This window comes from Nomascus leucogenys, chromosome 10 (genome assembly GCF_006542625.1).
Source record: "Nomascus leucogenys isolate Asia chromosome 10, Asia_NLE_v1, whole genome shotgun sequence".
Lineage (NCBI taxonomy): Eukaryota > Metazoa > Chordata > Mammalia > Primates > Hylobatidae > Nomascus > Nomascus leucogenys.
In genome coordinates, this window is record NC_044390.1 from 43,659,417 (window position 1) to 43,710,954 (window position 51,538).

General features: G+C 57.6%; 2 protein-coding genes across 4 annotated transcripts; one reads left to right on the forward strand and one right to left on the reverse strand.

Moving 5' to 3' along the window:
* Positions 1–18,793: 18,793 nt before the first annotated feature.
* On the forward strand, positions 18,794–35,831 carry SLC7A10 (solute carrier family 7 member 10). Of its 2 annotated transcripts, none has more exons than XM_030820240.1 (11): positions 18,794–19,091; positions 28,602–28,806; positions 31,512–31,663; positions 31,875–32,000; positions 32,069–32,222; positions 32,976–33,099; positions 33,185–33,288; positions 33,617–33,713; positions 33,899–34,048; positions 35,013–35,190; positions 35,476–35,831. In XM_030820240.1, the coding sequence occupies exons 1-11, from the start codon at positions 18,941–18,943 to the stop codon at positions 35,601–35,603; spliced, it is 1,569 nt and encodes a 522-aa protein (XP_030676100.1). In that variant the 5' UTR covers positions 18,794–18,940; the 3' UTR covers positions 35,604–35,831. The 2 variants fall into 2 exon arrangements, with proteins under 2 accessions (XP_030676100.1, XP_030676101.1); XM_030820241.1 differs by having other exon boundaries at positions 18,825–19,091; positions 34,039–34,048; positions 35,476–35,674.
* On the reverse strand, positions 35,630–51,187 carry LRP3 (LDL receptor related protein 3). Of its 2 annotated transcripts, none has more exons than XM_003275056.4 (7): positions 50,584–51,187; positions 48,660–48,707; positions 41,494–41,632; positions 39,629–39,843; positions 38,131–39,247; positions 37,766–37,898; positions 35,630–37,514 (listed from the first exon to the last, which is right to left on the reverse strand). In XM_003275056.4, the coding sequence occupies exons 1-7, from the start codon at positions 50,654–50,656 to the stop codon at positions 36,927–36,929; spliced, it is 2,313 nt and encodes a 770-aa protein (XP_003275104.2). In that variant the 5' UTR covers positions 50,657–51,187; the 3' UTR covers positions 35,630–36,926. The 2 variants fall into 2 exon arrangements, with proteins under 2 accessions (XP_003275104.2, XP_030676099.1); XM_030820239.1 differs by having other exon boundaries at positions 41,494–41,667; positions 50,584–50,951.
* Positions 51,188–51,538: the final 351 nt, after the last annotated feature.

The window sequence follows — 51,538 nt, forward strand, 5'->3', positions numbered from 1 at the left end:
AAAGAGGATAGAAAGTACCAAGGTGGTTGGCTGGGCGCAGTGACTCACACCTGTAATCCCAGCATTATTGGAGGCCAAGGTGGGAGGATCTTTTGAGGCCAAGAGTCCGAGTCCAGCCTGGGCAACATAGTGAGACCCTGTCTCTACAAAAAAAAAAAACATCTTAAGAAATGTTAATCGGCCATGGTGGTGCTCACCTGTGGTCCTAGCTACTCAGGAGGCTGAGGCGGGAAGATCGCTTGAGCCCAGGAGTTTGAGACTGCAGTGAGCTCTGATGGCACCACTGCACTCCAGCCTGGATGACAGAGTGAGACTTTCTCTAAAAAATAAAAAAGAAAGAAAAAGAGAAAGACGGAAAGAGAGAAATAGAGAAAAGAAAGAAAGAGAAGGAGGGAAGGAAGGAAGGAGAGAGAGAGAAATAAAGAAAGAAATGAAGAAAGAAAGAAGAAAGAAAGAAAGAAAGAAAGAAAGAGAAAAAGAAAGAAAGAAAGAAAGAAGAAAGAAAGGAAAGAAAGAAAGAAAGAAGAAAGAAGAAAGAAAGAGGGAGGGAGGAAAAAAGAAAAGAAAAGAAAAGAAAAGAAAAGAAAAGGAAAGAAAGTGCTGAGGTGGGGAATGTGCTTTTCAATGGAATGGGCAGAGAAAGCTTCCTGGGAAGGTGGCATTTGGCAGATTCCTGCAGTGGGGTGAAGGGGTGAGAAGCTCTGAGGGTTTTGGGGAAAGGGCATCCAGGCAGAGGTGCCATCAGCGCAAAGGCCCTGGGGCAGGAGCGTCCCTACTTAAGGAGTAGCGTGGTGGTGCCAACTGGGTGACAGGGAGAGTTGATGAGCTTCTGGGGCTGTGCGTAGGGTCACTGCTGTGGCAAGGTCTTTGGTTTTACTCTGGGGTGTGCAGATACTGCAAAGGGCTGAGCAGCAGAGGGGTGCTGGGAAAGGACCTCTGCCGCCCTTCCCTCTGCCCTACCCCAGCCAACCTTGTCCCCCAGCCAAGAAGACCCTGTCTAGGAGCCTGGCAGCTGGGACAGACCAGCCATGCCTTGCCTTGGAGAGCACTCAGCCAGTGAGGAAAGGGCCCCCCCATTTTTTTTTTTTTAAACAGGGTCTCACTCTGTCACTAGAGTGCAGTGGTGTGATCACAGCTCACTGCAGCCTCAAACTCCTGGGCTCAAGCGATCCTCCCATCTCAGCCTCCTGAGTAACTGGGACTACAGACGCACACCACCATGCCTGGCTAAGTATTTTGGGGGTTTTTCTTGTTTTTCTTTCCACCCGTTGAGACAGGATCTTGCTATGTTGCCCAGGCTGGACTCAAGCAATCCTCCCACACTGGCTTCCCCAAGTGCTGGGATTACAGGCGAGAGCTACTTTACCCAGCCTCTCTTGGGATTGTAACTGCTCCTCAGCCTACAGGGATGTGAGAGTTGGATCCTGTTTGACCCCCGAGCCATGGCATCTTCTCCTCACCAGCCAGGACCAGCCTCGGCTAGGACAGCCTCATGTGCCAGCCAGAAGGCTCCACTGCCCTGTGGCAGGGATGGACCCTGAGGCCTGAGGGCCTGGGGAGAAGGCAACATGGTCCAAGGCCCTCTGTTTCCTCCCACCTCCCACCTGCATCACCGCCCCAGTCCACACAGGTCCTGGTGTTTCACTAACAGGTTTGGCTCGTTCCTGCCTTGGGGCCTTAGCACGGACTGTTCCAGCTGCCCTAATGCATTTCCCTGGGGTGCTCACCTAACTGATGCTCTTCCTCACCTGCTCACAAGGCCCTCCCTGGGGATGCTCCTCTCCCCCAAGCCCCACCAAAGCTGCCACCTCACCCATGGCCCTTCCAGTTCCTCCATGATGTTTTCCTGTGTGTCACTGTCTCCATTACAAATTCTCTGGTTTAGGCCAGGCACAGTGGCTCACACCTGTAATCCCAGCACTTTGGGAGGCCAAGGCGGGCGATCACCTGAGGTCTGGAGTTCGAGACCATCATGGCCAGTATGGTGAAACCCTGTCCGTACAAAAAATATAAATGTTAGCCGGGCACGGTGGCTCATGCCTGTATTGGGAGGCCAAGGCAGGTGGATCACTTGAGGTCAGGAGTTCGAGACCAGCCTGACCAACATGGTGAAACCCTGTCTCTACTAAAACTACAAAAATTAGCAAGGCACGGTGGCACATGCCTGTAGTCCCAGCTACTCAAGAGGCTGAGGCAGGAGAATCACTTGAACCCAGGAGGCGGAGGTTGCAGTGAGCCCAGATAGTGCCACTGCACTCCAGCCTGGGCAACAGAGCGAGACTCCATCTCATAATAAATAAATAAAAACAAATTTTCTGGTTTCTATATTTGGCGGCTGACATCCCATCGCACGTGAGCTCCACCGGGCAGGGCCCTCCCAGCACACAGTAGGTCCTTGCTGTGCTTTGGATGAGTGGATGCACAGCAGGAGGGTGGGGACTGGCTCTGAAAGGCTGCAAAAGGCCCCCAGTGGTCTGGGCAGGGCTTTGGGACCCTAATTTGCTGAGCTGGACCTAAGTGGGGATGGGGGTGGTTGTGAGCGAGGACCCCTCCCTCTTCCATCCTGAGGCCAGCAAGCACGGCAGGCGCAGGTCCAAGCTGCTCTCTTGGAGGGGCTGGCACGAGGGGGCCCCTGCCGCAGGCACCCAGGCATCAGAGGGGCTGTGTGGGCTGGGAGGGATGCTGCATCCCCACCTGTCACTGGCTCCGTCCTCAGTCCTGGTCTGTATGGGCAGGAGATGGGGACGGGATGCTTCCATAGAGCATATGGCCTCCTGCACGGGGCAACGCCGTGCCACCAGCTCCCCACTGCGAGTGGACCCTCAGACACCATGACAGACCAGAGATTGCCCCCCAGCTGCAGGAGTGGGCATACCTGGGAGGTGAGGGGCTCCAGCCCCTCCCCTGAGGGGGGCCTGCTTCTGTCCCATGGGCTCCGGGTGACACCTAGTGGCCAGGATTCCCTCTTGCACTGTGGGCCCCCAAGCCCCCAAACTCCTTTGCCTGGGACGTCCCAGAAAGCAAGGGCACCCCTGCCCTAGGTCTCCACCCACAGACTGGTTCTCACGGTCCCCCGCCCCCGCGCCGGCTCTCCGGGCCGCACCCACAGGCGCACTCACACCCGCTGTGACACTCATCCCTCCCACGCACACGGCCACAGAGCCGTGTGGGCCCATGGGGAAGGGTGTCCTGGGGCCCTCTGGGCAGAGGGTCTTCTCCAGTGCCCTACCGGACCACATGCACCCCCCAATCACCCCTCACCCCCAGGAGCACTCCCCGTGACCAACTAATCCCACTGGGGAGGGAGGCCTAGAGGAGGGGCCTTGGACTTTCCACCCACCTCCTCCCAGCCAGGCCTCAAGGCTGCTGCTGTGAAAGCCAACCTGGGACAGAGCCAGGAGCCCCAGGTGAACACCCAGCCAGAACCCAGTGGGGAAGGAGGTCACCAACCCAGCCAGAAGCCCGGGAGGGACCAGCCCCAAGGCGATGCCTGCCCCAACCAGGGCCCGTCTCCTGGTGGCCCTCAAGGACATGGGCATGGGAGAAGGCCCAGGAGCCAGGCCAGGCCCAGGAGTGGGCATGTGAGCATCAGTCAAGAGCAGCCTCCCTTCTGGGCCTGGGCCAGGGCCAGGCCGCCTGCATCACCCAGGGGAGCCTGAAGAACTGGGGGAAAGGCCTGTAGGCGGGGCTGCCCAGAACCCTGCCAACCAAGGCACGGGGGCACACATGGCCAGCAGCATGGGGCGGCACCAGGCTTCTGAGACCCCAGACTGCCTAAAGGGGCTGCCTTCAGGTGACACCATGGCTTTTTCCTTCCAGAGCCACCAAGAGAGGAGGGAGAAGGTCACTTGCCCCATTTCCCAGTTGTAGGCACTGGGACTTTGCAGGAACTGACAGAAACAGATGTGGGCACTTTGCTTCCCAGGCTTGCGGGGGGGAAGCTGGCAGGGCCTCGGGGTCTCTACCTCCTGTGCCTTCCCAGGACCCAGGTGTCCCTCACTGCCATGCACTCAGCCCTGCCAGCTGGGAGGTGGCCTCATCCACTAGAGCGCCATCTCCCCTGCACCCTTCACCTGACGTCTAGTCCCCGCTTATGCAACAGAGGTGTCACAGAAGCCGGGCACCCACGGGGCAGGCTGGGGTCTCAGCCAGGGTTGGGCCAGGGGCCTAGTGGGCTGCGGACTGGCCAGGAGGAGCCAGCTGCAGCCTCTGTGTGCTCTTCCCCACAGCACTCACCTGTGTACGTGGCATGGATCTTGGCTAAGATGGGCAGGCGTGCGGGTGGATGAAGAGTGAGTGGGCACCCCAGCGTGCCTGCAGCTGCTGCCCAGGCTGTGCTCAAAGCCCCGGGGCTTAGGGGCTGGAAGTTCATACTCCACAAGCGGTGTGTGCCAGGGAGCTGGCCTGGAGGCCTGGGCCCCCAAAAGTGTTCTATGGGTGGGAGTTAGAGGGCACCCTGAATCCCCAGTGCCTTCCCTCAGCCCCAGTGCCCATCAGGATTGGCACAGTTCTTCCCTGGTGGGCACTTTCAGATGAAGAAACTCCTATGTCCACCTGAAGGGACTCCCTTTCCTGTAGAAGGGGCAGAAGCCTTGGGCAGGCAGATGAGATTCCAGGTGGCTCACAGGTGGGTGTCCTCCAGTGCTGGGACCCTGTCCACCCCGCCTCCGCTGCTCCTCTGGTCTGCCCCACTTTAGATGGGGGAGGGGCATCGGAATCTTCAGTGAATGAACACAGAATTGAAGGGCCAATTGAATTGAATTGAATTGAAGTTCACACTCGTAATCCCAACACTTTGGGAGGCTGAGGCGGGACAGTTGCTTGAGGCCAGAAGTTCAAGACCAGCCTGGGCAACATGGCGAGACCCTGTCTCTACAAAAAATTTTTTTTTCTTTTTAATTAGCTAGGCATGGTGGTTCACACCTGTAACCCCAGCTACTCAGGATGCTGGGCCGGAAGATTGCTTGAGCCCAGAAGTTTGAGGTTGCAGTGAGCTATGACTGCACCACTGCACTCCAGCCTGGGTGACAGAGTAAGACCTTGTCTCTTTAAAAAAAAAAAATTGAACTGAGTGTCACAGCCTCAACTTTGCCACCAATATTTATAGTGCCTTTTAGGAGCCAGACTCCGGGCCAGGACTGGGATGCTACAAAGAGGAATGACTCTGGCTGGGTTAAGGGACGGTAGGGGGGAGCAGGAGGCAGGGAATGAGGAACACTTAATGAGTGGATGCTGCCTCCCATGGGCTAAAGAAGCTGGGCTAAAGAAGCTGGGGAGGGAGTGCTGGCCCCAGCCTATCAAGGGAGGGACATTTCAGGAGGGCTCCCTGGAGGAGGAGGATACCTGGGCTAAGAGGACTCCACCAACCCAAGCACTCCCCTGGAATTCCAGGGTAACTGCACAGGAAAAGCACTGAGGACATTCGACATTCCAAGCAGCTGGAACAGGGAGGCTGAAATTAAGGGAGGCAGAAAGGCCAGCATACCGGGGCCGCTGGGAGCCATGGCAGGGATGCGTCCCATGTCCCCACAGGGCCAGTGAGGATGCAGCTGTTACAGAGTAGCCAGGCCTGGGAGAAATGAGGACCGCAGATCTTGCAATGTGTGCTGGGAAGGAAAGGAGCTTCTTGGCGTCACTGCCCCCACACCCACCCAGATTAGAGAATCAGGGAGGTCAGAGGCCCACAGTGGTGGTTTTGCTTCTCCCCTGGGGTAGTTTAGAAATGCGAGGGGGTTCACTGGCTGCAGTAATGGGGTGCTGTAGTCATGGGGTGGCAGGGACCTGCTATGTGAGGGGCAACCCGCCTGGTGGCAAGTTGCCCTGCACCCCACACAAGAGAGGAGGGAGGTCTGTGTGGGCAGGAGGTGGGGAGGTCTGTGTGGGAGGAGGTGCCAACTGGGTACAATTTCGCCCCTCAGGGGACATTTCTCAGTGTCTGGAGCCACTTCTGATTGTCACGACCTAGGGGTACTGCTGGCACTTAGAGGGTAGAGGCCAGGGCTGCTGCCGAACATACCCCACTGCACAGCAGTTATTCTGCTCAACACGTCCACAGCGCGGGCTATGAGGAACCCCGGTGTAGGACTGCTAATAAACCCTATCGGTAATGACCCTATTGGGAATGACTACTTTTGTTCGGCATCTTTTCCAGATGCACAATTTCTAGGGATGCAATGAGCATGAAAGCTGAGGGGAGATGGAGCTTTGTTTTGTCTGGAAATTTACCAAGAAGCATTTGCCATTTTGGAGAAATACATCCCCAAGATCACAGGGTGGCCCCAGCAGGCACCTGAGCCCTGAGGGTAACCCTGCTCCCGTCTGTGTCTGCAGCAGTAACAGCCTGTGCCATTCTGTGCAACCCACATCTGAGTCCACTGTAGGTCACACCCAGGCCTCTTTCCAATTGAATATACATAATGAAATTATAAATTACCTTCCTTCTATTTCTTCCTTATTTTATTTGTTTATTGTTTTTAGAGACAGGGTCTTGCTCTGTCACCCCAGCTGGAGTGCAGTGGTGCAGTCGTGGCTCACTGCAGCCTTGAACTCCTGGCCTCATGTGATCCTCCTCAGCCTCCCAAAGTGCTGGGACTACAGCATGAGCCACTGTGCCTGGCCTATTTCTTCCTTATTTTAAAGCTACGACATTAGATGGATTTTGAAAGTCTGGCTGGAATTCTATGATCTATGAATTTTACTTTGGGGTGGTAAGGAGATACAATAAGATTCTTTACAGCAGGAGAAGGGATCTGGTTAGATGAACCAGGTTTAGCTGCTCACGGCGGGCAGGGGATAGGGAGGAGCACCCCAGGGTTCTTGTCTGCAGAAGGAGGATGTCCCATGGCTAAGGGAAAGGAGGTGAGGCCTGGGAGTGAAGGAAGATTAATGCCTGGACCCTCAGCTAGAGCGAGGCTGGGTGCAAAGCTCTGAGGCCAGGAGGAACATCTGGGTGTGGGCAGCAAGGAGTGAAGATGGCAGGCCCATAAAGTGTCAAGAGTGAGGGAGGCCAGGCACAGTGGCTCACGCCTATAATCCCAGCACTTTGGGAGGCCGAGGTGCGGAGGATCATTTGAGGTCAGTAGTTCGAGACCAGCCTGGCCAACACGGTGAAACCCCATCTGTACTAAAAATACAAAAATTAGCCAGGCATGGTTGTGCATGCCTGTAATCCCAGCTACTCAGGAGGCTGAGGCAGGAGAATCGCTTGAACCCAGGAGGTGGAGGTTGCAGTGAGCCAAAATCCCACCACTGCACTCCAGCCTGGGCAAGACAGTGAGACTCTGTCTCAAAAAAAAAAAAAATGTGAGGAGATGGGAGTGCTGGAGGGAGCCCCAGGGCACTGCAGGGGCAGCTGAAGGACGAGGGGCCATGGAAGGGACCGAGAGCAACCAGATAGTTTGGTCCAGGGAGGCTCAAGAGAGGTTTGAGTGGTCCTGGGGCATGGGGTTAGCACAGCAGCGCCCAGATTGCTTCTCACCAATGGGGGTAGCCTCCCTTTGAGATCAAAGGCAGCTCTGGGCCCCACTCAGTCCCACGAGGCTGGCCGCACCCAGCCATTGGCAGACCTGGGTCTCTGCCCATCAAATCAACAGGGCTGGGATGAGTGCCTCAGGCCAGGAGGGGGCCAGGAAGCCCCAGGATCACATGGCCAAGCCTCCCAGGGTGCCAGTTACCAGATCCCCAGGATTCAGGGTCTGGTTACCCCAGCTCCCCACTTACCAGCTGTGAGGCCTTGGGCCGATGATTCCCTCTCTCTGTGCCTGGTTTTTCCTTCTTTGAAATACGGAGATAACATAGGGCTGGCCCCACCCCCCTATCCCCCAGACAATGTCCCAGTTCCATCCCATGGTCAGGCCAGGCTAGTGCGACCCTTCTGGCAGGCCCAGCCCCAGCCAGGTTGACTGGGGTCCCAGCCCATGGTCAGGGCAGAGCCGGCTGGCCAGCCTGGAGAGTCTTCATCCGCAGTTCTCCATCCCTGTGACATGTCGCTGTGAAAGTGCTTCCACAGACATCTGTCTGCAGGGCCTGAGTGGCGGCGCTAGGTAGCCCACTGGTGACTCACATAAGCACAGGATGGGGGGCCAGTTTTGAACCCTCCTCCAGCAGATAGCTCAGTCCCCTGCAAGCGGCTGGTACCCTGCTCTCAGGCACTCTGCAGGAAGGGTGACCCAGGCCCGAGCTGGGGTGGGGGGTCTTCTGACCCTGAGAGTGCTTTGCCTTAGACCAAGGGGGTCTAATCTTCTGGCTTCCCTGGACCACATTGGAAGAATTGTCTTGGGCCACACATAAAATACACTAACACTAACGATAGCTAATGAGAAAAAAAAAAAAAATATTGTTTTTCTTTTGAGATGGAGTCTCCCTCTGTCGTCAGGGCTACAGTGCAGTGGTACAATCTCAGCTCACTGCAACCTCCGCCTTTGGCTATTAGACTTTTTTCTGGGGTCCCTCACCGACCTTCCACACACAGTCCCCCAGCCACTGGCAGAGCTGAGGATGCCGCCACCCAGGGGCCACATCCAGCTGGGCATCCACCCACAGGGTCCCGTGAACCCATGCGTTCTCGGATCCGGAACAGCCCCTGGTGGTGTGCAAAGTCTTGTTTTTATGTTACAAGCATTCATTTGTTAGAAGCAAACATGTAGATTGCCCCAATTTTTTGTACCCGGTTTTGACGTGTCTTCGAGCCTGTGGGGGGAGCCCGCCGCAGCGCCCAGCCCCACGGTGCCCGCTCCCCTCCAGCAGTGGCCGCCCGCGCCTTTCCCAGGCTCACGGCCTCCCTGCCCACCAGGCAGGTGGGGAGGCTGAGCCCACGGGGCCTGCGGAGCTCCGACCCACCGGCCAAGATGGGCCTGGCAGGGCGGCTCCACCGAGCTGTGAGAAAGGCCAGGCCCATCAGATAAGCGCCGGGCCCTCCCGCAGCCACCGCCACCACATGGGCTCTATCGCCTCCCCGTGCCTCCTAGCCCTGCCCCGAGGCAGGTGCGCTGCACGAAATGAATCTCACTGCAAGATCACTCTGGTTTCACTATGAATGTCCTGACCCAGGCCAGCACCCACAGCCCCTGGGGCCTCCCCTGCATCTCTTCTCTTGGGCTACAGCAGAAGGGAGCCTGAGCCTCTCTCAGGAAGGACTTCCCTGGCTCCCAGCTGACTCTAGGGTCCCAGGAGAAGCCCAGGAATCCTAGCCTGTTCTCCCCAGCCCTCCAATACAAGATCCGGCAGAGGCCCGGACTCTGACATCGGGAGAGTCAGGCCACTAGGTCCAGCTCAGGCACTTGGTCTCAAGGACCGAGGTGGAGGCTGCCCTCTGGTGGCACCTTTTGGGATGGCGGGTGTCCTTAAATGGAAGGATATGGGTAAAGGTCCCAGGGAGAGGGTACCCTGGTCCGGGAGGCTGGCCCCACAGGATGCAGGGCTGGGAACCCCTGGAAGGAGAGGGGATCCCGGTTCCAGATCAGAAGTCCAAGCCCTACCTTCTCATGTTCCCTACTGGGCTGCACAGAGCCGTGAATGCAGTGGCTTCAGGGGAGGACATGGGATGACAGGAAGATACAAGAAACCTGGTTCCCCCCTCCTCCATGCCCCTCTTAGGACCCCAGGGCCTGGGGAGCAAGAAAGGTGAGTTCAGGCAAACTGCCTGTCCAACAGCTGTGGGCACTGAGGGATCACATGCTGCCCTTTTCCTCTCCACCTCACAGGGAAAAACTGAGACGCTCCATGTCCAGTCTGTAAGTCAATGGCAGAGCCGGGACCAGAACCTATATCTCGCAGCTCCTGAGGCAGACGCTTGGAACCTCCATGGAGAACCTGTGACGTGCTGGGGGCAAGACCAGGTCTCTGCCTGTGAGCCTGGGGAGGTGGCAATGTGGACACAGAATGGGCACCTCTTCCATTCTGGGGACCAGGAGGCTTCCTGGCCAAGGTGATGCCTGGCCTGACTCATGAGGGACAAGCATGAAGGTGTGACAAGGTACGGCCAAGGAGGCAGCAGGAGCAGGCAAGGTGTGACCAACGCCTGCTGTATTTGGGCACTCAGAGTCGGAGGCACTGGCTTGAAAGAGAGTGACCATCCATCCAGTTTGCTGGGAGGTCCTGGTTTATATCTGTCAGTTATACCCTGCTGTGATTATAAATAGTGCCTCCTTTCACTTGCAAACCTGTCTCAGTTTGGACCATGAATTAAATGATCTCCCTCCTGACACCTGCCTGTGGGGTCATTCGCAGCCTGTGGCTGCGCTGAAAGAAGAGGATCCGAGACAGGGCAGGTTCCATTTGTACCTCGGAGCAGCAGCCCTGGGTTGGGGAGGAGCTGTTTCAGCCCCCAGGACGGGGTGGGGTGTGCAGTGCATAGGGGGGTGGGGAGGTGGTGAAAGGCCGAGGTGGGGTGGTCGGAGCTCTGGGCATGGCAACTGGGATCCCGACCCCACTCACAGGAGGGATGGGTTGGGGCTGGGTGGGATGTCACAGCCTGAAAATTACCGGAAACAACACCCTGTGGTCATTCTAGAAGCTCCACCAGCTATGGAGGCCAGGCCAACCTTAGACTTGGGCAAGGGGGTCCCTGCCGTGGACCCCATGCCCTGGAGAGCCAGGACATCACCAGCAGCAAATGCAAAGAATTTTTTTTTAATTTCCGTCTCGTCAGAGTGTTTTAAAGGTTGATAACTGAACAACAGTGAGTTGTGGGAGAAGGTAGATGTGAAAAAAGATCCCACAGACCCAAAGATGTGGGGCTGAGTGTGGAGTGCGCGTGTGGATGAGTGTGTGAGTGGTTGTGTGTGGTTGTGAATGTGTGGTTGTGTGAGAGGTTGTGTATGGTTGTGTGTGGTTGTGAATGTGCGGTTGTGTGTGTGGTTGTGTGTATGAGTGTGTGAGAGTGTGTGAGTATGCAGTTTGTGTGGTTGTGAGTGTGCAGTTGTGTGTGGTTGTGTGTATGTCACTGTGTGAGAGTGAATATGAGTGGCCGTGTAGGTGGTTGTGTGTGGTTGAGTGCATGTGGTTGTGTGTGTGGTTTTGAGTGTGTGGTTGTGAGCATGAGTGTGTAGCAGTGTGTGGGGTTGTGTGTGGTTGTATGTAGTGTGTGGTTGGGTGCATGTGAGTGTGTGACAGTGTGTATGTGGTCATGCATCTGGGTATGTGACTGAATGTGGTCGTGCATGTGAGTGTGTGGTTGTGTGTGGTTGTATGTAGTTGTGTGCATGTGAGTGTGTGAGACTGAATGTTTGTGTGATTCTGTATGTGTGGTTGTGCATGTGAGCGTGTGAGTGTGTGAGGTATGAGTGTGTGGGTGTGTGCATGTCAGTGAGAATGTGTGGTTGTGCGTGTGTGTGAGAGTGTGTGGTTGTGTGCACGTATGTGAGAGCGAGCATGTGGTCGTGCATGTGAGTGTGTGACAGCGAGTGTGTGGTTGTGCGTATGTGTGTAAGACAGTGTGAGATATGAGTGTGTGGTTGGGTGCATGTGAGTGTGTGAGAGTGTGTATGTGGTCATGCATGTGGGTGTGTGAGTGTGTATGGCTGTGCGTGTGTGTGGGGTTGTGTGTGTGGTTGTATGTAGTTGTGTGTGGTTGTGTGAGTGTGTGTCTGGGCAGCCTGATGTCCTGGTACCTGTCTGTGCTCCCTCCTTGTCCTGTTCCTTGGTGAGATTTTGGGGAGGAGACTAGAATGCCCTGGAAATGCCAGGTTGGAAAAGCGAGGTGGGGAAAGGGTGCCCAGGCCAGCCCCCACTCAGGAGCATGCTCACACCCAGGGTTCTTGGGCACTGTCTTAGGCATGTCTTAGGCATCCACTGGGGTGGATGATGGCCATGAGAACCAGGGGAGACCACCCCCCAGGGGCAGGCTGCAGGGCCAGGTGTGAATGAGGGCTGCATCGTGGGTGCAGTTTCATCTCTAACTTGGAAATATGTGGGCCTCCTGGGTGTGGGGCTTGCGTGTGTGTTTGCGCCTTTCGCCCACCAGTGCAAGGGTTGAACATGGTTGTTGTGGGGGAAGTCCAGGGAGGGTGCAGAGAGGAGGCAGGAAATGCAGGGCAAGGCCAGAGCAGGTGGGGAGAGAGAAGGAGGCAAGCACGACAGAAACAATGTCCAGGTCTGAGAATTCATGAGACAGAAGCAGAAAGGAGGCCATAAACTAGCAGGTGCTTGCAGCTTGGAGAGGGAATGGTTTGGGGTCAGGACGGTAGAAACCAAGGAAAGACTGGGGCTGCCTGAGGGGATACCTGGGCTGGACCTGGGAGTATCAAAGAGAATGGAAGTGGCGTAGGAGTGCTGAGTGAGTTTAACACCCACGAGGGACTGTGAAGTCAAAGCAGGCCGCAGACCGCCTCCCAGCATGCAGATCCTGACCCACCCAGGACCCTGCCCAGGCCATATGTAATGTCCCATGTTTGTCAAAGTGTAACCTACACACACACAAACATGCACCAATCATCTAGTGTTCACCTTGATGAATTTTCATAAACTGAACATACTCGTGAAACCAGCACCCCGATCAATAAGTCAGGCATGATCTGCACTCCAGGGCCCCTCCTCATGCCCCTGCCCAGTTCCTACCCCCAAGAAGGTAAGGATAAACCTCTGTCTCAACTTCTAACATCAGCATTCATTTTGCCTATTCTAGAACTATAAATGGAATCATCCCAGAACTGGATCTCTTGAGACCAAGAATTCAAGACCAGCCTGGGCAACAGAGCCAGACCCTGTCTCTACAAAAAAATTTTAAAAATTAGCCAGGTGTGGGGGTGCATGCCTGTAGCTGTAGCTGCTCGGGAGGCTGAGATGGGAGAATCACTTGAGCCCAGATGTTGGAGGCTGCAGTAAACTATGATGGTGCCATTGCACTCCAGCCTGGGCAGCAGACTGCGTCTCCGTCTCTTAAAAAAAAATTAAAGGAATCATCCCAAAATGTAATCTTGTGTCCAGCTTCTGTTGCTCAACATTGTTTATGAGATTCACCATGTTGCAACATAGTAGCAATTTGTTCATTTCCTTTGTAGCACAGAACTCCGGAATTTACATGTACTCTAAACATGTTAATCCATTCTACTGTTAATGGCTATCTGGGTTGTTTCCAGTTTGGGGCTACTAGGAAGACTGCTGTGAATGATACTGTAAATGCCTTTTAGTACATTTATATATTTATTTCTGTTGGAGACATACCTGGGGGTGTATCTTAGTTCATCCTCTCCAGAAAGCAGTGCCTGGGGCAAAAGCTTAGAAGGTACGTCTGTTTCGTTTTGTGTTTTTAGAGAAAGGATCTGGCTCTGTCATCCAGGCTGGACTGCAGTGATACCATCATAGCTCATCACTGCAACCTCAAACTTCTGGGCTCAAAGGATCCTCCCGCCTCAGCCTCCTGAGCAGCTGGGACTACAAGCGTGCACCACCACGCCCAGCTAATTTTTAAATTCTTTGCAGAGATGGGGTCTCACTATATTGCCCAGGCTGGCCTCAAACCCCTGGCCTCAAACGATCCTCCCCCATCAACCTCCCAAAGTACTGGGATTACAGGCATGAGCCACGGTGCCTGGCCTTAGGTAGAATTTAATTAGGGGGTGCAATTGCAGGGAAGCAAGAGTAAGGGGGAAAGGAAGTGAACAGGGATGGCATGAGAGCCAATATGAGGGTGAGTTTCAGAGCTGGCCACCACTTGGTGCCAAAGGCAGCTGATGCTGAATCTTGTAGTAACATCTTCCAAGAGGTTTTATAAGGAATGTGATTCATAACGGTCCATCTGGGATGAGGTAGAGGGAAGAATTTATCCACTGACTCCTATCTGCCATTTATCCATCTGCCATTGTCCAAGTGAGATAGGAGAACAGGGAAAATGAGGCAGGAAAATAGCAAAGGGAATTGAAAGTTGGATAAAGGGCAGAATAAGTAAAAGCAGAGAGCAGAAGAAGCAAGGTAAGGGGCAGGTGAGCAAGAAGCCAGACAAAAAGCAGAGGTTCAGCAGCCAAAACAAAAGTAAGATAAAAAAGTGAGCAGGGCCGGGCACCGTGGCTCACACCTGTAATCCCAGCACTTTGGGAGGCTGAAGCAGGTGGGTTACCTGAGGTCAGGAGTTCAAGACCAGCCTGGCCAACATGGTGAAACCCACTCTCTACTAAAAATACAAAAATTAGCCGGGCGTGGTGGTGGGCGCCTCTAATTACCAGCTACTCAGGAGGCTGAGGCAGGAAAATTGCTTGAACCGGGAGGCAGAGGTTGCAGTGAGCCACCGAGATTGCGCCACTGCACTCCAGCCTGGATGATGAGAGTGAGACTCCATCTCAAAAAAAAAAAAAAAAAAGTGAGCAGTACCCCATGGCCGGCAGGATCCTGACCAAACCAGTAAGGGGTTGCTCTTCAGAGATGGGCACGCGCATTGGAGAGAAAAGGTATCCTTAACATAACATAACCCCACTATGATAATCAGCTGCTTAAGGTTCATACATATGAGCTGCATATCATGCATGTACTTAGGATTATGGGATGGAGGCAAGGTGCAAGTGCACGGGGCACCAAAGTAACTAAGAAACACACCTATCAATCAAAAAGATAGACATTGGCTAGAGATTAGGCAGCCTTGGGAAGAGGAAAAAAAAAAAAACAACATATAGAAAGACCCAAAGTACACTAAACTAATGCCAATCTCATCTGACAGAGATCAGTCCGCTCTTCCTCTCTGAGAGTGGAATACTGCACTTAATACACTTTTTGCTATCTGTATGTGTCTCGTCCAATTCTTTGTTTGAGTCCCCCAGATCCTGGAACTGTGTGGCACCATTCAGTACACAAGGATAGGCCCAAGTGTGCTAACTGGGCCTTTTTGATTGCAAGTTTGCGGGTGCCAGGTTGGTCCCTTATTATCTCATTCCTCAGGGGCATCAGAGAAGCCCTGAGGGTGCTGGCAGGTTGTACCTGTACCCGAAGTGGGAGGAAAAGTGGCAAAGCCTTCACACCAAGGTGAGGCTAGAGGCTGGGGAGGTGGTGTGATATCCAAGAGGTATCTAATACAGAGTGGAGATGCTGGATTTGGAGGTACTGCCAAATGGTTTTCCAAACTGGTGGTACCAACTCCACATCCTTGCCAACACTGGGTGTGTAATTTTCACCATTTTGGTGGCTACTCGGTGGTATCTTATTCTCATTTTAATTTGCATTTCCCTGATGACCCATGAGGTTTGAGTTTAACAGTCTGTTCAGGAGTTTAACAGTCATTGAACATCCTCTTTTGGAAAGCACCTATTTAAAGTCCTTTTTTTTTTTTTTTTGAGATGGAGTCTCGCTCTGTCACCCAGGCTAGAGTGCAGTGGCATGATCTCAGCTCACTTCAACCTCTGCCTCACAGGTTCAAGCGATTCTCCTGCCTCAGCCTCCTGACTAGCTGGGACCACAGGCACTCACCACCACCCCTGGCCAATCTCTGCATTTTTAGTAGAGACAGGGTTTCACCATGTTGGCCAGGCTGGTCTCGAACTCCTGATCTCAAGTGATTCACCTGCCTTGGCCTTCCAAAGTGCTGGGGTTACAGGCATGAACCACCACGTCTGGCCTATTTTAAAACTTTTTCCTATTGATTTGATACATATTTTTCAATACAACTCATACACTTATATTTTTAGATATAAGTCCTTTATCAGCCATATGTATTGAAATAACTTCTCTTATATGTGGCTTACTCTTTCCTCTTTAATCATGTCTTCTGACTGACAGAAGTTTCTAATCTCAATGTAGTCCAATCTGTCACTTTCTTACTGTGTTTCTTGTGTCTGTTTAAGAAAATGTATCTATTCTCTCCCCTAAGTTTTCTTCTGGCAGCTTTGATGTTTCACCTTTCACATGTACATTTCACATGTACATCACCTGGGACTGGTTTTAGGGTATAATGCAAGGGTGATATTAAAAGGGTTTTGGTTTTTTTCTTCAATATATAGATCCACCACCACTTATTGAAAAGCCTGTCCTTTCTCCACTGTTCTGCAATATCAACTTTGTTATAATAAACCAGGATGGGTCTGTTTCTGGATTTCTGTTTTCTTCCACCAGTAGATTTGTTTATCTTTGCATCAATGCCACACTGTCTTCCTTACTGTAGTATAAGTCCTCCAGATTTGTTCTTCTTCACATACTTTTTAGAATCAGCTTGTTGAGTTTCATCCCTCCAAAAAAGCCTTGTAATCAACAACAAAGTTGTCTGGTGCTTTGATCAAAATTACATTGGATGTATTTATCAATTCTATAGATCAATGTGGAGACCAACATTTTAAATTCCAATCTATGAACATGGTATATCCCTCCATTAGCTTATGTCTTTAACAATTTCTCTCAGAAATGTTTTGTAGTTTCTTGCATAAAAATTGTACACATCATTCACTAGAATTATTCTTAGGTATTTGATTTTATGCTATTATTAATTTCATTTTCTAATTATTGCTAGTATATAGAATACAATTAGTTTCTGTATATTAAACTTCTGTCTAGTGACTTTGCTAAATGAACTTGTCTTCCTTAAATTAGCCTGTAACTTTTTTTCTACATACTGAATCACATCATATGTGAATGGCAGCTTTATCTCTCCCTTTACTATCTTCATACCTTTTTACTTATTTTTCTTGTCTTATTGCTCTGGCTAGGACCTCCAGTACACTATTGTATAGAATATTGATGAGTGCCAACATCCCTTCTCATTTTCAATCTCAGTAGAAAAGCATTCACATTTTCACCATTAAACACGATGTCAGCTGTAGGGTTTTTGTTTGTTTCTTGGTTTCTTGGAGATTTGTTTTTAGGTAGATACTTTTATCAGATTAAGGAGGTTCTCTTCTGTTTCTATTTGCTAAGAGTTCTTTTGTTTACATCACGGATGACTGTTTTTTACATCTGTTGAGGTTTTCCTTTTTTCTCTCTATTAATGTGGAGAATCATGCTGATTGGTTTTTGGATGGTAAACCAATCCTACTAACCTTTTGTTCCCATTGAAACTTGCAGGTTCTAGTTCAATTCCAAGAAAAGGACCTCCTGAGCTATGGGGCCTGGGTGACAACATACAAACTCCAGCCTGTGCAAAGCCCTAGGCCGACCTTTCCCCAAAAAACGCATACTCCACATTGCAGGTCCCAGCGAGACACCCTCGAAAACCACAGGCCTCAGAGCTGCGAGGCTTGCGCCAGCCCCTGCCCCTTGGCAAGCTGCCCCTGATTGCACCAGCCCTGGCTAGACCGTCTCCCAGCAGACCCTAGAATTGCAAGGGCAACTGGGGGGCTGGGGAGAGTCAAACCAGAAGGTCGAGGCCCCTGGCCCCCAACACCCGCGACAATCAGGGGTCTCCGGAGCCAGGGCTGCCCCTACCCTGCGCGAGGCTCCTTTAAGAGAGTCGGTCTCTGAATGGTCTCTGGGGCTGGAGGCGGAGGGCGCCAAGAATGCCGGTCTCCGACGACAGAAGCGAGAGGGATGCAGCTTCGCCGGGTGGCCTCCCCCTCCGCGTCCCCCTAGCACGTCCACCCTGGATCTTCCCGCTCCTACTCCTACCCGAAGTCCCCGCCCCCAACTTCGAAGCTCCGGTGTGCCTACAAACGCCGGCCCCGCCCCGCTCCCACCTCCACGCCCCGCCCCTGCCCGGGACCCGCCCCTGCCCGGGACCCGCCCCCGCCCTGTCCCACCCGGGTCAACCCTGCGGCCGTCGGACCCCTGGCCGGGCCCCAGCAAACCCGGAGGCCGCCACTGGGGGGAAGGACGGGGCGCCCGGCGAGGCCTCATCCACATGCAGGGGACGGCGCGTCGCGGCGGCCGCCAGGAAGAAACAAAGGCTGTTCCGCTGCCGGCCGCACAGTGCCAGGCTCGCCCCGCCCGCCGCCCCGGTGGCCCCGACGCGGCCCCCCTGGATCTGTTCCGCCGGCCTCGGCTGCACAGTCCAGACGGCTTCCCGGAGGAGGCAGCCTCCCTCGGATCCCCGCACTCCTGACCCTCTCCCGCGACCACAGCCTCCTTCTCCGTGTCTCCCGGGCATTCCAGGTCGCCTGGCCTCCTTAAGCCGGGCTGGATCGCGCGGGACCTGCACCAGAGACCCGAGTTCTAGTCCGCTGAGCCCTCACTCTGACCTGGGACGAGGAGCCTGTAGAGGAGACCTCAGGCCAGAGGTGGCCCAGAGCCTGGTGGGGTGGGCGAGCCGTGTCCAGGACTCCTCACAGGTCTTGGGTCCCCGTGATGAGAATGAGAGCCCCCGGGATCTTCACCTCGACCCTCAGGCCTTTGATGCAGGGTGCATAGGACACCCAGACCCCTCAGAGGAGTTCCAGACCTCAACCCCCACCCCTCCTGAGGTTGTCCGCCTGGGAGCCAAGGGGGCACGAGAAAGGGTTTGGTCTCAGCCCTGCACTTGCTCAGCGATCGCTACTGATCTCTGGGCCTCAGCTTCCACCCTCACCCTGGAAGCTGTCTCCTACACACACACACACACACACACACACACCCCGTGCAGGCATAGAGTACTAAAGGGAGCACACACTGGATCCCCACACGCGGCCAGCTGCTATTCTTGCCGTCCCCCTCAGCCTCCTTGAGCGCAGGGATTGTCTTGTCTCGGAGCTCTGCTCCCCCACCCGGCCCCAAGAATGGATGTAACTCAGGGAACTGGAGGGTCCCTTCCTTCACCCAACTGGGAAGTCCTTCCTAGATCTGCCCCTAGTTCTCTCCTTCCTACCCAGGCCGGGACTGGGGGAGGGGGCGTTCCCTTTAAGGGAGGCGGGGGAGGGGGCTGCGGGCCGGCCCTCCTTCCGCCCCTCCCGGGCCCCAGCCGCCCGGGGCCCCCAGTCCCGGGCCCAGCGCCAGCGCATGCGCCCGCCTGTGGGCGCTGTCCCGGCTGCGAGGGCCGTGAGCTCACGGACCGACGGACCGACGGGGGGCCGGCCGGACAGACGGGGCAGCGCAGGGAGCGGGGAAGCGGCGGGACAGCGACATGGCCGGCCACACGCAGCAGCCGAGCGGGCGCGGGAACCCCAGGCCTGCGCCCTCGCCCTCCCCAGTCCCAGGCCCCGTCCCCGGCGCCTCGGAGCGGGTGGCGCTCAAGAAGGAGATCGGGCTGCTGAGCGCCTGCACCATCATCATCGGTGAGCTGGACCCAGGCGGGCGGGCGCCGGGCGGAGGCCGAATGAGGGGCGCAGCCGCCCCAAACGAGGGGCGCCCCCTCTCCGAGCGCTCGGACGGGTGTGCCTGGGGAACCCGCGGTCTGGCCTCAGACAGCACTATGACCGCGGGAAGGGCAGGGGCTGCTAGCCCGCGGTGCCAAAGCTCCGTGTTCCCACCTCCCGGCCGCCTGCACTGGGGGAGTTTTGGGACCCTCCACCGCTGGACTCTTCCTCCTGACTCGATTTTGCTGCAGGACTTTTGCAAGGCAGTTACCCTCAGTTTCCTCATCTGTGAAATGGCCATGACTACAGTCCTGCGATTAGCGCAGGAACTTGACCAGTGTAGGGGCTGGTCAGGCTGCGGCAGGCTGAGCTCCCCAAGTTCTGGACCGTAGGTCAGTCTGAGTACCTACTGTGTGCAGGGTCCAGGTGCCACGCAGTGCAGTGACTTTATTCTTGGAAAGCAGGAGGGCCTGTGAGTAGAGTGAACAAGCGCAGCCTGCACAGAGGGGACGGAGGTTCAGAGCACGCAATGACTGCAGGGTTTGGCAGCAGGACCCAGGAAAGGGGGCGGGTTAGCCAGAGATTGGGGGAAGGGGGCAGCAGCGGGCAGACCCAGCCTGCAGAAGGCCAGCTGCTCCCTGGGCTGGGATCCTGGTGGGCACTGGACACTTGCCTGGTCTGGAGGCCTTGGACTCCAAAGTCCCCACCTGAGAATGGGTCCATGTCCTGCCCCCACATAGGGGTTTCTGGGTAGGCAGAGAGCTCAGGGGTCATGGGAATGGCAGTGGTATTTTTCCACTCTCTGTCCCAAGTCATGGATACTGACTTGTTTCTTTGTCTACACAGGGTGCCTCTGAGCCCCTCCAGGGAGGGACAGGAGAAGTGGTTTGGGGGGATGAGTGACTGGGGCCTCGACTGTTCTCACCTTACTGCCAGCCAGTCTTCCCGGTCCCCTGCCAGTGAGAGCCGCTTGTGTCTTCATTGCCTTCCCACCCTCAGACCCCTGGAGATGGAGAAAGTTTGGGGGCTCAATAGGGCAGACCCAGGGTCTTCACCTCGTCCTCTCACAACCCCACATTAGCAGCTCTTCACATCCAAAGTTGCCCCTGAACACAGCCCCTGGCCAGGTCACTCCACCATCTCACCCCCTCCCCTTAGAATGCTGTCTCCCAGACCCTGGTCCTGACCTGGCCCTGGGAGCTTCTTGGCCTAGGATGCCCCTGCCTGACGGATGGTCTGCTGGAAGGAAGGGCTGGTTCCAGGGATTTGGCCAGGGCGCTGGTTAGAGCTTTTTCTTGGCCCACACCCTCTCCAGGAACTGTCCTCCAGGGAAGGGGAAGCTCACACCATGAGTGGGTCATAGGACTGAGACCATGCCTAGAACCAGCTACAGCGCCAGGCAGGTGCAGAGAGACACAGTTCCGCCTGGGCTCCTCAGCTAAGCCCAGCATCCTTGACCTGTCTTCCTACTCTATCCCCTCCCCACATCCCATCCTCCCCAGGCCACAGGGAGGCTGCCTGGCTCCTTTCTCCCCAGAAAGGGGCCCTGGTGGTGGTGGTGATGGTGGAGGTGGTGGTCGTGGGAGTGGAGAAGTCCAACTCCACTATCACCCTCCTTTTCCAGGACAGACTCTGTAAGTTTCCCATGCAGCCCAGGTCTGCCCTGACAGCTCCCCTACCCTTCAGTTCCTTCCTGCTGTGCCCAAGTCCACTACCTTGGCCTCCAAACCTTGAAGACTGAGCCAGGGTGAAGGGCCACTTGGACAGCCAAGGATGCTGGACTCAGCTACAAAACTCAAGCCCGGGGCACTCAGTGGTGGTCTTGGGGAGCCTTGGTCTTGGCCTGGCCTGGGGAGCCTTTGAGGATTACAGCAGGCAGGAGGCTGGACGAGGCAGGAAAAAACAAGGAGAGATCAACTTCAACCAGAAGGTGATAGGAGGTGGGGACTGGGCAGGTGAGGATTGAGCCGGGGTCTGCACTGCCTTCCCCACCTGATGTACTAAGGGTCGCCCCTCCCCAGCCCACCCTACTTTTCTGCCTCAGGTGGGCTCACTCTCTCTCCACCAATACCCTGGGGGGCCTGGTCAGAACAAAAAATGTCTGCAAAGTGTCGTATTTTAGCTCTAAAAGTCAAGAACTTGACATCCTGCTTCCTTTCCTTTCCTTTCCTTTCCTTTCCTTTCCTTTCCTTTCCTTCCTTTCTTTCTTTCTCTCTTTCTCTTTTTTTTTTTTTTCTGAGACAGAGTCTGGCTGTGTCCCCCAGGCTGGAGTGCAGTGGCACAATCTCAGCTCATTGCAACCTCCGCCTCCGGAGTTCAAGTAATTCTCCTGCATCAGCCTCCCTAGTAGCTAGGATTACAGGCACGCACCACCATGTCCAGCTAATTTTTGTATTTTCAGTAGAGACAGAGTTTCACCATGTTGGCCAGGCTGGTCTCGAACTCCTAACCTCAAGTGATCTGCCTGTCTCAGCCTCCCAAAGTGCTGGGATTACAGGTGTGAGCCACCCTGCCCAGCCAACGTTCTGCTTCATAATCTACCTTGGTTTGTTACTGTTATTGAACATGTTATTTTCAAAACTTCCACAGCAACCCTCCTAGGAGATCCTATCACTCTCTCCCTCATGTGTACCCTCTGCTCCAGCTCAGACTGGGAAGTGAGGCTTTCGAGAATGGGAAGACCTGGAAGGGCAGGCTATGGGCTGGCGTGAGACTCACGTCAAGTGTGTTTAAGGCAGGGCCCGCTGGCCACCGCAAGCGCAGATGGAAGGGAATCGGCCAGGCTGGAGGAAATAGAACTGTCTGGGGCAGGGGGTCTGCAGGACATCATCACATCCAAAATCTGTTCAGAAAAACACCTCCTACTACCTTATGAAAACATGTCTTCCTTTATCTCATTTGAATCTCATGCCCACCTTGCAGGGGAGGAATTTTTATACCCATTTTCCAGAGTGGAAACTAAGGTTGGAAGTGAAATGATACCACTCCAAGGGGTAGGCTCAGGATTCGGAACCAGATTTGGGCTCTATTCCCAGTCCAGTGCCTATTTTATTTTATTTTATTATTTTATTTTATTTTATTTTATTTTATGAGACAAGCTCTTGCTCCATAGCACAAACTATGGTGCAGTGGCATGATCATAGCTCACTGCAGCCTCGACCTCCCAGGCTCAAGCAATCCTCCCACCTCAGCCTTCCAAACAGCTGGAACCACAGGCACCCACCACCACGCCTAGCTAATTTTTGTATTTTTTGTAGAGACTGGGTTTTGCCATGTTGCCCAGGCTGATCTCAAATTCCTAGGCTCAAGTGATCCTCCCACCTCAGCCTCCCAGAGTGTTAGGGTTACAGGCGGGAGCCATCGTGCCCGGTCCCAGTGCCCTTTATACTGTTCTGATGCTGGGCAAATTGGGGCCAGAGTCAGAGCCCTGATGGGGGAGGGTTGGGGACCAAGCTGGGAGCTTGTCCAACTAGGCTTCACTGAGCTCCTACTCCACTATGGGTGGACAAACAAACAGACGGCCAGGGAAGTCTGCCTCCCCGTCGGCGGCTGGACTCACAGGCCTCTTATACTGACCCAGGAACCTCGGCCAGCTCCCTCGCCGGATCCACAACCCAAGGAACACACCCAGGTCCTCCAAAGTGGGAGTCCCCCCTGGGTCTGCTGACCAGGCCTTTCCTCTGCTCTCTCTTTGACTTGAGAGTCCAGCTCCTGCAGGGGTTTGTGGGCCAGATGTGTGTTCAGGGACTCAGGAGTTGACTTCATGAACCTCAACTCCTCAGGAACCAATCCCTGCTCACCCAGCCTCAGTCAGCCAGGACCCTCCATGGTCTCCAGGGTTGCAGGTGGCTGGGCTTCCCAGAGGGGTGGACCTCTGCAGAACCCCAGCCCCTCCTCACCGGGGCCCTGGGGAGCCATACAACTGTGCAGGGGCTTAGCTGTTCCCCACCACAGTTCCATTTACAGGTGAGGAAATTGAAGCAACCTGCCCTGGGGTCAGATGCCCTCGGTGTGCTCCGGGACCCCAAGGGAAGCCCCAACTATAATTTCGGGGGCCTGCCGGTCCTAGGCACACTCATCCATCTATTCAACCACTACATACTGAACTGTGTCAGGCACTGGCTTATATGCCAGAGACACCATGGGGGGGTCAAGACAGACAAAATCCATCTCCTGGTGTGGGAGTCCGGCAAACAAGATGAACAAGCTGAATGCGTATATTGTTAAGTGCTAAGACCAGCCAGTCAAGCCAGGAAGGAGGATGGAGAGAGCCAGGGTGGGGGATTTCAGTTTGGAAGTGAGCTGAGATCTGGGGTGGGGTTCAGTGTGAGCAGGGCATTGCAAGCTATGTTAAGGGTATTACCTTTTGCTCTCTGTGAAGCAGGAGCCCTGGGCTTTGAGCAGAGGGATGATGGGATGGGGCTTACAGGGCCCACTATGGAGAAGAGGCAGTGGGGGAAGAAGTGGGAGGAGGAAGGCCGGTCAGGAGGCTACCTGGGTGTCCCCGGGCAAGAGACCACGGTGGCTCAGGGCAGGGCGGTGGCCATGGTGGTGTCAGAGGAGGTTCCATTCCGGATGAGTTTGGAAGATGAGAGCCAAAGGATTTGTGATGGAATGGAGGTCCTGGGGGAGAAAGAGAGGAATCATGGGTGACTCAAGGTTGTGGCCCAAGCAATTGGGAGGATGTTTTGCCATTTATTGATCAGGGAAGACCAAGAGGAGCATTTTGGGGACAAGGAGGTAAAAGTCGGGAATTCTGTTTTGAACATGGAAAGTCCATGATGTCCACGGCTGAGTGGTTCGTTGCATATACAGGTTTCATTTAGCAGAGCGGTCTATGCTAGGGATATAAATTTAGGAGTTGCCAGCAGAAGTCAAGGTAATAGATGAGGTCTATGTATCTATAAAGAAAGCATAAAAAGAAAAGAGAAGAAGCCCCAGGACTGAGCCCTGGGCACGCAGTGTCTAGAACTCAAGCAAGATAAGGGATTCTGAAAAGGAGAAGCCAGTAAGGCCGAGGGGAGGCCAGGAGCCCGAGTGAGGAGGAAGCAATCCACTTGCCACATGATGCTGATGCGTCAATAACGTGGCCTAGGGCTTGACTGTTGCGTTTGGCAACGTGGAACTCACCGGTGACCATGAGAAGCCTCAGCCAGGAGACAGGGCCCCAGGCGAGGTTTGCTTGGCTGAGCTGGCTGAGCTGAACAAGCCGGAGAGGGCTGCACACTTCCGCTCATCTCCTGTCTCCAAAGGAAAGTGGGTTAGGCTGGAGTCGGGTGCTGGCCAAGTGGCAGTTCCAGGCACATCCTGGATGTCCCCACTCACCTCCTTGGGGTGCTGCCCAGACCTCAGTGGTCACAGTCAGCATCCCGGAGAGGTGCCTGACACAGGCTTACTGTGAGGATGTGAGGACACCCGTGCGCTTGGAGGGGGTAGGCTTCACCCAGGCTGCAGCCGATCACCCCGGGGTGTTGGGGTCCCGGGTGGCTCAGGTCTCAGAGGAAAGATGGGGCTGCCTAGGGGGTCTCCAAGGCAGATGGCAGTGCGTAGTGAGATCCAAATCACTTCCCATGGCCTCTGATGTGCCAGACAGGATCAAGAGAATGCCTGCATCAAATAAAAGCATCCCTTTCCAGCCATCATCCAGGTTCCATGGCCGTGGGGCGATGTCCAGATTGCAGGGGCCATGGTGGCTGGTCAGGGAGAGCTTCCTGGAGGCGGTGTTGCTTCAGGGAGACCAGTGAGCTGGGGAGAGGCCTATCACAGTGAGGGACACGGCCCCTGAGCAGACTGTTTCCTTGGCCCAACACAGATATGCAGGGTGCATCCTCCCTGCTGAAGTCAGGGTCGGACTAGCCCTCTGCTGCCCCCTAGCCCAGTGGCCCCACCTGACAGATGGGGAAACTGGGGCTCGGAAGGGCAGCACTGGCCTGAGTCACACAGTCGGGTCCAGAATGTGCTTCAAGGCATGAGGACTGGTGCCAGTGTCCTGGCCCGACAGGCCCTCCCTGCCCCCTCACCAAATCAGACTGCACATTCCCCACACACACCACAGGAGGTGGCTCACTCTGCGATTCGACCTCCATGGGCCGCCCCTGTGACCTCAGTGGTCTGCCGCTGCCTCCAGAAATAGGTCAGCACGCACCACAGCGGCCACGGGGAACAATGGCCCTTTCTTCGTTCCTCCAAGAAGTTGAGTAAGCCCCATCAGGCCAAACATCTTAATGTGATAAAAGCTACCCAGCGAAGGCTCAGGGAAGAGGGGCGGGTGGTGGAGACTCTGGGAAGGCCGACTTGGGGGGCAGTCACTTCCTCGCTTACCTGCCCAGAGCTCTGGCCCACAGAGGACCTGCAGGGACCACTGAGCTGTCATCTCACTGGGTGGACAGGAACGTGGAGGCCTTAGAACCCACATCTCTCTGGTCAGCCATGGGTCAGATACCCAACAGGGGCTCAGTGGTATCTCCAGGCCCATCCTGTGGCCCCTCATCCTGTTCCACTCTGAGTTCCTGCCCCTCTAAACCAGGTTCCCCCAAGGGCTGGGCTTCTTCATCGCTGCTCCTCGAATCAGGTAGATCTGCTTGGCTGAAATACGGAGTCTGGGAAGGGAGACCCTCTGACCCTCCCACACCACTGGGAGGAACCCCGGGCAGCCCCCTTCCAGCTCCAGTAATCTGGCCAGGCATGGTGGCTCATGCCTGTAATCCCAGCACTTTGGGAGGCCGAGGTGGGTGGATCACTTGAGGTCAGGAGTTCAAGACCAGCCTGGCCAACATGGTGAAACCCCATCTCTACTGAAAAAAAAGAAAGAAAGAAATCCACTGGTCCCTCCCACACCCCTCCTATAATCATTGGAGCATTGGAGGCCCCCATCCCTGTCCACACAGCCCCCTCCCTCCTCCGTGCCCAAGCCCGCAGCCCCGGCTGCTCCATGCAGTGCCCCACCCACCCTTCATGGTGCCAGGAGCAGCCAGTGTGCGGAGTGCGTGATGCGATTTTCTGCCACCTTCAAACATGATCCTGGGGGAGATGCTGCAAGTGGTCTAGGCCCAGAAAGAGAAACCCCTGAGGACCCCAGAGACACTGGCTAACGCCTGTGGTCCTTTGAGCCACAAGGGAGAAAGTCCTGAACTGTGGCCTGAGGCCACGTGTTCCAAACAATAGTGGCCTCTCCACCCCTGGCAAGCCCAGTATCCGAGTCTTCAGCCACTGGGCACAAGGCTAGTGATATGGCCCTGGAAGATAGGGTGCCAGATGTGGCTTCCCCCGGAGCTCCACCCAGGAGGCCCCGCCAAGGAGAAGCATGGTGGGCTCTCTGCAGGGTGGGTGGCTCAGGGCCTGGGATGCTCCCAGCGTGAACATGCTCAGCTCCTTCCAAGGCCACCCAGCCCCCGCTGGCTTCCAACCTCCCTGGCTTTCGGCAAATCCCAGTCCGCCAGGTCCTGAGAACAGAGGCCCTGCTGCCGGATGGAGGGAACTCAAAGGCTCTTTAGAAACCTTACGGCCCACCCAGGCCTGGGCCCCTCTGCGAGATGAGAGAGGCGCTTCTCTCCCCCGAGAAGTAGACTAAGCGTACAGCTTACCTCTGGGGGTTGAGGCACAGGAATTAGTTCGTCCTTATCTGGATGTATTTAGGGCTCCTGGGATGTGACCGGAAAACTGAGTGGGGCATCGTAGCTGTCCAGACTGGAAATCTGTGTCGGCTGGGGGTGGGGGCAGTGGGGGAGCACCGTGGACAAGGAGTGAATACAAATTGGCGGCTACAACCGTGTCCTTATCCAGCCCCCTGCGGGCCCGGCAGGTGGAGGAGGTGGGCTCCCGCTCTGAGGGAGATGGACCCGTCCTCTCAGGACCTGGTCTGGTGTGGCCATTGCATAGAGAACGACGTTGGTCCTACCAGGGCTGTTTGTTCATATGGCCTGAGGTTCTGGGTTTATTTCTTCTTGGACAGGCCCTAGTGCAGATCTCTAGTGACGTTACCTGATTCATGTGCACAGATGGTGAGACCCATATAACCCAGAACATTGTCCCTCTTTGCAGAGCTCAGGGCTCAGCAGGCACTCAGAGTCTTGCTCATCCTGGGAACCTACTCTACAGACCATAGTTGGCCCCTCTGAATGTTTCCCATCATGTCAGAAAGCAGAGGGGCCGGGCACAGTGGCTCTTGCCTGTAATCCCAGCACTTTGGGAGGCCGAAGTGGGTGGTCGATTGAGCCCAGGAGTTCGAGACCAGCCTCGGCAACATAGTGGGACCCTTCAACTCTACAACTTTTTTTGATTAGCCGGGTGTGGTGGCACTCACCTGTAATCCTAGCACTTTGGGAAGCCAAGCAGGGAGGATCACTTGAGCCCAGGAGTTGGAGACCAGCCTGGGCAATATAGTGAGACCCTGTCTCTACAAAAAGTAAAAAAAACGTGGGTGTGGTAATACACCTGGAGTCCCAGCTACTAGGGAGACTGAGATGGGAGAATCTCTTGAGCCCAGGAGTCCCAGGCTGCAGTAAGCTATGATCATACCACTGCACTCCAGCCAGGGTGGCAGAGCGAGACCCTGTCTAAATGAAAGAAAGAAGCTGGGCACAGTGACTCACGCCTTTAATCCCAGCAATTTGGGAGGCCGAGGCGGGTGGATCACTTGAGGTCAGGAATTGGAGACCAGCCTGATCAACAGGGTGAAAACCCATCTCTACTAAAAAAATACAAAAAATAGTAGCCAGGCGTGTTGGCTCACGCCTGTAATTCGAACTACTTGGGAGGCTGAGGCAGGAGAATTGCTTGAATCCAGGAAGTGGAGGGAAGGGAAGGGGAAGGGAAGGGGAAGGGGAAGGGGAAGGGAAAAGGGAAGGGGAAGAAGAGAAAGGAAAGGAAAAGAAATTGAAGTAGGAAGAGAAGCCCAAACCTGATGTGGTCAAGGAGGGCTTCATGGAGGAGATGCTACTTCCTGAGCCACTCCATGAGTTTGGACTTTGGCCGGTGGGAAAGTGGCAGGAGGGTGGTTGAAGTTCTGTGTTAGGGGCCAGCTCTGGCCAGCGGGCTGGAGGCAGGACAAGTGGCTGCAGGCTGATACGCCTGGGGCTCTGAAGTAGACATGAGGGCTGAGCATGGGCCTTGTGGGGTGCCTCGGGAGCCACCGTCTGCCGTCGCTCAGGTGGTTCAGCCTCCTCACTTTGCTGGCCCTGCCTCACGGGGGGCAATGGAGGGCTGAGGAAGTCAAACAGGGCCTGTCTCTGGCAGAGGGGCCTGGCCAGCTGAACGAGGTGCCATTTCCCATGTGAGGGACTGAGGAAGGGGCAGATGATGAGCCCAGAATGGCACTTGCTGGGCTTAGGGGCCAGTGGCATTCAACACCTCCAGCCCACCTCCTGCCTCCTCCTCCTCCAGGAAGCACCCCAGGCTCTCTTCCTCCTGGCAGCAGGCAGATCCCCACACAGAAGGCCGGGCTGTGAAGGGGACCCCAGGCCTGATGCCTCCCCATCTCTCCCCCCGCAGGGAACATCATCGGCTCGGGCATCTTCATCTCACCCAAGGGGGTCCTGGAGCACTCGGGCTCCGTGGGTCTGGCCCTGTTCGTCTGGGTCCTGGGTGGGGGTGTGACGGCTCTGGGCTCCCTCTGCTATGCAGAGCTGGGAGTCGCCATCCCCAAGTCTGGCGGGGACTACGCCTACGTCACAGAGATCTTCGGGGGCCTGGCTGGGTGAGTGTGGGACACCGGCGGGCAGGGGGACACCCTCTTGGGAATGGGATGGCCAAATGAGCCCTGGCTTCAGTTTCCACTCCTGCTTCTGGCTTCCTAGGGAGGTCGTGGGGGTGGATGGAGAGAAGGTGTGGGGATGCTGAACAGCCTTCTGAGGTCAGGGCAGGTGGAACTGAGGCCCACTCCACCCCACTGATGTGTGCTGGGCACTCCTGCAGGCCCCTGGGCCTCTCTGGATCTCCTTTGAAATAGAGGTCCCTCTGAACCCCACTCCCTGCCTTGTACTTAAGGAGGGGGGATTCTTACCGTCTGAAACCCCTAGGTAATGTGAGTGCCCAGGCGAGGAGGGGCCTCAATTTTGGTAAACCCATATGTTGCATGAGGAGCAAGGAAGGAAGTGTGATATTCTTACCATATACCCTGCATGAGGTCTTTTTTTTTTTTTTTTGAGACAGAGTCTCACTCTATTGCCCAGGCTGGAGTGCAGTGGTGTGATCTCAGCTCACTGCAACCTCTGCCTGCCGGGTTCAAGTGATTCTCCTGCCTCAGCCTCCTGAATAGCTGGGATTATAGGCGCCTGCCACCACGCCTGGCTAATTTTTTTTTGTATTTTTAGTAGAGACGGGGTTTCACCATGTTGGCCAGGCTGGTCTTGAACTCCTGACCTCAGGTGATCCACCTGCCTCAGCCTCCCAAGTGCTAGGATTACTGGAGTGAGGCACTGCAGCCAGCCAGAGGTCTCCTTTCCATAGCACCCTGCTATCCTTCCTTCATTCACCATGAAATATTTGCTGAGCACTTACTGTGAGCCTCAGGGTTGGAAGGCAGTGATAGAAAGGTCTGTCCCTGTACTCAAGCTGCTCACAGAACAGAGAGGAAGCAGCCCCTTAAATGGGATTAAGGCCTGGAGGAGCCTTGCTTTGAGAGTGTGTACAAGAGGCAGCAGCTACACAGCAAAGAGAACAGTGTGCGCCATCTAGGGAGGACTCCCAGGAAAGCAATGCTTGCCCTGAGGCTGGGAGGAAGAGGATTTTCCCCACCTGGCCTAGCTGACCAGTGAGGAAAGCATCCCAGGATGCGGGTGTGAACAGAGGGTGTGGTGGCCCAGGCGAGTGCAGGGAGTCTGCTGTAGCTAGAGGTGAGGTCAGGTTGGGTTTACGGCAGGCGCTGGGGCTTGGAGAGCATCAGGGGATTGAAGCTGTTGTATTTGTCCAACTGCGTTGTGCCAAGAGCTGCAAAGGTACAGGCAGATTCTAAAATCATTTAGGAGCCTGACTCGAGAGGATAGGGCAGCCAGCATAGCAGAGGGAGAGGTGGGTGCAGCGGAGGTGGCACCCACTTCCCTGCTGAGAGGCTCCTAGATGGTTGGAGGCTCAGAGGAAAAGTCTGGGCTGAAATTTACAAAGTTTGGTTCTAAGGGCCAGGGGTCCTTAACTGGGCAGCCTTGGATGGGGAGACCTGCCAGGGCTTGCACGCCGCTGTGGGTGTGTCTGTGGCACTCTCCTCTGGGGAGAGGGTCCTCAAAGGGGCTGGGACCCAAGAAAGCAGAATAATCATGCTTTGGGCCTGGAGAGGACATTCAGGAGGGAGAAGAGGGCCAGGACCTCATCCCTGGGCACGGAACATGTGGGGATGGGCAGAGGGGATGCCTGGCAGGGGAGGAGGGCCATGGAGCTAGGATGTCCCAGAAGCTGAGCAGGGATGGTTGTGCAGAGCAAGGGGCAGGTGATACAGAGATGGCTGATGTCCCCGATGAGGCAGTCCTCTCCCTGGAGGGCTGGCCAGGGGCTAGGACCACCCCCAAGGGCAGACCTGCCCCTGGGTGCAGGAAAGCCCCTGAGAACAGGTCAGACTCACAGTCTGGGTGCCCTGCAGAGGCAAGATTTAGGTAGAAGGGGCATCCATCACTCTCCACCCCCAGCTAGGGCTCTTGGTAAGGTATAGTCTCTGCACCCCATAGGTGTCCCTCATGGGGAACACAGCTCAGAGTCACCCATCTTCAGCTACAGTACTCTGCGAGAGCCAGGGCTGAAGCTGAGAGGTCTGGGGACAGGGACTCTGGCTCAGGAAACAGCCTCTGTCCAATGGGGGGCCTAGTTGTTATTAGAAAAGCATTTGGTGGCTGGGTGCGGTGGCTCACGCCTGTAATCCCAACACTCTGGGAGGCCGAGGCGGGCGGATCACGAGGTCAGGAGATCGAGACCATCCTGGCTAACACTGTGAAACTCCGTCTCTACTAAAAATACAAAAAATTAGCCGGGCATGGTGGCAGGTGCCTGTAGTCCCAGCTACTTGGGAGACTGAGGCAGGAGAATGGCATGACGGGAGGCGGAGGTTGCAGTGAGCCGAGATCATGCCACTGCACTCCAGCCTGGATTACAGAGCAAGACTCCATCTCAAAAAAAAAAAAAAAAAAAAGAAAAGAAAAGAAAAGTGTTTGGTGCCCATGTTGTTCCCAGCGCCTGCCCCACAGCAGCCCTGTCAATGTTTAAGTACTGTAACACCTTCTCTGTTAAAACAGTCTATCAATGCAGCCGCAAGACCTCAACAAGGTCAACCCTGCCTCCCTGGACCGGTGCTGGCCTCTGGCAGCCTTGCCAGCCCCTGGGTGCCAGGCCCAGGACAGCCTGCTGCACACATCAGGGCCAGGTTGGCCGGGAAGGGCTCTGGGCAGCCTAAGCCACTCCCACCCCTGCTCCTTCCAGCTTTCTGCTGCTCTGGAGCGCCGTGCTCATCATGTACCCCACCAGCCTTGCTGTCATCTCCATGACCTTCTCCAACTACGTGCTGCAGCCCGTGTTCCCCAACTGCATCCCCCCCGCCGCAGCCTCCCGGGTGCTGTCCATGGCCTGCCTGAGTAAGCGTCCCCTTTGGCTCACTGTCCCCAGATCAGCCGCCTGCCCGGGCCCCACCCTGCCCTGAGCGGCAGGACAGAGGGGTGAGATTTCCCTTCGGAAAATTCCAGCTGCTATAGGGGATGCCATTCTCAGGCCGCCTGGACTGGACTTGGCCATGGTCCACTGTGAAAGGTCCCGGCCTCGGCGCCCACCCCCGCCTTCCCTCTGCAGTGCTCCTGACATGGGTGAACAGCTCCAGCGTGCGCTGGGCCACGCGCATCCAGGACATGTTCACAGGCGGGAAGCTGCTGGCCTTGTCCCTCATCATCGGCGTGGGCCTTCTCCAGATCTTCCAAGGTAGGGCCGAGTCGGGGTAAGGGCCGGGCTGGGGAGATGGTGCTGATCCCCGACTTCTGGGCCTCCAGGACACTTCGAGGAGCTGAGGCCCAGCAATGCCTTTGCTTTCTGGATGATGCCCTCCGTGGGACACCTGGCCCTGGCCTTCCTCCAGGGCTCCTTCGCCTTCAGTGGCTGGAACTTCCTCAACTATGTCACCGAGGAGATGGTTGACGCCCGAAAGTGAGTGGGGCCCCTGACTAGGCCCTGGGAAGCAGCCAGGCCCTCTGGTGGGACAGGCAGCCTCTCCGCCCAGCCCCACTGCCACCCAAGGCTCAGGCTGGTCCTCAGTGGCCCATGCCTGTTGCCCTGCAAAAATGGCCCTGGAAAGAAAGCCGGGGGGCTTGCATTCTAGCCTGGCCCTGTTCTCTCTGGTTATGGACACGTCACAGCCCCTTGCAGGGCCTCAGAAAGGCTGAATATCATCATCCTGCTGTAAATAGATCCAGAGATTTGCATTTGGCCTAAAATTATGCATATGCACACAATATGGTCCCTGCGAATGAAGCCAATGACTGCGTCTGATGCTCGGCCAGGGATCTCGACAGTGAACCTTTGCAGCTGAGCGAGCTGGGACTGGAAAGTTCCAGGAAGACTCTGGGTCTGTGGACTGGGCTCTGGGGCCTTTTTGGGAGTTTCCCAGGCTGATTTTGGCTGTATGCGATTTTATCTTTCTGCACAGACATCAGACCCTGTCCTCAGGATGTGATGCGGCCCCTCCCCCATCTCCCATCCTACCAGCCTGTGTCCGGGTGGGGGTGGGGCAGGGCAGACAGCAGGGTCCCTGTGTCTCGGGCAGCAATGCTGCCCCCTTTCCTGCCCCAATATCCCCAGCAGACACAAGAGATGGAGACTATGAGCTGCTCTTGTGGCTGGGTCTCAGGGGTCCTGCACCCTCAGGAGCTGACGCTGATGCACTCCACTGCCTGTCCCCAGGAACCTACCTCGCGCCATCTTCATCTCCATCCCACTGGTGACCTTTGTGTACACCTTCACCAACATTGCCTACTTCACGGCCATGTCCCCCCAGGAGCTGCTCTCCTCCAATGCGGTGGCTGTGGTGAGTGGGCCCTTGCTCAGTCCCTGGCTCCTGCCCAGGCCCCTGCCCTGGCCTTACACACGGCCTCTCTCCTGTGCCCACCCAGACCTTCGGGGAGAAGCTGCTGGGCTACTTTTCTTGGGTCATGCCCGTCTCCGTGGCTCTGTCAACCTTCGGAGGGATCAATGGCTACCTGTTCACCTACTCCAGGTGACTGCACTGGGGAGACGTGGGCATGGGGAGGGAAGGCTGGGGCGCAGGTGTGCGCCAGTCATGCCACGGGCCAGAGGAAGGGAAACCTGCCAGGGGAAGGGGTCCGCCTGAAGCTGGGGTGATGATCCCACACCAGTAACAAGTGTCTGATCACAACTGGGAGGCAAAGAAAGCAAGAGGGAGGCAGGTTGGATGAGGGGAAGAACTGTCCAGTGGGGCTGCTGGGCCTGGAGCAGGAGGTCAGAGGTGACAGCTTAAGAGGGACATCAGGTCCAGAGCTGAGACCCAGGATGTGGCTGGTGCCCATCTCTGTCCCCAACGCTAGGCTGTGCTTCTCTGGAGCCCGCGAGGGGCACCTGCCCAGCCTGCTGGCCATGATCCACGTCAGACACTGCACCCCCATCCCCGCCCTCCTCGTCTGTGTAAGTTGGGGGACCTGGGCCAGGCAGGGCGTGGAGGCAGGGCTACCCGGCAATGCAGGACCTTCAGGGTAATGGCAGGGGTGAGCCATTCCAGGGCGGGGGTGTGGGGTGGGGCCAGGGCTCATCCTGCAGGGGCGTCAGGAGGCAGGCTAGGGGCCAGCTGTCAGCCCCAGGTCCTCTCCCAGTGCGGGGCCACAGCCATCATCATGCTCGTGGGCGACACGTACACACTCATCAACTACGTGTCCTTCATCAACTACCTCTGCTATGGCGTCACCATCCTGGGCCTGCTGCTGCTGCGCTGGAGGCGGCCTGCGCTCCACAGGCCCATCAAGGTGAGGCCCTGGGACGGATGGCCCTGTGCCGGGTGCTGCCAGAGCCACCCCTACATCCACAGTGGGCACCAGGGGCAGGTGGGATGGGAGGTGCCAGCTTTTGTGGAGTGTTGGGCCCTGCTCAGGGCTCTCTGTGCACTGAGGCATCCACTCCTCATAGCAGCCCCATGAGGACAGAGCTTTGAATGCTCCCAGTGTACACAGATGGGGAAGATGAGGCTCCACTGGACACAGGGGCTCATGCCCATCCCAGCACTTTGGGAGGCCGAGGTGGGAGGATTGCTGGAGCCCAGGAGTTTGAGACCAACCTGGGCAACATAACGAGACTTCCTCTCTGCAAAAAGTTAAAAGGATTAGCCTGGTGTGGTGGTGCGCACCTGTGGTCCCAGCTACTTGGGAGGCTGAAGTGGGAGGATCACTTGAGCCCGGGAGGTTGAGGCTGCAGTGAGCGGTGCTAGGGCCACTGTACTCCAACCTGGGTGACAGAGGGAGACCCTGTCTCCAAAAAAAAAAAGAAAATGAGACTCAGGAACTGTTCAAGGTCACAAAGGCTGCCAGGATTCCATGAGCCCACACAAGAACAGAAGACCATAGCCTGAGCTAAAAGCAAAGCCCCCCATGTGTATATAAATCGTTAAGTGAAGTGCTCAGTGCCTGAAATGTGAAACACCAAAAAATCACCGACCTCCGGCCAAGTGCAAGCGTCAAGTCCACATGCAACCGCTGTGTGGAGCTCGGTGCTGCTGAGACTTCGAAAAATCCTCAGCAAAACTGGCCAACGGCCTGACCCATGAATTGGCCTCCAACACACTGGGCTGTTGCCAAGAGGGGGTGTAGTGGGTGCAATTGCCCTTCAGGCCTCAGCTCCCAGGGAAGGAAGGAAAATTCCCCAGATCCCCAGGGGTCGGGGGTGCAGACAGCTGGGGGCCCTGCACCATCGGTGTTTCTGCTCCCCCTTCCCCAGGTGAACCTTCTCATCCCCGTGGCATACTTGGTCTTCTGGGCCTTCCTGCTGGTCTTCAGCTTCATCTCAGAGCCTATGGTCTGTGGGGTCGGCGTCATCATCATCCTTACGGGGGTGCCCATTTTCTTTCTGGGAGTGTTCTGGAGAAGCAAACCAAAGTGTGTGCACAGACTCACAGGTGAGCCGGGCAGCTGCAGGTCACCCGGCACAGGGGGCCGGGGCCTGGAGACCGGACCTCCCTCTTAGAGGCTCACCCCAGAGCAGGGTGTCCTAGCAGCTGAGGTGGGAACACAGGGCCCAGCCGCCGCCAAATGTCTCTTCCCAAGATGTACCCAAAGTTTCCAGAACCACGTGTACCGACGGAGCAGCTCCCTGAAGACCCCTGCCCAAGGGGAGTGTCCGGAGCTGGGGGTCACCCCTATCCCGAGAGGTCAGGCCCCAAGGTCCATCTGTCTGTCCTCAGAGTCCATGACACGCTGGGGCCAGGAGCTGTGTTTCGTGGTCTACCCCCAGGACGCCCCCGAAGAGGAGAATGGCCCCTGCCCACCCTCCCTGCTGCCTGCCACAGACAAACCCTCGAAGCCACAATGAGATGTTTGTAGAGACTGAAGCAGCTGTTTCTGTTTACATGTTGTTTATTGAGGAGGTGTTTTGGCAAAAAAGTTTTGTCTTTTTTTCTTTCTGGGAAAAAAAAAAAAAGATACGACTCTTAGAAGCCTGTTTTAAGGAAGCCCTAAAATGTGGACTGGGTTTCCTGTCTTAGCACTGCCCTGCTAGCTTTTCCTGAAAAGGCCTATAAATAAACAGGGCTGGCTGTTCGCTCGCGCTATGGGGAGTCCCTGATGGGCACAGACGGGAGCGGCTGGGGCATACCTCGGTGGGTGCACACATGTTGCTGGCCAGGAAGATGCCGTGGCAGGCCCTGGAGGAGGCTCTCGACATTAGGGGGCTTTGCTGCTTGACACAGGCACTCCCCACCATGGCACCCAGAGTCCCCCTGCCCTAAAGGGATGTCAAGGATGGGGGAGCAGCTCAGTCCGCCCCTACCCCAGGCCGCTCGATGCCAGTCTGAGCTCGGCCACCCAGGAGAGCTCCGGGGCTCCCAGCTGAGATTGTCTTTCTTCCCATAAATCACCGCAGACTGAAGGTCAGGACTTCAGAGCCCACAGTCTCACCCTGGCTTACAGGTGGGGAAACTGAGGCCCTGAGATAGGATGGAACAGATGTGGCCACTGCTGTTGGTGCCTCGGCCTCTCTGTCCCCAGAAAGCACAGAGCAGCATGTCCTGGGGTCTTTGAGGCCTGCAGGGAACTCCAAGGGCTTCCTGTACACCAGGCACACACCCTGGCCCTGCCACAGTGCCCAGGAGATTGGACCCTCAGGGAGGGCAAAGGGCGCCTGCCTGGCCAGGGGCATGAGGGTTTGGCAGGAGCTGCCCAACCCAGGTCCTCCAGGGGCCTTGCTGGACAGGAAGAGGGTGAGGCGTGGGCAGAACAGTCACCACGGATGAGACCCAGCGTCCCCATGGCCCGGCCCCATCCTCATGACAACTCCCAGCTCTAGGGGCGGCTGGTGCCACTGCAGGGCAGATGAAGCAAAAAGGCTCTGGTCCCCTGCTTCTCTGGAAATGGGTTCCCAGAATGGAGTCGGGGGACAGAAGTGAGACCCCAGGGTGCTTGTGTACACTGGGACCCTGCAGATGGGCTCACCGCTCCATCCTTCTCCCCAGCTGTTCAGTCCCAGAGCTCCCGCCCACCATGCCCACCAGTGCAGCCAGCTGGCTGAGGGCCCAGCCCCTCGGCTGGGGTCCCCGGAGGGCCTCTCCATAAGAAAGGACGCAGAGGCAGGGTAGAAATGACTGTGTATTCCCTGGTTACAAAGCGGGGCTGTGGCGGTCACCAGCGAGCCCAGCGGTCAACAGACCAACAGGGCTTCATCATCGCTGGCCTCCAGCATTGGGGAGCAGGGGGGCGGGGGGCTCCTGCAGACCCCCAGTGGCTCTGGCGAGTGGGGGCCCAGGGTGCTGCTGGCAGTGGAGGCCTGGGGGTGCGGGTCCTGGGCTGAGCAGGGCTCCCGAGGTGCATCCGCAGGAGCTGGGCCGTCTGCCAGTGGCTCCCTGCAGACCTTTCTGTCCTTGTCCACGGGCCTGCACTCTGGGTCTCGCAGGCCCGAGGGCAAGGGTGGCCCTGAAGGTCCCACCTCCGGTGCACGGCCGGGGGCACTGGGGGGTCCGTCTCCGGCCGCCCTGGTGCTGCCTGTGTCCATGAGCGGTGCTGGGGCGTCAGGGGCAGCCCCTGGAGCAGGCTGCAGGAACCCATCGCCCAGCACGGTCTGTGAGGGGCGTGCTGCGGTCAGCAGTGGGATCTGGCCTCGGGGCGCCCGCGGCCGGTGAAAGAGCCGGTTCCAGAGGCGGCCGAGGCGGCGGCGGGAGGGCCCCCGGCGGGAGGCGTGCCGACGCATCTGTCTCCGCATGGCTGTGCGAAGATTCTGCAGCACAGAGGCCTGTGGGGTGGAGCGGGGTGGGGGTGGGGGATGCGGCTGAGGGGGCAGCCAGGCTGCTCAGGGGAAGGAGTCAGCACACCCCAAGGGACCTGAGACCCGAGAGACCACCTTATCCACCCTCCCACCTGGCCATGGGCCCCCAGGTCACCCTGCCCAGGCCTTGCCTCCCGCTCCTGTGACCCCTGGACCAGCCTCCTCCGCACACTGTCCCAAGTGGCCCCGGAGGGGCCTCACGCCCTCCGGGGGCTCACCTGGGACGCACTGTAGACAGGAAAGTCCTCCACGGGTGGAATGAGGCCCTGGGCGATGAGCTGACCATAGGATGGGGGTGCCTCCCGCCGCACGAACTCAGCCTCCAGGCGCGTCATCTGGGTCTCGAAGGCCCTAGAAGCAGTGGGCGGAGGGCGACATGGCTGGGCTGCCTGGGACCTGCAGCAGCAACAGGATTCCAGGACTACCCTCCACCCAGACATCCCAAGATGTAGGGACCCCAGTGTGCACCAGGGCAGCCTCCAGGTAGCTAGTCCAGGCCCCCGTTTGCAAACCCACAGCTGCGGGGACAGCAAGCCTGGGCGATGAAGAAGCCCGGTCCCCTGGCTGCGGGCACAGCGCCCACCTGTACTCCTGCGTGCGAAGTGAGTAGAGCTTGAAGGCGCAGCCCAGCGCGATGACCAGCAGCAGGCCGCACACCAGGCTGCCGATGAGCGCCGCCGTGATGACCTTGCGGGGCACGGCGGCCAGGCACCCGTGCTCATCGCTGCCGTCCTGGCAGTCTTCCTGGCCGTCACAGCGCCACGTCTCAAAGATGCACAGGTTGGTACCGCAGTGGAAGGTGCCGGGCTGGCAGGAGAAGCAGTTCTTCTCATCGGCGCCGTCGGGACAGCTTTTCTGGTTGTTGCAGCGGTCCGCAGGCGTGTAGCACAGACCACTGCCACCCTCGCAGGGGTACTGGTCGGGCGGGCAGGCAGGGCAGCCCTGCTCGTCTCGGCCGCTGGCACAATGCCACCAGCCATCACAGCGCTGTGGCTCCGAGAAGCAGCCCTGGTCGCCCGGGCTGCCCCCGTCACTGTCACTACTGCTCCCGCACGGCTGCTCCCAGGGGAGGCAATAGCCCTTCACCTGGTAGGTGGCATTGAAGCCGTGGCCGGCGCTGCGGGCGCGCGCGTGGTAGGCCACGGTGAGGCGGCCCTGGGCGGCCTCCAGGCTCACGGGCCGGTGGTTGCTGCGGTAGGACAGCGTCTGCAGCAAGCGGTCCCCGCGCTCGCCCAGGCCCTCGTATACCTGCACGTAGTCGTCGTAGCCCAGCCGCAGTTCCAGCTGCAGCAGCACCCGCCGGGAGTCCTGTGTGTCCACCAGCCACGTGCAGTGAAGGTCTGAGGGCCCGCGGGCGGCGCCGAACAGGTCTGGGGAGGCAAAGGAGCCATAGAAGCTGCCCAGCCGCCGGCCGCAGGCCAGGTCGGGGCAGCCCGCCTCATCTGAGCCATCGCCACAGTCCTGCAAGCCGTCACAGCGCCGCTCCACAGGCAGGCAGCGCGTGGAGCGAGCCCCGCTGCATGGGAAGGTCCCCCCAGGGCACAGGCTGCCCGGAGGCTCGGAGGCGGGCGCTGAGCAGTTGCCCTCATCAGAGCCGTCTCCACACTCGTCCACCGTGTTGCACTGCCACGGGCCGGGCAGGCACTTGCCGTTGTCACAGCGGAACTCATCTGCCTGGCAGGATGCCTGGCCCAGCTTCCCTGTTGGGTGGAGACGTAGCAGGGCACAGTCAGGAGACAGAAGAGCCTCCCTTCGGCCAGGGGGCCTGGGGCCAAAAGCGGGCAGGTGGTTCCCCATCACTGTGGAAGCAGAGACCCCTCCAACACCAGGGTGGGCTCAGTCCCTGACCTGAGCCTGGGGTTAGGAGTGAGTTCCCACAACTAGCCAAGACTGGGAAGTGGGGCCAGTGACCTTGAGAGGTCCGAGGTATCCACATGCCCAGTCCTGCCACTATCCTGAGATTGACAGGGCAGTCAGGGGACATCCCACAGGGAGACGGGGCCCTTGTGGAGGGTGCTGCCCCTGTGGGTTGGGAGCCTGTAGGCACGCACGGTATGCTCCTGCCCTGCGGCTGCCATCACCTCGGATATAAGACAGACGGAAGCCTTGGGCCTGGCCGGAGCTGGAGGCGTCCGAGTGGAAGAAAATCCAGACATGGTCGCGGGCAGAGATGAAGGCAGGTGGGATGGCGGAGCCACAGAGGCGGAAGGCCTCCTGGCGGGGCGGGGCTGCTGGGCCCAGCAGGAGCCAGTCCAGGGAGCACTGGTGGGACTCCTCCACATCAAAGTTGCGGAAGCTGTGGGGGGGGCAGAGAAGACCCAGACATGAGGCGGGGTAGGTGGGACCTCCATGGCCGAGGACCAGCAGGGAGTGGTCAGGCTGGAGCCACGGCCAGGACAGCCAGCCCTGTCCCGGCCGGCCGCCCCCACTCCTCATGTTCCAGACTGCTTGGTTCCTCCACTCCCAGCCACTCTGTCCCCACACTGTCCCCATCCAGGTGTGCACGGGATGCTCCATGAAGAATTGCGACGTCCATGCAGGTCATTTCCAGCTCTGCTGTGGCTCCCCTTCCCTCCACCAGTGCACACGGCACCCCCAGCCCGAAGCCGAAGTGGAGCAGGAAGTCAAGAGCCCCCCACCCCGACACCCTCCCCGAAAAGGCAGAGGCCCAAGGGCCCAGAACCCTCCACCTCGGGACTACTGGGATGGGCCCAGCACGAAGTCCCAGGCATGGGAAGTGAGGGTGAGACTTTGCCCATGGGGCTGGCCAAGGCTGCAGCAGGTTGACAGCTTGTCATCTCCGGAGATACACTGGCCCTGAACCACCTGGCCCTTGGGGAAACTGAGGCACAGAGACTAGGACAGACCCTGCCCATGCCCATCACATCCTCATGCATTGCAGCTATGGAGTAAGTCAGGGGTTGCGCCTTTTGGGCTCTGGCATTTAGGAAAACTATGGCAGATGGAACCTATAGTGACTCCCCAGCCAAATGTCCCTGTGACCACCCCTGGCCAGGACCACCGCTCACTGCCTGGCCCCCTTTCCCTCTGCATGTCCCTGCAGCTCGAGCACCCGGGCTTTGCCTGATTCACTCCCCTCCCCAAGGCCCCTCCAGAAACCATGCTCTGGGCTCAGTGCCAGCCTGGCCCCCAGCCACCCCTGCAGGACAGAGAGGACACCTCTGCCACCTCAGAGACATCAGACCATGCCCACCAGTCCCAGGCTGTGTTCGCAGTGGCCTGTGTGCTGGCCCTGACTTCCTGGCAGGGCTGAGTGACTGACACCCCCCACACCCCATGAACGAGGCTCAAACCAGGAAGAGGTCCAGCTTGGGCACCTCGCCAAAGAGGCCCGTGGAGACCCAGAGCACTGGACACACTTGCATGCATGCATTCACATGTGCACATACACGCTTACGGCTCACGCATGGTTACACCTATTATCTTACATGCATGCGCACATACACGCTCTCTGCGCCTTTGCAGGCATGGCTCGTGCACATACATGTGCTCACACATGCAGTCTCTCACATGTGTCCTTTATGTCTCCTCTGACATGGGTTTTTCCATGTACACAAGCACACGCGTTCACATACATGCACACACATGCACTCACACCTACTTACATGTGCTCACATGCATGCACACACCACACACCTGCTCAAATACCTACACACGCCTGCCTCACACATGCACATATCTGCATGCACACACCTACTCACAAATGTTCACATGCACACACCCACACACCTGTTCACACCTGCTCACACATGAGCACTCACACACTCACTCATATGCTCACAAACATGCACATGATCCCACACCTGTTCACACACATGTACACCCTCAGGCATGTGCCCTCCACACCTGCTCACACACACATTCTCACCCACCCCATGCACGTGGGCCCACGTTGATTCCTTCCGACACCCCCAGGCGCCCCTACCTGATGGTAATCATGTCACCACGGTCGCCCTGGATGTACCAGCTGCAGTTGGTGCCTGGCGGGTAGTTGAGGGGCCAGGCCGGGCTGTAGATGACCCCACGCCGCTCCGTGTGCTGCTCCAGCTTCCCACTGCAGGCCGCTGTCAGGAGAGGAGGCCGAGAAAGGCCAGCCCATCTTTGGTGGGGAAGCGGGTTGCAGTGGGGGGAAGGGGGCTTCAGCACAGGTCTCCCCCATGGTGGGATCGAGTCCAGCCAAGGGTGGCCATGGCCAAGGCCACAACTTGTGACTTCATGGAGGCGGTGTGTATGGGAGGCCAAGGAGGGCCCCCTAGACTTGGGACAGCTGTAGCCCCCAACCCTACACAGTGGGCTACAGCCTAGGTCCTGTCCCCCGCATCTCTGGCAGAGCTGGGAGAAAACCCACCAACAACCCCTCCTGCCAGCCGGCACCTCCAAGGTGTAGCCTTGTGGCCTCGGGTCAGTGGAGAATCCCACACCCCTAGGCCTGCCCAGCCGGCATAGCCCATCCTGTGATGGCCCCCTGCCTGCCTTCCCTGAGGCTTTGCTCACTCAACAAGTATTTACTGAGCACCTACTACGTGCCAAGCATGCATGGTAGGCACACTGAGTAAGGCAGGAATAAGGCCTGCTCTATGGAACTCATAGGCTGGGGGTGGGAGCAGATGGACTTTACGCAGAACCCCTCAGTAGAATGAAGATCCTACAACAGGCCTGAAGAGAGGTGGCAAAGTCCAGCTGTGGCTGGAAACGCCACCTGGATCTGATCACACCCTGTGCAGAATTTGGGTTTTATCCTGAGTACAAGTGGAAAGCCACCAAAGGTAGATCTCGGAACCAGGTGAGGAAACAGGCTCAGAGAGGGTCAGCGACTTGCCCGGGGCCACACAGCTAGGGAGGGGCAAAGTCAGGAATCACCGTAGTCCTCTGGGGGCCTCAGCTTCTCACTGCAGCACTGAGCCAGCATGCACTCGTGGAGTGCCAACTGTATACCGCTCAGGTTGAGCAACGCATCATGCCCGTCAGCTCAAAGGAGGAGCCCTCCATGCCCAGCCCCATGGGCCTCGCTTTAATCTATCCATTCTCCATGCTCTCTGCTTCTAAACCATCCAGGGCAGCGTGGTGAGCCTGCCCTGCCCCACTGTGCCCTGGCCCTCCCAGGACAGCGTGGTGAGCCTGCCCTGCTCCACTGTGCCCTGGCCCTCCCAGGACCAGGTGGCTGGCCGCTGCATTTGACCACACCTCCCACCCCACAGCACCCTGACCCTTCCCTGTGCTGGTCCATCTGATTCTCATAACAGCCTGAGATGAAGGCAGGGCCCATTTGCAGATGGAAAAACTGAGGCGAGGGATGACCCTTTTCCCGAGCCCAGTGACACTCTCTCCTCACTCTCCCATGGCTGGCCCCTGGCACCGTGACCTTGCAAGCTGAGTTCTCTCTGGTTCTCAGCAAGACTCTGGCACCCAGCTGCAGGAAAGGAAGGAGAGCCCTCTGGCTGCCTCCCATGCTGTTAGGACAAAACCACAATTCACTGCAGCAGCCCCAACCCCCTCCCTGCCCCACACTCTGCCTCATCCCTCCCGTAAACCCTAGCCCCCCAGACCTCTCCGATCTCTCACATTGGAGGGAACTTTGTTCTGGAAGCCCTGGTGGTCCCTAGTGGGTGCTATCCCCATCTTCTTATCCCGTTCACGGACTCCTCAGCTTCCACCCCCAACTCAGCGGTCCCTTCCCAGGGAAGCCCTCCAGGCTGCCCCCCGCAGAGCTCCAGCCCTCCATCCCTCCCCCCAGCCTCGGCCACAGAGCATTTCCCTTTTGTTGTTGGGACTGATGGATGAACGTCACACAGGCAGGCAGGGCCGTGCCGTGTCCCGGGACCCTGCACGGTGCCTAACGCATGGCAGGTGCTCCACAGATGTGGGTCCCTGAGTGGACAGGTCCATCTGAGGACCTGCTGGGCAGCTGGAGCCATGAGCTGAGAGCCGAAGCCCCTTCCCCGGGGGCCTACTGGGACCATGAAGGCCCAGGTGAGCTGGGACTGTGACTAATAGGGAGCTGGTAACCCCCATGGACAGTTCGTGAGAGCATCAAGGATAAGAACAGAACTCTTGGTCCTAAAGCAAGGCTGGCCACCACCGCGTCACCATCAGACCCTTGACAGTCCCGGGTCAGTGAGGTGCAAGCCAGCACCTCTCCACCTGGAACTCATGCATGGCCCTGGGAGGCAGCCCCCACAATGAGCCTCTGATCCTGCCCCAGAAACAGGGCACTGTACACCCTGCTTCCAGCCCGGAAGGCCAGGAGATAAACTATCAGAGAGGAGTCTCAGGGTGCAGCCACCCAAACATGCAAAGTGGCCCCGGCCTCAGCCTGGTTCCCTCTGCCAGGTGAGGCCACTGGCCATGAGGACCTCACAGAGCCCTGAGGTCCTGAACTGGGATTCCTTGGGAGGTGTAGGGTTAAGAAATCCAAAAGAGGCTGGGTGCAGTGGCTCATGCCTGTAGTCCCAGCACTTTGGGAGGCCAAGGTGGGGGGATCATTTGAGGTCAGGAGTTTGAGATCAGCCTGACCAACGTGGCAAAACCCCTTCTCTACTAAAAGTTCAAAAATTAGCCAGGCGTGGTACTGGGCGACTGTGATCCCAGCTATTCGGGAGGCTGAGGCAGGAGAATCGCTTGAACCCAGGAGGTGGATGTTGTGGTGAACCAAGATCACACCACTGCACTCCAGCCTGGGTGACAGAGCAAGACTTTTTCTCCAAAAAAAAAAAAAAAGAAGAAGAAGGAAATCCAAAAGAAGAGATCTTTCCCATTGGAGGGGGCCGAAGAGGAGGTTCCACGGAAGGGAAGGCCCAGTGAGGCTGGGGTGGTATCGTCCCTCACATTCATCTCTAAAGCACATGCTAAGCCAAAGTGTCAGCCTCTGAGTCAGCGTGGCTGGGAACCTCCCATGTTCACCTTTTTGCTGAGGGGTAAAAACCTGTGAGGTCCCCTGTCCTAGAGGACAGGACCGGGGGCAGGGCAAGGCGCTGTCCATTCCTACCCAGCCCTGGAGGCCTCCCCTAGGGGACAGACACAGACCTGCCCCTCTCCTTGGGGCCCTTGGGGGCCAGGTGTCTCACCCACGCTTTCTGGGAAAAGCCAGGTGTCACCTGCCACCTTTCTCTCTTCCCACTCACCTCAGCCAGAACCCTTCTCCCTCGTAGACCTATGTCTGACCCCTTCATCAGGGGTTGGGAGGCCACCAGCCTCATGAGGAGCAGAGGAAGGGACAACTGCCAGCTGCTCTGCCTCTCAGCAAAACCCTGACAATGGGTGCCTCCCAACAGCCTCGCCCCTGGGGGCCCCCTGGAAATTTCCACATCAGGGAAACTTGGTTAAACTGTTTGCTTTTCTCCAAAGAGGGTTGGCAGAGACCATGGTGGGTGCAGCAGCAGCCCAGCCTCATGCAGAGGGGATGTGAGGCAGGAGGGAGGCTGGGCTCTGTGCAGGGAGCTGCAAGTTCTAGGCAGGGATTCCTTTTTTTTTTTTTTTTTCCTGAGACAAGATCTTGCTCTGTCTCCCAGGCTGGAGTGCAGTGGTGCGATCACAGCTCACTGCAGCCTCAACTTCCAGGCTCAAGTGATCCTCCCACCTCAGCCTCCCAAAGTGATGAGACTACAGGTGTACCCCACCATGCCCAGCCTAGGCAAGAACCCTGCTTGACGTGAAGCAGACGTGCATGTGGTGGGGGACGGGGTCGGGGTTGCCAATGAGGAGGGGGATTTCCAGGAATGCCCCGTGGAGGTGAGGTTCATGACAGGCTGTGTAGCAGCAGGCAGGCAGTGAGGGGAGATGGGAGGACTGCATGATTTGTGGGATAATGGGGAAGAGGGAGGGGTTCGGAGGTGTTGGGGGCTGTCCAGAGGTCTGTCTGAGCTTTAGCTGGAGGTGACCTGCCTTCTCTCAGGCAGAAGATGGCCTGGGTCCTTGGAGCCACGGTGGCCCACACAAGTGGGAAGGAATGACCGGGCACTTTCGGGCCAGTGTCCTTTCCTGGTCCAAAGAGTCATCGAATATTCCTGAGAGGACGCTGCAAGGCCTGAGGAAGCACAATTTGCAGATCCAATTTCCAAAGTTGATCAATACCCCCGCCAACCTGCCTGGTGTAATCCGACGATGGGGAGCTGGGAGTCCCACCCCAGACGTGCCAGGGAAGCTGCCAGCTGCCTGCAAACTGCATGAAGCCCCTGTCCAGGCCCTCCCCGCTGGGGCCACAGTAGCTTCAGGGCTGAGCCCAGAGGCCGGGGGGATGCAGGAGGTGTTCTGACCAGTCAGGGCCCGACATAGCTGGGCTTAGGATGGGGTTTGCTGAGGGGTAAAAACCTGTGAGGTCCCCAGGCAGCCCTGCCAGACCCTCTGGAGCAACTGAGCCTAGTGAGGGTGGAGAAGGGGCCGGGGGAATGTTTTCCAATCCAGGGTCCCACACAGCAGGAATCCCAGGGAAAGCCCTGGAAATGCAGAATCATGGAGCCGTGGTGGGAGGTGGGTACCTTGGGCCACCTGCAGGTGGTCAGTAATGCTGGAGGTGTCAGAAGTGGACTCTAGGACAGCTAGGGTCCCAGACCACCACCCATGGCATTGCGCACTGGGCATGCAGCTCCCATCAGAGGGCACCAGGGGTGAACAGCAGCCCCTGGAGTTTGGCAACGTGGACCCTGCTGGGGCCTGAGGTCTTGACAGCTAAGGACAACCAAACGCAAGGACCTGGACAGTGTCCTCCTCGCCCAAGCTCCATGAGTGGCCCTAGTCCCCGGGGAAGCACTTTTCTAAAAGTGGAGTATATGCACGTTTGGGGTAACACACCCACCAGCAGGAGGGTGTCCTGGGGCTCACATTCATAAGCTGTGACACCCTCATTCCCCCTTCCCCTGACTCTACCATGGCCACAGACATCTGACCCAGGCTGGGCCAGTCAGCCTTTTCCTGGAAATTGGGATGGGAGACTGGGCCACCATCAGTTGTGTGGACCAGGACAGCAGACAGGGCTGGGGCTAGGTCAGCGCTGAGCAAGGCCCCGCCCTGGGCCAGCCCGAAGCATCAGAGGAGGCTGGGCTCCTGAGAGCACAGCTCAGGGCAGAGAGAGAGGGAAAGAGGCCCAAGCCTGCCAGAGGAGCCAGTGAGCACAGCTTCTGTGCACCCTGGGCCTCCCCCTCGATCACAGCAGGGGTCCCGCTGCCTGACGGCTCTGGGTCCTTTCTCCAGCAAGCTGGGCCCTGCACAGAACTAGAAACCCAGGCACCTCCTGCCCCACCAAGCAGAGCAGCAGGCAATGAACAAGTCAGAGGCCCCCATTGTTCTCCCTGGCTGCACCTTGACCTCAGGTTTTGGTTTTTGTTTTACAGACAGGGTCTCGCTCTGTCACCCAGGCTGGAGCACAGTGGAGCCATCATAGCCCATTACAATCTCAAACTCCTGGGCTCAAGCAATCATCCTGCCTCAGTCTCCCGAGTAGCTAAGACTACAGGCACATGCCACCGTGCCCAGCTAATTTTCAGATTTTTTTTGTAGAGATGGAGTTTCACCATTTTGCTCAGGCTGGTCTCAAACTCCAGGGCTCAAGTATTCTCTTGCCTCAGCTTCTCAAAGTGCTGGTATTACAGGCATGAGCCACCACACCCAACCAGACTTAACATTTTTATGGAAATACTTATGCTTACTTTAATACCTTTTTATGGGTTGTTGGAAATGGCACTATATAGGCAGAATTAGCAAGAGATGCAGAGGTCTATGGGGGCTTATCAATGATAGAACAGGCTCCCCGAGTCCTTTCTCAGACTCTCCAGGTGGCACTGAGGGCCCTGAGGGGCCTGGGCTTATCCACTTGCCAACCTCAGCAGCCCCTTACCTCCAGTAGTAGAGGATGGATGGGCTTGGCCGCCCCTCCAGCTCTTGATGGTCTTTGCTGTGCTGGGGACTAGGCTGGAGCTTAAAGACAGCCAGCGGCTGGACAGACCCATGCCAACAGGTAGAGGTGGGGGCAGCATGCTCAGTGTCCTCTCGGATTCTGTATGTACTTTTGGCCAAAATGTTTACCTCTCTCTTGCAAGCCAGCTGCCTGAAACTCACCTTTCACGTGTCGCTGATGCAAGGCCACGCCCTCCACCCACCTTCTTATCTAACCTCCCACACCAAGCCAATATCTTCCCTGCCCTGAAGCACCCCCAGACCCGCTACCAGGCAACCAGTGGGCACCCCCATAGCCCAAGCCCAGAAGAATGACTCAATCCAGCCAATCCTAAATGGTTTACTCTGCCGTGCTTTGACTTTCTTTTTTTTTTTTTTAAGAGACAGAGTCTTGCTCTGTTGCCCAGGCTGGAGTACAGTAGTGTGATCTCAGCTCACTGCAACCTCTGCCTCCCAGGTTCAAGCAATTCTCCTGCCTCAGTCTCCCGAGTAGATGCGATTATAGCTACCTTTTAGTAGAGGTGGGGTTTCGCCATGATAGCCAGGCTGGTCTCGAACTCCTAAGCTCACTCAATCTGCCCACCTCTGCTCACCTCCCAAAGTGCTGGGATCACAGGCGTGAGCCACAGCACCTGGATGTCGTGACTTTCCCGTGGAAGCTGTGATGCAGCTTCTAACTTACACCTTTCTTCCACCCTGCTCCTGCTTGTCCAAATCTAGTAATTCCCAGGTGGCCCTGCATGGTGTGGCATGTCCCCTCCTTTCAAGAAAATTAATAAAGCCTTCTTTCCCTGGCATGGGCCTCTCTGTGTCATCCCTCAGTCATACCCCTATAAATTAAATCCTAGGAAGCCCACGGCCTGTGTGAGGCACAAGATGTCAATTCCACGGGACCCTCGGCAGCTTGCTGGTGGTATAAAGCCACCACGTGCCAGGCACCGCACTAAGAGCTTGCCTCACTGGCTCATGGAATACTAAGAGCCAGGTTTTGAGTAGACCTTGTTATTTCACCCACTTTACAGATGAGGAAGCTAAGGCTCAGACAAGTTGAAGCCTGTCCAAAGCCAAACAGCTCCTTTGTGATGTAGAAAAGATGCACACAGGAACTCAGGGTAGTGCCAGGACCCTGAAGGCCTGTCCTCAGGGACCACTCACCCAAAAGGGACCAAAGGAGTGGAGCAAGGAGAGAAAGTGCTTACTTACCTAAGGCAGGAACTGCACTGCTGAGTCTCCCGGTGAGAAAGATGTTCACTGTGGGAGATACAAAGAAAGGGTCAGGGGTCCCACATACCTGCTGGGGACCAGCAGCAGCCCATGAGGGACACCACAGCTAAACCCAAGGCTGGCCCGCTGGTCCCCTTCCTCTCACAGGGCAAGGCCCAGAGCGCAGCCCAAGACTGCCCATCAAAAGGGCCCCTACCACCTCACCCTCACCTCCCTGCCTCCATGTTCTGTTATCCAGGCTGGAGTGCATAGCTCACTGCAGCTTCAAACTCCTGGGCTCAAGCAATCCTCCCACCTGAGCCTCCCAAGTAGCTGGAACTACAGGTGTGCACCACTATGCCTGGTTATTTTGTTATTTTTTATTTTTGTAGAGATGAGGTCTCACTGTGTTGCTCAGGCTGGTCTCAAACTCCTGGCCTCAAGCAATTCTCTTGCCTTGGTCTCCCAAAGTGCTGGGATTACAGGCACCTGCCACTGTGCCCTGGCCTGCTGCTACAACTTTGAAGGGCTTCCCCCTCCAAGGGGCTTTGCTCGCCCAGCAGCAGCAGGGGCAGGAGGGGAGGCAGTTCTGATAATCCCCATTTACAGGGCACGCAGCTGGTGACGGAACCATCCTCTTTCCCCGTGCCACGCTGACCTTGAGAAGGAAAGCAAAACTCCCCAGCCATCCCTCAAGCGCCCACCTCCATGGGGTTTGGCCCTTACTTTCACCTTCTGCTCTGGCCCCCGGGGGTTACGGGCCCAGAGTCGGGGGGGTGGGGGGAAGCCCGACTTCTTGGGGTTCAGGATGCGGGTCAGATCCCGCCTGGCCAGGAAGCAGGAACCGCTGCCCCCACCCAGGACACCCAAGCCCCCTGGACAGAGCCAGGCCAAAGCTCCTGAGCACGGAGCGCCTGTCCCTCTGCCCTGCTCACCAGGGATGCCAGCACCCAGTGGCTCAGAGCCCAGCACACATGACCCCACACCGAGGTTGGGGTGGGCACGCTGGGGTTACACCCTCAATGCTCCCCAATGGCACATTCCCATTAAGCCAGGCTCACAGAGCTGGGGCACGGGCCTGCCCGAGCCTCGGAGCTCCCTGAGGCCTGGGGGTGATTACTTTGTCATTTCAGTGGCTTCAGCAAATCTGTCAGGTTACAGAGCCCTCACTGGTGACATCACAGGGTGTCCCCTAATGACCCCCAGTTCTTATAATGGCCTCCCTCCTTCATCACAGTAAATAAAGGAGCCATGTGGGTTGGGGATTTAACTCCTTCTCCTCTCGCCTACACAGAGCGCTGGAAAGCTGGACAGAAAAACTCCCGGACAGGGCGGGAGCCCCTCCCACCCCATGCCTGGCCTTGACCGGTCCCTGGCCCAACCCAAGCACCCTCCTAAACTGAACAGGCCTGCCTGGGGGCTGAGAGACACAAAGGGAAAACAGGAGTCCCCTGGAAGCCGCCTCCACACTGGCACCCTCCTCCAGCCCTGCCCCGCACCCCGAGTCCCCATCTGCGGCTTACACCAGCCCCCACCCCAACTCCGGGCCGGAAACAGTTTCTTCTTCAGGGGACAGCCGGCCTGGCCTTTGTCCCCAGCTCCCGGGGCCCCCTCGCCTCCAGGCTCAGCGCGGGCGGGCGGGGTTGAATGCTGCCGCCTGCACGAAGGGCCGCCTGCCAGCGCTCAGCCCGGGCTCCGGGCGCTACTCCGAGCGGGGAGGGAGCCGGGGCTGCGCCACCAGAGTCGCCCTCCCAGGCCCGGGGCCAGGCGGGCAAGCGGTGCTGGCCGCTCTCTGGGCCTCCGCGCGGGAGCCACTGCGGTGCGGGGCCTCGGGATGCCGCGGCCGGAGAGGGGGTCGGTCAGGGCGCGGCGCGGACTGCCACGCGGGGGACCCGGACCTGCCCGGCCCGCGCGGCCCACTCACCCAGACAGACGACGGCCAGCTGCGCCCGGGCGCCCGGCGCGCCCTCCAGCCCCGCGGCCGCGCGCTTCTCCATGCCGGGCCCGGCCGCCCGCGGGCGCCGCCTCCTGCCCCCAGGCTCCGGCTCCGGTTCCGGCTGCGGCTCTGGCTCTGGTTGCGGCTCGGGCTCGGGCTCGGGCTAGGGCTCGGGCTCCGGCTGGCGTGGCTGCTGCGGTCCGGGTGCAGGCGGCGGCTCCCAAGGCGTCTTTGTGCGGTGGCGGTGCAGGCCCGTAGCGCGCGCGGGGCCACATCGGCCGCGGCGTCACGGGCCCCGCGGGGGCTCAGCGGCGGCCGCCAGGGAAGACCCCCGCCCGCCGCTGCCCCCGCGCCCCGGGAGCCCCGCCGCGGCCGGCCTGGGCCCGGGGACCCCCGGCGCGCCCATGCCCCGCAACGAGCAGCCCGCCCGGCCCCGGCGTCCCCGGGCCGCCCCGCGCTGCGCCCAGCCCGCCCGGCCGGGTGCCGCCGGTGGAGCGTCCGTGGGTCTGTCAGTCCTCCCGCCCGGCCCCTCGCCCGCGCCCGGAGCCTGGAGGCCGCGCTGCGCCAGCCACGTGACGCGCCCGCCGAGCCGCAGTGGCGCTGGCTGGGCGGGCGGAGGCGGCTGGGGCGGGCCGGGGGCGCACGCCCCGCCTCGGGGTGCTGGACAGCTCTACGCACTAGCCCCGCCCCGCCCGCGCCCCCCGCCGCGCTCCCCGCGCTCCAGCCCACCGCTCCAGGCAGCGGGTGCTCGCCTGGCCTCCTCCCGGGCCCACGGAATTGATCCCTCCTGGAGCCGGCTGTGCTGGGGAGGGCCGGGGAGCGAGGATTGGGAAAAGGTGGGAGAGGGAGGGCTGCTTAGGGGACCTCATAGGGGCGGCACAAGGCTAAGGCCTGTCTTCTTCGCATGGTGTCCCTGTTCCTGCCCCTCCGCTTCTTTCATTTG

What these genes read in the sequence shown, in the direction of transcription:
- SLC7A10 (XM_030820240.1), top strand. Translation starts at nt 18,941, where the DNA reads ATGGCCGGCCACACGCAGCAGCCGAGCGGGCGCGGGAACCCCAGGCCT. An exon ending in ATCTTCGGGGGCCTGGCTGG is followed by an intron (nt 28,807 to 31,511) that starts GTGAGTGTGGGA and finishes TGCTCCTTCCAG; the next exon opens with CTTTCTGCTGCTCTGGAGCG. An exon ending in GCTGTCCATGGCCTGCCTGA is followed by an intron (nt 31,664 to 31,874) that starts GTAAGCGTCCCC and finishes TTCCCTCTGCAG; the next exon opens with TGCTCCTGACATGGGTGAAC.
- LRP3 (XM_030820239.1), bottom strand. Translation starts at nt 50,870, where the DNA reads ATGTGGCCCCGCGCGCGCTACGGGCCTGCACCGCCACCGCACAAAGAC. An exon ending in GCTGGCCGTCGTCTGTCTGG is followed by an intron (nt 48,708 to 50,583) that starts GTGAGTGGGCCG and finishes TATCTCCCACAG; the next exon opens with TGAACATCTTTCTCACCGGG. An exon ending in GGTGACATGATTACCATCAG is followed by an intron (nt 39,844 to 41,493) that starts GTAGGGGCGCCT and finishes CCCCCCCCACAG; the next exon opens with CTTCCGCAACTTTGATGTGG.